The sequence below is a fragment of the Mchenga conophoros genome, linkage group LG5 (assembly GCF_057382185.1).
Source record: "Mchenga conophoros isolate Kocher_MC1m ecotype Shallow Benthic linkage group LG5, M_conophoros_male_GT1.1, whole genome shotgun sequence".
In the NCBI taxonomy this organism is placed as follows: Eukaryota; Metazoa; Chordata; class Actinopteri; order Cichliformes; family Cichlidae; genus Mchenga; species Mchenga conophoros.
Genome location: NC_140530.1, coordinates 34289573 through 34361661, shown reverse-complemented (window position 1 = coordinate 34361661; position 72089 = coordinate 34289573). Strand labels below are relative to the sequence as shown.

General features: G+C 38.4%; 3 protein-coding genes and 1 long non-coding RNA gene across 8 annotated transcripts; 1 reads left to right on the top strand and 3 right to left on the bottom strand.

The window, feature by feature from the left end:
* Positions 1-12634: 12634 nt before the first annotated feature.
* Positions 12635-17104, bottom strand: LOC146574972 (uncharacterized). Its single transcript, XR_014892584.1, has 3 exons — positions 17050-17104; positions 14538-14599; positions 12635-12964 (listed from the first exon to the last, which is right to left on the bottom strand). It is a non-coding gene; the product is annotated as an uncharacterized LOC146574972 (long non-coding RNA).
* A 9587-nt stretch (positions 17105-26691) lies between these two features.
* On the bottom strand, positions 26692-39964 carry tfap2c (transcription factor AP-2 gamma (activating enhancer binding protein 2 gamma)). Of its 4 annotated transcripts, none has more exons than XM_085275080.1 (8): positions 39589-39964; positions 34721-35182; positions 34232-34283; positions 33012-33083; positions 32204-32426; positions 30881-30999; positions 29408-29549; positions 26692-29190 (listed from the first exon to the last, which is right to left on the bottom strand). In XM_085275080.1, exons 1-8 carry the CDS (start codon positions 39616-39618, stop codon positions 28896-28898), a joined length of 1395 nt encoding a protein of 464 aa, XP_085131206.1. In that variant the 5' UTR covers positions 39619-39964; the 3' UTR covers positions 26692-28895. The 4 variants fall into 4 exon arrangements, with proteins under 4 accessions (XP_085131206.1, XP_085131205.1, XP_085131209.1 ...); XM_085275079.1 differs by lacking the exon at positions 39589-39964 and adding an exon at positions 35719-36873; XM_085275083.1 differs by lacking the exon at positions 33012-33083 and having other exon boundaries at positions 39589-39958.
* A 3231-nt stretch (positions 39965-43195) lies between these two features.
* Positions 43196-66305, bottom strand: rtf2 (replication termination factor 2). Its single transcript, XM_085275078.1, has 9 exons — positions 66125-66305; positions 65726-65820; positions 65431-65524; positions 65101-65240; positions 63616-63694; positions 52027-52137; positions 51896-51947; positions 48613-48687; positions 43196-45241 (listed from the first exon to the last, which is right to left on the bottom strand). Exons 1-9 carry the CDS (start codon positions 66191-66193, stop codon positions 45045-45047), a joined length of 912 nt encoding a protein of 303 aa, XP_085131204.1. The 5' UTR covers positions 66194-66305; the 3' UTR covers positions 43196-45044.
* Positions 54709-63622, top strand: gcnt7 (glucosaminyl (N-acetyl) transferase family member 7). Of its 2 annotated transcripts, none has more exons than XM_085275077.1 (5): positions 54709-54989; positions 57854-58157; positions 58338-59079; positions 59664-59756; positions 60297-63622. In XM_085275077.1, exons 2-5 carry the CDS (start codon positions 57951-57953, stop codon positions 60542-60544), a joined length of 1290 nt encoding a protein of 429 aa, XP_085131203.1. In that variant the 5' UTR covers positions 54709-54989; positions 57854-57950; the 3' UTR covers positions 60545-63622. The 2 variants fall into 2 exon arrangements, with proteins under 2 accessions (XP_085131203.1, XP_085131202.1); XM_085275076.1 differs by having other exon boundaries at positions 54711-54989; positions 59661-59756.
* Positions 66306-72089: the final 5784 nt, after the last annotated feature.

Genomic DNA, 72089 nt, shown 5'->3' with positions numbered 1-72089 from the left:
TCTTAACTTCTTTAAATGTATTATGATTTGAGAATATACCATTACTTTTTTTTGGTACCGACTTACCCAATCAATTATAAATACAGTAAATGTTATTTTAAAAAAAGCGTTCTCTATGTTGTGCATTTATCACATAACTGTCCTTTTTCCAAGAATAGAAGATCTGAATATGAGTTAATAAAGCCAGTGACATTTTCACCATTCACTGAATACATTTCACGTGTGTCTAAAATGCCAAGCAAGTATTTATCACTGCCTTTTACATAATATTCAGTTGTAATTTAATTATATAATTTCTAATTTAATAAAAGTGCTTTAATTTTTTATTTTATTTTATTTTTAATTTTTGCATCTAAGTTCTTTATCATATTTGGACTTTGTAAATGTAACTCAGTTTGACAGATTCACCGAAGAGATTCATTCTGATTACACTTTCTTTCACTAAAAATCCTCGCCTTATTGATTCAGTCTATGAGAGTAAACATGTGTTTAGTTATTTTTCCATGGCTAATAGCAGGAGGTTTTCACGGTTGACATTGTGCAGAACTGCAGGAAGATGCAACCCTGTCCGTTTGTCATGCCTGGAGTTCATCACAGACTTGTCATTGCTTTGATCTTCGACTGCTAAAGCGCCTCATAAGAGCCTCCCAAACTGGGTTAATTTGTGCTAATAACGAGACTGTTAATGAAGACCTCCACTGGTCATTGGCTTAAACTAATTAATCACTGACCTAGCTTAAACGAGGGGGGGTAATTGAATAACTAAACTATGGACAATGATTTCCCTGCAAATTTACCAGGGTTGACTTTGTTTGTGATGCAAACATGTTTTTGTTTGTTTTTATTATTGAATTTTATCACTATAAAAATGTATTCATAATGTTTTTTAAGGAGTTTTATTAGGTAATAAATAGATTTAATATCATTAGCATTAACCTGTGGTGTGTCCATGCATCATTTTGTGGGGACACTGTAATTTGCTCTAACAACTCCCTGCAAGCCCATCAGGCTCAAGGAGGACATTTGCATTTATGCAGATTAAATTAATCTGTTGATCTCCATGTCTGACTAATGAAGAAGACGTCATGTGTGGATGGTGAGTGGATATGGATGTCTGTGCGCGGACGGGTTAATTAGGGAAACTGCGCTGGGCTTCCCAAAAAGGTCACACATTGCCATAGGCTTGAATACATTCTCTTCTCTTGACATGCCACAAAGTGACAAGTGCAATGACAGTTTTACTATTTTTTTATCATATATATATATATATATATATATATATATATATATATATACATACATACGTATATGTTTAATAAGTCATCTTAATTATTTACTTTAATTCATTCAGTTCACGTAATTTGCATTAACAAATACCTTACTCTTGTACTCATATATATTTGATGTATTTGATCTGCCTTACAGTTCAAGGACTGTATGTCTTGTATAATGTGAATTTAACACTTAAAAGTTTTAAAAGTCTTGATTAGTGTAAAAAAAAAACGAGACTTTAAAAAAAATTAAATCAAACTGCAGTTATCCCATTTTAAAATGTGGGTGTGAAAACATTTTCCCTGCTTCATGTTTTCTTTAGCTGTCTCTTCTCACTTCCCCTGATCTGTCTGATGGTCATTGCTTCCTTGTCTCATCAAATTATTCAAATACAGCCTACCTGACAAGGCTCAGTCACTGGCTGCTATTCACACATGGACAACAGATTTTGTTGGTTTTCAGACAGAAAACAGTAGAAAAGATATTGACGCACACATTGACACAACAGAGTAAGATAAGAAAATATGATGTGAACTTATTTTGCTTTAACAATCTCTTGATTATTTAGAAAACGGAGGCAATAACTTTCTGGAAGAAAAAAAGACATTTTAGCTCGATCTCTTGGCCAGGATCACGTTACTTTGTTCACAAATGATTTTACTCATGAGGTGATTCTTATTCTCCTGCAGGACCTTTGGGGTGCTCTCCTTATTGGTTTGGGGGAAACACACAGGCAAAGACAACACACCACAATGTAACATTTTTTAAGCATGTGAAAGAATTTCATAAACATTTTCAGATGGTATCATATTTATTAATTAGTGTTTCTTGTTGAATATTTATTTTTATGGGGTTGTTATGCTTTTAATGGACAGGAATAATTCTAAGAAAACAGGAAACATGGGAGAAAGAGGCAGGGAGGGATGATATGCAGTCTAATTAATTAAAGAATACATAAATTATATTATTTATCTCACCATTTAAAACTTTTAGCATTGTATTTTTTTATTTTTTTATTTTTTTTAAATATAGTCATTTATATCTTAATAAATGCCCTTGTATCTGCATAAAGTAACACAAACAGGTGGCAATAATGGATAGTGGAACCTAAAGTCTAAACTATTGGTACACTACATGTTCAGAGTACCTCAAGTGTTTGTAGGATTAAGCCACAAGATGAAGATGATCCCTCAGAACAGCTCTGTATTTATTTGAAGTGACCCATGTGAAGAAGTGGATGTTTACCAGCAAAATGCCTCCCAAAAAAAGCATTTGTTGATAGACACACTAGCAGTTAAATTAAAAAAATCATTTAATAAATGAGTTAACCTCAGCTTCCTTATTAAAAAGTATTATTTGTGTTTTACCAGTGAACACTTACATCCACATTTCTGTACAAGTTTGTCATTGCAGGAGTACTACTCTACTATTATGAGGCTTATTTAAACTGGTAAATTGTAAGCAGTCCAAATTACAGGTGTGCATCATTGATCCCAACCAAACCATACAAATATCTCACTGTTTCTTTCTTTCTTTTTGTCTTTTAACCATTTTTTTTCTTGTAACTGGCTTAAATTGCACAAAGTTCACCAAACAAATACAGGCCAGAGCACTCACAGAGTTTGCATCCTGCTCGAATCCTGCTCATATGCTACATTCTCATTTCCTCTGCATCTAGGTGTTGCATTTTCAGGAATGCAGATATCAGACAGTCAATCACATGGCAGCTCAGTGCATTTACGCATGAAAGCACAGTAAAAGAACAAACAAAAAACAAAAAACAAACATCTACAAGCAGAAGGTTTCTAGGTGAAAATGCTTTGTTATTGCTAGAAAACAGTGCAGACTGCTAGACTGCTTCAAGCTGAGCAGAAGGGAACAGTAACTCAACCACTCACTGCAACCAAGATGTGAAGAAGAGCATTTGTGAAAGCACATCACACCGACAGACTCAGTCTGACAAAGCACCATTGAAATAAAGTGGAACAGTTGATTTACATTATGAATATGCATATGCAGCCATCAGAGTGTTGCTCTGATGCCAATATGGACAAAAATCTCACAGGAATGTTTGCAGCACCTTCACACAGAATTAAGAGAGGGACTCTAATGCAGGCAAAAGGAGGCCCAGCCCTGTGCTAGAAAACATATCTGGTGGGCATATAAAAAGTTGGATTTGGTCTCAAAATTTTGTCATACCTTTAAGGTGAGGTAATGATAAAAACTTCATAAAACTTCATCTTGAGTGTGCGAATGTAATTCTAATATTCTAGTATTCAAGCAGTCATGTAAATGAAAGATTGCAACAGTGTATGAAATTCCCCTTTGACAGTGAGTTAGGAGTTAGATGCATTTGAGATGTGAGATCCTGTTGATTTGCGCATACAGCTGTTCCCATTAGGTCCTGTAAAAATAAGTCAGCTTATTTATACAGAAGCTTTCTAAAAAAACAAACTTCTAGCTTCTTTTAAGAGTTGTTTTGGCAAGGTATCTACTCGCACCAGCCTTGAAAAACACCTGAGGGTTCAGGTAGTAGTGAGTGGGCCGGTATTAACAGATTTCATACCAGCCATTGTGGTGCACCATGGCTTGGAATGAGCCAAATCCCTCTTTGGGTCTGCCTAACCAAACCACAGCATCTCACTTTGTTTGAATAATATAAAAAGAGAACTTTGTGCTGACACTGAAAATGAAACAAAGTAAACAAGCACAGTTTAAGTGACACAGCGGATTCAAAAGATAAACATGTATGACTGAATAAATGGATTACATGTTCCCCTTGACAAAATAGCTTTCTGCACCTCTGGGATTTTTGAGTTTGCCAAGTGTTGACTGCCACACCCTACCAAGTGAATAGATCTGGAGTACAGGGGGTGTGCTAACTGATCCTTGGAGTTTTTGAGCAGTGTCAGTAATATTTTCCTACTGACGATCACCAGATTCATTATGTAAACACTATGAGGATATAAATCCCTCATGATAAACCCCCAATAACAGTCAGTATATAGTTTGAAGATATTCAACATTCACCTTCAGTGGAAGAAAATGAAACTTTTCTGCTGGATAAACCAAGAGCAAAACTATTATTATATTGTATTATAGCATTTCAAGCTCCTTAATGGTTGGTTGATCATAATGTAAATGTTGGATTGGAGAAAAAGAGATTTAAGATGCAGCTTTAAGATGTGCATGTTATCTTTCTCTGTTTTTTCTTAACCTTTTGAAGTAGAACAAATAAATAAGGAACAAGGAACAAAATAGTTCCTTGATCTCAGCTGTTGCAGAATATGCAAAGAGGATTGGCCCCGCAGATGCGGTGAAGTGGCGATATTAGTTTCATGGGCGTCAGTGCTGGCAGCTCCACTAGAGATGGGGAGAGCAGGGCGCGCTGCAGCATGTCTCTGTTACACATGCATTATTTAAAGAACTGTGGGAATTTGACACAGGATCCAGGCTACTGCAGTGCACACTTTGTAGGTGGATAGAGGAAAACTTTAACTTTGAGTATCAGGTTTTTGAAAAAATAAAATCTGAAGCTGAAATTTGTTGTATTTGCTGAGTTTGTTTCTTTGTGACACTGGTGAAGCTTCTTCTGCATAGTGTAAGGCGAGAAGCAAATTGTCTTAAGCAGTAGGTCTACTAGTAATAAACTGATCAGCATAAATCAGCATTCTTCTGCATGTACACATACACCTTTACACACTCACAGTCTCCTAGATGATACCCCCTCCCTGCTGTCCCCTTTGATGTGTGGACTTGGCAGTAAATTCTTGGGCTCTTTTATGCTCATTCCTATTTCGATTAGTGAGGTTAACAAGCTGCTGCAGCTCAGGCTAATGAGACTGTACCACGAAGAGGGGTCATCAGAGGTGGGGTGGTGGTGGTGGTGGTGGGGGGGGGGGGGGGGGGGGGGTAAGAATGGATGACTCAGTCCCCTTCCTTCTTTGTTAAATGAGATGGAGGGGGAATCCTAAACATGTGCTTTTCACTCATGTGTCATAGAACAGACAAGAGTATGCGATTAAAAAGAAACAAGACAATGAATTGTAAAAACAGTGGACACTTAACCTCTCTCTGTCATATCAAGCACATTAGCTTTCAAAGTAAGAACAAGGCTGTTCTTACTTTGACTGAGGTTGTTACTTGTTAGATGCATGCACACGCAAGCGTACGGCTTACTAACATGGGGCCTTATGCACCCAATCCCGCTGGGGACAGATGGGCAGACAGAGAGGGGGGCCTCATTAAGGCAGGATGTACCAGGATGCAGTAAAACCTCTACTTTCCTTTCCTGTCTTTCTCCTGTGCTTATTCACAGCACACAGTGCTTTCTGGATATCACAAACACATGGTAGGGGAAGAGACACGGGATCACTTGGTCACACAAACAAAGCCATCACACATTATTCTATTGTGTCAAGAATATTCTAGTTTAGCTACCTGTTTCTTAACGGTGGAATTGTTCTAAATGTAGTTTTCCAAAATATAGTGTCCCTGTAAATTATGGTTCCTATAAAACCCTTGTATCATTTTACTCCCAGGATGCATAGCATGTAAAACAAGTATTCTCTTGTTGTGTCCTGTGTGTGTGTGGATATTTCACAAATTCCCTTTCACCAACAACAGGTGTGCCTACTGCTGTATAGCTTACTGCTGTATAACAACACATAGCTTAAATTATTTGCATCTGTTTTTAATATTCTAGCATATTAATATTCTAGTGAAATAGTGTCTCAATAAAAGTTCAAAAATGTCTTCTTTTTTGTAGGCAGCCTTTAAAACACTATGGCAGCCCTGCTTAATGGGGTCTGCGGAGCAATGGGAATGACAACTCTGGCTGTATGGGTGTCTCCAAACCACTCATGGCAAAGTTCAGCTGGGGTAAACAGCTGATCTGGCACACCTGCTCTGGGAACCAGGATAAAAGGTGATAGCACACTCTTTGTCGGTTCTGATTTTCTTTTAGTTTAGGTTCTCAACACCTGGCAGTCTCCCCATTGTCTCTCTCTCACACACACCAACACCACTGATGAACAGACATTTTTCAGTTTGCTTTTTTGTTTATTTTGTAATATCTCAGTTTAATCTTTCACTGTCATGTCCTTTCATTTTTTTGTTGTGGCATGGGGGCTGGGCCATAGCAACATGCAAAGTGAAGACAGGCTTTCAACTTTGAGAAGATTAGCTTATTATGACTCATTTTTGTAGGCCTCAACATTATGTATGAAAACATTAACCAGCCCACTGGAGCCTCATTACAACATACTAAACATTTTGTGGGGCTCAGTATGCTAGCAAAACAAACTGAGAGTCTTGCATTAGTGTCCCCTGGTGACCAAAAGGTTAGGCTGTCATTTAGCCGTTATGGTTACATACTGTAGAGATCAGCTGTGATTGCTGGCCAAGTGAAAAGACAAATGAGTAAATGATGAGAAGTGGTGAACTTGTCTTGTCTTGTCTCTAGCAGCATCAACACTCCCCTGCCTTGTCCGTGGCCGTCTGCGGTGTTGTCCTAATAAGGCCAATCAGTGCTGACACACAGCATACTGTAGTGTACACTCAGTCCTCAAGTATCCAGCCCCTGTCAGTCAAGTTAAGAAGGTGGGAAAGAACCTTACAAACATATGAACATGGTAGGATATAGATTCTTCCTTTTATCCTTTCATTTAGTCATTATTCTCCCTCTGTGTTCCTGACCAATAACAATGCATGGGCTCAGTGTGAGACAGACTTTCTGTAAATTTACAGACACAAAGTTGACATGCCTGTTGCTTAGAGCTACGGAGAGGACATTGATCTCTGCAGAAAGAAAGACAACGTAGAAGAGAAAAGACAGTGATGCTCAAAATCTTCAATATGGGGATTCCGATATAATTGAATCGAGCTGCACCTCGGGGGAAATGAGTAGGGCAAGAGGAGGGGTTAGCGGAGGCAGAAACAGTGGACATCAGGATAATAATGATAATTAAATTAAAAGGTTACTCACCTACTCAGTCACTCAAGGGGGGAGACAAACACTGCTCCTGGAGATGCATCTTCCAGTCAATGAGACCTATCACAGCACTGCCTAATTGAGGCCATGTATGTGTGTCTAATGACAACAAGGGGATTGGACCCTCAAACGCCTCCCAGGGGCTCCACTTCTAATTGGTTAATTAATCCAGAGCTCGTCTGTAAAGCCAGGGGCACAGAGTAGAAGAGGAGGGAGAGAGGTAAGAACAGAAGGCTGGAGGGATGTGTGTGTGTGTGTGTGTGTGTGTGTGTGTGTGTGTGTGTGTGTGTGCGTGTGTGTGTGTGGTGGGTATATGTTTGTGTGAGTTGGAGGAGCAGAGGCAGGCAAGTTTGACAATGACATCAGCAGTGTCAGAGTGGATATTATCCCTTAAAGCTCCACATATCTCTCACTAAGTCTGGGGGAATAAAAGCTGCCTCTTTTATGAGATCCTCCTTTCATTCTATAATTTCACAGCATAGATGATCATTGTTTATTTATTTATGTTATGTTTATATTTATGTTTTTATTGATTGTTGTTCTTAAACTCTTCAATGTTCCTTCCCTGTTCGGTAGAGATGGGTTACAGTAGGCTGCAGGGAAGGGCAGCCATGTAGAGTCCTCGTCTGGGTGATAGTCACTGAAAGAGACAAGTTTGTAATTTGCCCTTAGACGTAACACATCACATATTGGATTCTTGCATAATATCCTGGTTAGATGAGGTAAAATAAGAACTGGCAATCATGATCGAACTAAAATCAAGCAGAAATGATCTAAATTGGTTAGTGTGTTTTGCTTTATTCAGGACCAAACATTTATTTCTGAGATGAGGCAGCTTCTTTGTAACAGTGAGGACATTGTTTCCAGCTCAGTGGTGTGTTTTTGCTAATTTGTTTATCATGACTGCTGTTTGTGACTATTGATGATCTTTTTTTTTCATTCTTGGCTCCCAATTATTGAGAATTGAGACCATTTTTCAGAACTAGGAGACCTTTGTATATAGCGAAACATTAACTTTTGAGTATTGACCACAGTTCTGCTCTCCTAGTGGCCATTTTTTACAAAGATTGCAGGATTTTTTCCTTTGTGTGATTACTGCTGTTGTGTGAGTAACTGTGCTGTACTGGTGTCAGTTCCTCTAAAACCACATCAAGCTGGTATTTGTGTTTATTGCTCAAACTGTATAAATTACTTCATATTCACAGACATAATGGAGTCAAACCACAAAATTGTACACATACTCAGGCACCCATATATATACAGTGAATGAAAAATAGAGCAGACATACCAGGAAAATGCAGTCCAATCACAATGTGTCTTTAATACCGAAACATGCACACACACATGCATAAATACTCTGTATGAACACTACATTCTGAAGTGTATGGAGTCTTGTGTGTGTGTGAGCAGGGTCAGTGAATACAGTTAAAGGATTTTGATGACTGAGAGATTCTGTACACACACTTCTAATCCCGTTCATACTGCTGGTAAAACAAACACAAAATGAGGCAGCTGCAGCACAGAGAGCACTGAAGATACAATCCAAAACTGAGCACTGTTTTGGAGAACTACAATGTCCCAAAATGCTAAAGACGCAGTCGATTTCCGTAATTATTTAATTAGAATAATAAAAAATAAGCTCTGAATATGTTAGACAGTTGAACACTTTTTCACCAAATAAATAATTAGGGGTTTATGTGTGCCTTAAGAATTATTTGCATATGATCTGGAAATGTACATTTAGGCTTTTTCTCACATGTATTAGTATATTGTATGAAATCACTTTTCACATAGCTCTCTTTAAATTGAGAAGGAGCAAGAACTGCATTTAAAACTGCATTTAAGGCATGTAGCCACAAGATTATTATTGCTCATATTACCTGCTTACCAAAATGTTGGTATAATACAGGGTGTATCAAAAATAATCTGCCAATTTCAGACGTCTTTGATTCCACAGCCGTTTATGATCAAAACATGTACTGTGAGAAAGTGGGGATTCGTGAGTTTGACCTGGTTGTCAGTAGGTAGCATAACAACTGCAGTGGCTGCAGTGACTCCAGACATGCTTGAAAATTATGGAATGAGCTTAATTATTGCAGAGACTTACACCAGGCATCTGGAGACACCTTGAACACTTGTGAACAGATTTGCATGTAAAACTTTATAATTAGTCATGTGTGAAGTGTTTATGTCCATTACTTTAAAAAATGTAGCCTTTGATTTGTTTTTGATCCTTTTTGATATACCATACATTGTTTTAAATTGATTCAACATAATAACTGTATTCCCAGTGTCAGTTTCTGTTTACGCCTCCCTATTATCGGGCCACATTCGATCCACGAGTTACATTCATAGAGAATGGAGCTACATTGTCCAAGCAAGGACACTTTTAGGATATTTCTACTATTTCTCCCTTCATTATTATGACAGTTATCTTGACAGCACAGCTGTCATTACGATTACTGCCTTTGAGTCTTACTAATGGTTGTGCAACATTTTTCCAGCTGATAGGCCTTCAAACACAGTCTGTTACTCCAACTCGACTTTCTGGATCACGTCTCACTACTACCTTAAGCAATAAGCCCCATCAAAATAGTCCCTTCTACTATTTTAATCCATGGTTGTTTTTATTTTGAATCACAACTTCCTTGTACTTCAGAGTTACTTAACTGTAGATACACTGTCCTGACCTGTTTTTGTCTTATTTAAGCACATTTTGAGCATATGTTGCTTTGCAGTATAGCTGTTTACTTTTCTTCACTTGTTTGACACATGGCTAACATATTGTTATGCTTTATGTTTCATATGTCATGCTTTTCTTTTTCTCGTTTTTTTAACACACATCGTGGTGTTTTTCTGTTGCTTTTATTAATATTTATTTTCCCAGACACACGAGTCATTTTTAGGCAAAAGAAGACCAACATTCACCAATCCCTGGAATACTCAAAGTCAACAAAAACAAATGATTTCTGTAGTAGTTGAGCTCTAAAGATGAGCCGTGGTGGTCTACGAGAAAAACATGGCCCCGGTCAAATCAAGTGTTTGTCTTGGACACTTCGGCCCTGAGGCAAAGACAAGTGCAGCACCAAGCAGACTGTATGTGACATGACAGAGCTCCAAATAAAACCAAATGGACACACACACACACACACACACACACACACACACACACACACACACTGCCTGGAAAAATAGTGTGCATGTGGTCAGAGTGTCAGTCATCAAGGTGTAAACGATGCCCACATGCTCATACATGCACACTATGTTCTATGTAGACATGTAAAGCATACAGGAAGTCGTGTTCCTCTTGCGTGCATTCTATCCCCTTAGCATCTTTCTCCCTCAAGCCCTTCAGGTCAGGGATGTTAAAGTAAAACACATGTACAGTAAATAGACACAAGCAAATCAGGGCAAACAGAATAATGGCTCTACATTTGTAGTCTCTGTAGCATCAAATTTTCCACTGAATTTTCCATTAGAAGCAACTGGAGCCAAAATGACATTGTTTCAAATTGTCCAATGTTTGTTAGTATTTATCTGTCAGTGTCTGCATGTCTGAGATTGTGTTTAGAAGTTTAATGTTGGTCTTTCACTTATTGCAGTGTGTGTGTGTGTGTGTGTGTGTGTGTGTGTGTGTGTGTGTGTGTGTGTGTGTGTGTGTGTGTGTGTGTGTGCGTGTGTCGCCTTGTTTCCTCATACATCAAAGAACAAGGCGAGGAGTGTCAGAAGTCATTTGGCCACGATGGAGCCACACGGCACGCTGCCATTCACTTCGAATCAGCCACACACTGAGAGATCCAGCTCAGCCTGTAGGGGATGGCCATTGCTATACACACACCCACACACACACACACACACACTATCTATCTATCTATCTATCTATCTATCTATCTATCTATCTATCTCTCTCTCTATCTCTCTCTCTCTCTCTCTCTCTCAATATATGTACACATATATATCAAGAGACAGAGAGCGATTCATTACTCCATCTCATTGTGGCTCACAGACACACAAAACACAAGGGCTCCAGTGCGTCTCATCACCCAGCCTCTGGTCACTCCTCTTAACCGGACGGAACACACATGCCTAAAAGAAATGCAAAGACACCTACAATCCACATAGACTCATACTGACACAAAGATGTCAACTAAAACACACATTTAATACACATGCACATGCACCAGACAAGTGCTGTCTCTCCAGTTTATTGTCTTTCCATCCTACACCATATCAGAGATTTCTTTACTTCCCCACTGACTTTGCTGTCTCCCTCCTTCCTCTCTAACCCCCCCTCTCCCTTTCAGAGATTTCAGAGAAAATAGCTAAGGGCCAGATTAGAGGTTGGCTGCCTCTTTGCATTACCAGCAAAGATAAATATTCCCAGGATGACTCCCATTGCCTGGAGGATGTTTATATGTGTACATGCTGCTCTACATCCCAAGACACACACACACATTTGTGGACACTGACACATGTACGTATGTGAGCACATGTGCAATTCTAAACACATGCACTCTGTTGTTATTCACTTTTGCTCAGTGCGACAGGGTAGATCAAGCATTTGTCTGCCTTTTACAGGCTTTACAACACTGTTACCTGTAGATGTGTTTGTGTGTGTGTGTGTGTGTGTGCATAGTGGCCAGGTGATGAATGCCAACAGCTGGTCTGTGATGTCACTGTCACAAGCTTAAGGAAGAACGTGGAGATGACACTGTGGGCGACTGCCATTCCAGGAATGTTTTTTTTTATATGATCCAGTTGGTTATTTAATTACAGTTTGGCAACACTCAGTTGGAATGATGATTACCATTGAATATCTTACTAATTTTTATTATAGTACAACATAGCATATTTATCTACTTTCTGCCCTTAGACAATTTTTATTTTTATATCAGCATTTTTAAATTTGTACGCAAGTTTTAATAGACAACAACATAATATGTGGGCCTGTAGCCACAAATATCACTTGCAAGATGCTATTATACTGCCTTCCTCGTGATTTACCGGCTCTCCACTAAACAAATTTACAAGTAAACATCATCAAAGGGTTTATTTGGAATCACCTTCAACATCACTCTGGGTTCTTGGCTAGCTTTGTGTTAGCATGGTGTCTGTGCAGATGCTTGCATAAGTTTTGTTAGCAGTATAATGTGGTTGTTTTTGTCCTGATGCAGTTTGCCCTTTACCTTCATGCTCTTGTCCTTTTGTGCTTAAAAATAAATTTTTAAAAAGTACTTTCCATATCTATGCTCCTCAAAAGCTGTAGACCACACCACAGTTTTCTTCCTCTGACACATGAGCTGAAAGTGAATTTTCTTCTTGAAATGTGCAGGAAGAAAATGTTTGTTTGTTTTTTTTCTACCTGTCATTTTCCTGTTCACATGCAGCACGGTGGCACGGTGGTTAGCACTGTTGCCGCACAGCAAGAAGGTCCTGAGTTCAATTCCACCATCAGGCTGGGGTCTTTCTGTGTGGAGTTTGCATGTTCTCCCCGTGTTTGCGTGGGTTCACTCCGGGTACTCCGGCTTCCTCCCACCGTCCAAAGACATGCAGCTTGTGGGGATAGGTTAATTGGATAATCCAAATTGCCACTAGGTGCGAATGGTTGTCTGGCCCTGTGACAGACTGGCGACCTGTCCAGGGTGTACCCTGCCTCTCGCCCTATGACAGCTGGGATAGGCTCCAGCGCCCCCCGCGACCCTGAAAAGGATAAGCGGAAGCGAATGGATGGGATGGATGGATGGACATGCATAAACATGGTCCATAATTACTGACAAAAGAAGATGAGCACAATTGCTGTTTGTAAGTAGGTGCTTTACACGTGCTTTCATGGTCATGTGAACTGGATATTTTGTTTGGTTTTAAATTTTACTTTTGGTTTTGTGTTTTTTTTTTTCAATTAATACCTTTTTCACTCCAATATCCTGTTTAGGTTTTTGGTAAAAATGTGTATATTATACAAATATATACAACCACAGGCATTTCCTACTTGATTTTCCTCTTTCTGTCAAGATGAAAACTGGAAAGACTAATATCACTTTCCTTATTTCCTCCCATCTGGCAATTACAACCAAAAACTGCAAAGTGTGGCATTGCTTTATGCGCGGTAAACTACAGGAGATTAGAAATAATAACTTTGTAATGATCGGTCTAGATTGCAACCAGTTTACATGATTGAGAAATCATCATGTGTTGAACACTTAGGATTTCAAAAACAATATGGAGACAGTAATTTATGTGTTTTTAACCGTATCCTTTTAGAAGGAAATGGCATGTTTGCAGCCTGGAATAAAGAATGGTTTTGGTTGCTGTTAATGTGCAGTAGTTTAGTTTAGTTTAGTTTAGTAAGGCTTAATATTAGTTTTGACTGACAGATGAATGCTAACAATACAGACAACTGGACCTTTCAAACTAGTTTGAGGCCTTGGTGTCTTTTAAACAATTTAAGTGCAATAATCGGCCAAATACTTCACTAGGAAGTCTTTTCCTTGGTCTTTCTTGGTGATGGTGTAAGCACCCTTTGCTACACTATGACATCTGAAAAACAAGTATAGAGAAAAACATCTTATTTAAGAGCAGTTTCAACAACACTATTATGATAAGTGAACCATAAGTTGTGGAGTATTCAGTTTTCCAGAAATCTAATTAATCAATGGCAATAACCATAATAATGTGGCTGAGCAAAAATAACCAACAATATTTTTCTGTTCTCTGTTTCTCTGATGAAACAAATGAACAAACAAGGCAGATAAAAATGTCTGTCAAATAAGATAGCCAATGGCATGCAGTGGTTAGTTAATGTGTTTCCTGTAAATCACTGTGTTATAATGTAAAATAAGTTAGTTTTGAGATGCAGTTAAGTTCAGGGGACATTTTACTTTCATTTCCACCACAGTGGCACCATTAATGGACTGTACAACGAGCAGGTGTGACCGCTTCCTTAGTATTGCCAGTTTTAAAGTCTGAAGTATTTAGCTGTGCGTTAGTGCAACTACCAAGGTGTAACGAAATCCACAATGATCTTAGAGAAGCAATTAATGCTGCACAATTTGGGAAGGGTTATAAGACCATTTCCAGACAATCAAAACTCAATCATTCTACAGTAAGAAAGATAATTTGCAAGTGGAATACATTTAAGACAGTTGTCAATGTTTCCAGGGGAAATTTGTCCCAGCAAATTCACCCCAGTTCTCAAAGAAAATGAAACAAACAAAACAAACAAACAAACAAACAAACAAACAAACAAACAAACAAAAAACCTTTCAGTTCTTACTTCTGGTTAAGCTCTTTATGTTTTAAGGTAAAGTCCCTGCAGCAATCTTCTGGAACAATCTCCTTTTGGACAGAAGAGAAGTGGAAATGTTTGGCCATAATACAGAGAACCACAGTTGGAGAAAAGCAAACACAGCATATCATGACAAACACCTCAAACCAACTGTCAAGCACAGTGGTGGAAGGGTGATGTTTGGGGCTTGTTTTTCGCAACCACAGGACCTGGGCCCCTTGCAGTCATTGAGTCAATCAGGAACTCCTTTGTATACCAAAGTATTCTTGTTTGAAATGTAACCTGTTCGACAGTAAAACTGAGCTATGCAATGTTATCTCAAGCACAGTAACAACTACAACAGAAGGGCTGAAAAGGAAAAGGAACAAGATGTTGCAATGGCCCAAAGTCCAGACCTCCACCTGACTGAAATGCTGTGGCAGGAGTTTAAGAGAACTATGCATAAACAGATGCCCACAATGAACCAATGAAACATTGTGAAGAAGAGCAGGCAAAGATTCACCCACAACAATGTGAGAGACTGATTTAATTCTAACGAAATTATTATTTCAAGTTATTCAAGTTATTGCTTCTAATTGTAAAGTTGGTTCTACGAGTTACTCAGTTGGTATACTTAGTCTTTCACATATCGTTTCTGCATTTGGTTTAGTTTTTGATAAATAAATAATTAGATGGTGTAATATTACATGTTTTTTTTTGTTGTTGTTGTTCATCTGAGGCAATATTTAAGTCATTTTTGGATCTGGTGAGGACTAAATGATGTTTTTAATGACCTGATATGTAAAACCTTGGAAAACATCATAATGTAAAAGTATAATTCATCCCTTTTATGTCTGCAGAGAATCACCCATAAGCAATTTTAACCTCAGACTGCATGCTTTCTCAAGTCTTGGCCAGAGTGAAACACCTTTATCATGGCATCTTCCCAGAACACTAATTACATAGAAGAGTTGTTGAAGTCATTCCTGAGCAAACACGAGAAAGCAGGAACCACATTTTGACATATAAAAGCACCAGTGAGATTTGATTACAAGTCAGCAAGGACATGTGGCTCCACAGGAGTAGACTATGCTCCAGTGTCTTTTTAGTGAGAAAAGACTGTCAAGCAGAGGTAGACTTAGACCTCCTGAAATTCAGCTTTGTAGATTCATAATTTGTTTACTCATGAAGTTCTGTGACACTGCCTGTAAAAATTTGACTCTTAACTGATTCAAATATCATAGATCTCTCATTCAAGGCTGTCTCCTTGTGTCCTTGAATCCAGTATTTGGCAACTTTCAGCATTATTACTATTCTTAGTTTACTATCTGGAAGACATATTCTTATCACGAGCAATCTTTTTGGCACAGTGCACAGAAAGTAAGTCTACTTTTTTTGCTTGTTTGTTTTTTGTTTTTGTTAAACCGGCAACTAGACTGAATCTTTTCTAGTCACTTTTTACTTTTATCTCTCAAAGCTCCTTAGCTTGGCCTAACTACTCATCTGAGTATGAAAAACAAGGAAAAATCATTTCAAGTAGCTCACTATGGTGATATCACTGAAATGACACCTCAGATTTAAACATTTGAAACATGAGAATAAGGAGATAAAGCGCATGGGCATAACTTGCTTTCAAGAGAACACTTCGGCGAAACTGGTATCAGATGTAGATAAGACAGTAAGGAAGATGCCCCCCTCGGAGGTTAAGTAAGGAGACAGTGGTACTGATTAACTGTGTTGTTTTTAACAGCAACAATGAAAAAATTTGAATTTTTGAAGAGCTAGTTAACCAATTTATATCTGAGCATTTACTCTTACGTGAAAAAATCTATACATGCTAATTATTTTATTCATTAGATGTTTGGTGGGTCATCTTGGTACTTGTCAAGTAAAAGAACCCTTTTGCTCACAAATGAGTTATTCACCATATTTTTGCTGACTTTTTAAAAATCCTTTTTTGATGTATCTGTTAAAGTGCTCTTACACTTAGGTAAAGCTTTTGTCATTAGAGATAACTACTAGGAGGTTAAATGATATGATATTTCAAGCATTTTGGATTCTTCAAGTTGTCTTATTTAATCATTTAGGAGCATGCACGTTGCTGCTGTCAGGCTTTTTGGTAGATGAGTGAGCTGGAGTGAGGCAGTTTGCGCAGAGCAGAAAATGATGAGACATGTCAGAACAAGACAGATATTTTCAAGCTGCACATTTTTCTCCTTGCTGGAGACTTCTGCCTGTCTGTTTCGACAAAGAACTAAACCCACACACAAACACATACATGTACACCCCCACATGAACATGTTCAGGATTGCGCTTACACACACTTGTGTAATCATGCATTCATGCTCGTACGTTTGTCCACTCGTGTATCTAGAGATGGAGGGAAAACACATACAAACAACAAAGTTCACCAGTGTGGCCTAGTTTTATAATAGAGAACATTTACATTCATATCTGTATTAAATTACACCTGCTTTTAGTGTGAATATAATTTAAGGCAGGCAACCTAAAATGTACATACCCTGTCAAAGTATATTCCCTTAGAAAAATGATATAGTAATCCATCCAGTGTGGTTGATTTGTCTTTGTGGTATAATACAGTGTATTCTGGTAAACTTGTATTGCTAGATATTTAGTGACTCATACTGCACTCATCCATAAACGCAGGTGCACTCATACATCCTGCAGTGTGATATCTCAAAATCAATTTCCCAACAGTCTGATAAGCACTTGTTTAAGTTGTGAAATTTATCACGCCTGCTTTCTTCAAGTATCTTGTTAATGCAACTGTGGATATGAAGGTTGCTTAAAACGCACAGCTTAATACCAGAAAGCAAAGTACGGTGCAGTGCGATGCCTGTGGTAAGTATATACTGCTTTCAGCAATTGCTTTTTAAGTAATAACAAAGACTACATTCGTTTTAAAGGTATAAAATGACTCTCTTGATAAGAGCCACCTCTGTTTCTCACCCAACAATCAGATAGTATACCGCAGCAGTTCTCTGAGTATAAACATGCTGAGATATGAGCTTTATCGCCCTCATATCACTGGCATCTGGGACCTCTCCATGCTCTCTCTCTCTCCCTTGTGCTCTTCATGCTCTCGTTTTGCTCCTTTGCCCGTTTATCCAGCAGTGTTTGCATCAGCAGAACCGTTGTAAGTGGCAGTCACGCTAATTTATTTATTTTTTCTTGTTATATATTCTGAATAGACAGGTGCATGTGAGTCTACACACAAACACACACTTTATAATGCTTGTTTACTTTATATTTGTTTCATACACAAGCAGCTGCATATAAACACAGAAATGCAAAACATTTAAGTAAGCAGAACAGATCATGGTTTTTCTTTTTTAATAAATCAATTTGGTGCGAAGGCATTTGTCCACTTTATGCTGTTCAAACATTTAAAACAAGCAAATGTGTTTGCCCAGTTTAGCACACAAGCCCTAATCCACACTATGACAGATATGATTTCCACATTTGGAGTAATATTCAAATACAACATTTAGTTTACGACATTTAGGTTTCAGTAAAACCACAGCAGAAAATAGCTTTGTTGTTTCTCTTTCTTCCTCTTCCTGTTTCTCTCTTTCTGTTGTTTAAAGAGGAGCTCTACCAATCTGCCAATGGACACTGACACCTTTCATCACCACCTTCCCTCTTTAAGCAATAACAGCGTAGTGGCCGGATGCCACGGGTAGGTACTGTAAACATTCACTCCCTTTCGCTCCCTCCCTTCAACACAATGGCGTCCAACATCACAGAGGCATGCAAGTTTGTGGCTGCCATATGCCAAACAAGGGCTGAATAAATTGCTGGAAAGGAAGGAATGAGCAAAGAGGATAAAAAAGAAAAGAGCTGCTTTTTGATTAATTAATGATTAAAGTAGGACAATGAAGGTTGAAGTAAAACTTTGTCTGTTTTTTTTTTTTTCATCTTTATAATGAATAAATTTGTTTAAACTTTAAAAAATGCAGCTTGCTAGTGTTTCTATTTGTTTTTTTGTTTTGTTTTTTGTTCGGTAGCATGAGACTGTCAAACTGCTATTCATGCAAGTGTTACAAGTTGCTTAAGTATGGCCTTTCCCTGTCAGAGATGAGCACATCTCCCTCTCTGTACACTATCCTGCACGTTGCAAACAAGTCTGGACAGCTTTGTATCTCATCCCTCTGTGGATAAACACAGGCAGGAAATGAATGTGGTTTTACAATGATTCACTCCATACTGGAAGCATTTGTTGTCAAAGAAATCCATTCAAAGCAGCTTTGGCTTCACATGTTTACTATTTTCTCTTGCTTTGGAAGATACGCATCTTTTCATTTAGCTGATTCTTACCTCAAAAAGCACCTTACAAGAGATCCTTTTGATTTTTGTAATATGGGGAGTTGTGTCTAACTCTTTTTTTTTTGTTAAACAAAGGCCCTATTTTCAATTGGGTTTTTTTAGCCAAAACTCAAGTGTCCAGTTATGTTTAGATATTTTATTTTATCTTTTGCGTACCCCTTGCTTACCGCTTCACGTTCTCGTATTTATTCTCTATCCCATATTTTTCTCTTCTGCTCTGCTATCTTTATTAGTGGAAAGTCAAAGTGCCCGAGGACAGAATTTAAACTGTGCAGTACAGCTGGTTAGAGACTGTCGGCCAGAGTAATGAGCTTTACCTTTAGCTGAACCATAAAGGCTAGTTCCTGCTTATGGGCATTCCTGCTCTGAAGTGAGGACAACACACAAACACATGTGCATGTATGCTTAATATCCTATGTCCTGGTTGTAGCAGCTATCACTTTCAGGCTTTTAAATGTTTCCCCTCATCATGTGCAACTTAACAACCTGAATTGTTATTCTCATGTCGAGCAAGTTCATCAGTTACCGAACTTGTTCCGGATTACATCATTAGCATCTTCATACCTCATGACCTTAACAGGCGGCCGCTTTCATCTGACGATCTAGTATAAATTTCAAAACCTTACAATGAAACTAATGTGGAACTGTCTCTCTCTAAATTTGAGGTGATTTACTTCTGTAGCTTCCAAAATGAAATGTGTGACTTGTCAGTGCTTTATTGTGTCTTTTTTTCCCTCTACTATTAATATTTAGTTGGGGGATTTAATTTTCTTAATTCAGATTTGTGGTTTTCCTTTATTTGTTATGTTTATCTTTTTTTTCTTATACAGTACAAATATTAGTATTATTAGGTTTATAGATATTAAAGATATTATGTTTAAATATTTTGTATTTATATTTTTAAATATTTTGGTGGATGGATGGATGCATATTACTTGTGTTTCAGTCTCTTTCAGATCACAGTTTTAGTTTTACAGCTTGGACTTTCACTTTTTTCATTGACTTCGTTTCTTTCTTTCTTTTTTTTTTTACTGAAAAGCACCCTAGAAATAGTTAGCACTAGATAGTGAATTGCTAGTGAATAGCAAAATATAGTATTAATGGTATTAATTTTAACGCATTAAAAAAAAAAAAAAAACAGCTTCAGGAAGTAAAGACAAGCAGTTATTATTACACACGGCAAACACCAGGTACTGGATCTTTCTACTGAATTGTTCAAGTAACCAGAATCTAGATGGTTTATTGTGTCTGCAAGCAAACTCCTGAATGAACTAGCTACTTTTATAAAGTCTCCCTTTGTGACTGAAAGCATGTGCATGTTTTCACTACATTAGCTAAATAAGGTGTAGTAGTGCAGTATACCGGATACTCTGTTAGTTTAACTTGACACACACAGACATAGAGTGGACAAAAAGCTAACATGTGCAGCAAATTAATATGTTCGCAAAGGTATATTATACTAAAATGATAACAATAGACTCAAACTTGTCAATCTTTAAATGTTTTTAAAAAATAAAACGATAACAAACAAAAACTGTATCAACTGATTAGCCATGATCATCCCCAACTGACTGAAGAATTATAATGTGAATGGGCCTAAATTCAGTTTTGATGACAGAAGAGTTTGTCATTACTAGCATGACAGATGCCAGAGCCTGTGAAGTATTACAAAATATAGAAATAAATACATTAATACACATAAAATATGCTCATTTACGCTCAAAGTGTTAGTTATTATTATAAATAAATTTAACTGCAACCTGCAAGCATCTGCAAAGTTTACCCTTTACTTTTTACAAAATGCAGCCCCACAAACAATTTTTTAAACCAATCAAACCTGGAAGACTGTTGGAGCTCCCAATGAAAATATCACTGAACATTGTAAACCAGTAAAATTTCTCAGACAAGAATAGGGCCAGTCAACTCTAAGAGTACAGCACTTTTAAACTCCATTGTCTTTTGGCATTTTCTTTGTATAATTCATCAGCTACTAACAAAAATAAACAAACAAAACTATTGTCTGTTGTTTAATGTAAGATAAATACATTATTTTCTTCACATTTGGAAGTATATTTGGGAGTGGAAGGTAGTGACGGGAAAACCTGAAGTCTAGATAGCAGTGGTGGTAGAGCAGAGAGAGCAGATGGCTGAATGACACTTTGGGTGACGCACCGTGAGAGCGCTGTAGATGCCCTAAAACCCACAGTGAAAGATTACAAAGAATTAAAAAAAAAATGGAGACTAGTGACTGATAGTGAACGCTGGCAAAAGGATCATTAGACAAGAGTTGTAACATTGAGAGCATGAAAAAACATGACCAAAGAAATAGGTCAGCAAGAATAGGATTTAAGACTAAAATAGAGAAAGTAGAAAATTGCTTAGTGAACTCACACGTAGACGTCATGAACAGTGAAGAGAACATGACCATTACTGCGGCCTTATCCTTTATTTCAGCCATGCGTTCTCAGACTTCATTCTGGGCTCGGGAATCAGCCATGTGCATGTCAGTGACAATGAAGAACTGAGCAGCGAGACGGAGACAAATCAATAATCCCTGCTAAGCCATAATCCCATTAATGGTAACAACAATAAGCAGCAAATGTTGCTTCATGGGATTTTTTTCTGTTTTCTATTGATTCACAGTAGACTTAATGGACTGCACAAAAATGTTTGAGAAAGAAGCATCTGAGCAACTAATGAGACTACTTATCTCCTGTTGCGATACCCCCTGTGGTCATGAATTTTGATTCTGGTAAACTGGTAAACAGTACTATGCATAAACTTTGGTACGTTTTGTGTTTACAGGTTTGTTTGTTGACCAAACAGCTTGTTCTGATTACTGCACTCAGACCTAGGTGAACAAGATTTGCCTGTATGTTGGTTAGCAAGGGGAGACGGCAGATGCTTTTCATTAAATAGATGAGTGGCGGCAACCATCCTGTGTTAATTTATCTGTTTTTGTGTGCGAGTAAATGAGGAAGAAGTAAGGGCTTTTTACTGGTGGTGGACTCTTTGTACGAATTAGCTTATATAAAATTGTGGGAGACCATCAAGGTCTCTTCTACAGCTAATTCTTCTCCACTCTCTGAGAGTACTGAGATGTGGCAGGTTGAAAAGAATTGCAAAGTATCTTCATTTTGCTGTTGACACTAGGAGAAGCCAGCAAAGAATCACGTATTCCCCGAGAAACCAAAACATCTGTTGTCTGTGAGAAGAGAGCACCAGGATGAGAACAGGGACTGAGGGGTCTCTACAATCTTGTCCACACTGGCAGTGGCTACAATGCTAACTAATTGGAAAGAGGCCCATTCATGAGCAAGCGGAGGAGGGGCATCTGCGTGGCAAGCCAAAGAGGAAGGAAGACAGACCACCTCATTCCCACAGGATGAGGGGGAAAAAAGGAAAAAAAAAATAACAAGAAAACATCAACCAAAAAAACAAAAAAGAAAGAGTTGGTCCCCCTCTTCCCTCCCTCTCACCCGCCTTTCCTCTGTAGCTCTTCCAGTCCCAGACTCCAGACTAGCTTCATCCTTGTAATTTAGATTAATTTCTTCCACATTTTCCTCAGGGATTAGGCAGCAACCCCCCAAACCCCAGCACTCCTACCCCCAGCATACACACAGCATGCATGCACGCACACCCAGCTCACCCCCTACCATAGTTGCTTAATGCTCTCATTATTGAACTTCTTTCCACCAAATATAACTTCACCCTACCCCCAACCTTCGCACAAAAACAATCACTCACAAATGTAAAACCTCTCAACTGAGATCAGTGTGGATAGCTTGATATATGATTCTACTTATTATATAAAGAAACCATTATGTCTCATTTTCAGCTTTATTTGGTTCAATACTTAGAGTCAACTCAGAATTATTATTGCTGTTTTCAAATGCCGTCAACCACGCACTGCAATAAACATCCTTTGCAGCAATTACTAGCCAAAGTGGTTTGTCACGGAAAGATGAACCTCTTTGGCATCTTTAAAAAGGTTTCTCATAAATAAAAGGTAGAGGTTGCCTTGGGAATAATTATGGAATTAGGGATAACAAAACAGCTGCTATAATAACAGATACACAGTGAACATATAAAAGGCAGTGACTATTGTCAATACACAAATTAGCCATGGTCTTTGACAACTGTTCACTGCGTCGCAGCAGCCAAATACTGACAGACTTACTGTAACTCAGGTGTTCTTTAATGCCAGTGAGTCACTCTGGGAGTAGACACAAACATTCCTCAGCCATACCGGGAAAGTAAAGCAAAGACACATTTGCTTTACGACTATTACGTTTTAAATATATTTACATTGACCAACAGTTAATTACACTTTCCTCTTCAATTTAAAACGGCCAGTCCATCGCATCATGTACAGTAAATACTAACTGCTGGCCTAGATGACTTTAAGAGGCCACATTTGCCTCTGTTTTTCTTTGGTCTTTTCTTGATTTTCTGCATTTTTCTAACACACATATATTATCCATTATATGCCCCATCCCCGCCCCCACCCCATCTGTTTTCTTTCTTCCCAAAATATATTTTTTCAGTTGTTTTCATTTACAAGTAAAATTGCAGGAGTGAGAACATTATCAGACTGGAAACAAAGAACTGCCTTCTGCCTGTGTGTTGTAGGGGAATTCTACTGAGCCCTGCAGTAACTAAAACTACATGCATATACACACATTATTCCACATCTTTGCAAAACATTTTAAATTGAAAAAAAGCTGAATTTTGTTTGGGTAAGTTGCCACATGTGTCATAATGAATAATACAGTAACAAAATAGAATTCATCTTCAGTCTGGACTAAACATAAGAAGCCTTTTTCTTTCTAGAGAAACTGATATGTAAGGTCAGTTTCTATTAGTCATATTAATATGGGTATTTCTGGGATTTTTTTTCTATAACCAGTATATAAAAAAATAGTTTGACTCCAACACAAAATAACTTACTCCCCACCCCCTACTCCAACGAGGAGTCGACAGTGAACGGAACAATGTCACAGAACTTGAGGCTAGCCTTAAAGTACAACATCAACTCATTAAAGGTGTAATTCCTCTGCTGTTAAGATCAGATTCAGTACACTTACTTCAGTATGATTTATATTTTATCCTGGTATGTTCTTGTGCTTTTCCCAGCACTGATGCAGACCATGTTGCATCAACTTTTATCAGAATGCATCATCTCTAATACTTTTAGTCAACTCGCTCTCCATATAGCTCCTCATTCCTTACTCTTATTCCTCAGTGGCACCAAAATGGCACTATTAATCATGTAAAGACTGGATTGTTCCTATTTTTGTCCAAATGAGAGACACTTTTTTTATATTAAAATGATCATCTGGGTTGTGTGTTTACAGGGCCAGGCGTGTTTTAATTCAGATTTCTGATTTACACTACTACTCTCATCTGTGTGACTTGTCACTTATGACATGGAACGTTAAGGCTATGTTTTAACTCATAAAGTGGTTTCAGTGGTTGGGAGCTGCAAGCAAGCGATTAGTCTGACTGCAAATGAGCCTTAATGTACAACAGATTTCAAAGACAGGGAAGGGAAGCGGTTAACTAAAAGGGTAATTGTAAAGTTCTAAGTGTCCTCGAAACAAGTTGGGCAGAAATCTATAAAAAATTGTAACAGTAAGAGCATACAGTCAACTTGTTAGGCTAATAAGTAATAAAAACCAACAAAAAGATTGTCAAACAAGGTTTAAAAAAAAAAAAAAAAAAAGGGAAATATCACATCAAGTTGTCTCCTTTTTGGCCTTTTTTCCGCTCTTACAGTTTCATCCTGTGACTTGGTTTGACCTACATGGAAAGGTCATTCAGTCAGAGCTGGAATAGAATACAGCTACAGTTCAGTGAATCTGGAGTTGACAAGTAGCCTCGGGCATCCTAATGAGGTCTGAAGATTATATTAACATGTCAGATATAATCTCTAATATCTATTTTTTGAAAGAAAAAAAGTACATGAGTTCCTCTTCTTTCATAAGAGAAAAAGAAGTGAAGGTAACAGGTAAGTGCAACAAGTCTATGCTCGCCTCCTTTTCCCAGCTACATTAGGCGTGTCGTAAGAGAATTACTCACACGGTCTCACAGTTGAGAAGAAAACGTTTGACCAGTTGCGATGTTGCCTGTGTTTTGGAAAAACACGTACAAGGAATTAAACAAAGCCGTTCACCTGATGTCAAACGGAAAATATGATCATTGTATATGTAAAATCAGGTCAGTTTAACAACTCTGCTGATCATTTGACCAGCTCCAACTTTGTGAATGTGCTCAGTTCGAATTGATTCTACTGACAATAAAAGATTTGGGGGGGGGGGGGAAACCCCCCCAAAAAAAACAAACAAAACAAATGGGACGTGTGTACTTAACAGCTGACATCTGCCAAAACAAACTTTGTGATGTGACAAAGAGACGGCATAAAGAAACAAGGTCAACCTCCAATCAAATCCTCAGTGCTTCCTCAACCATTTTCAGCCTGTCATCAAAGGCACAAGAAGAAGAAAAAAAAAAGTCTTCCTCTTTCTCTCTGCTAAATTTCACCCATACCTCCTCCACCTATTATCTACCCTTTCAGGGCCAAGCACACAAGCTAACACGAGTAACTGAAGGCAGTTAAAGTCAACCGCTGTGGGGGCAGCGAGCCACTGCGTTGACAGGTCTGGTTAAACAGGTTCTGAGGGGAAAGGCTGATACTTGTTTAACTGCAAGGTAGTTGCTGCTGCTGCTGCTGCTTCCTTTATAACCTGTGGCTTGGTTTTTGGGAAATGTTCGTTTCACCCACTGACCCCAAAAGCTAATATAAAACAAAGAGAAACACTGATGTCATATATGTTTGTGCATTTCAGTGCCGTTGTTATACCTTTCAATTCAGCTATATGTTCGATGTTGATTCATATAAGTGTTACTCCTACGTATGAGGGGCCGTACAAGCCAAAATTCATTCTTTCAAGCTGCAACACTTGCACCTGCAAACTTCTTTTTACGTGCACTCAAAATAGTGGCACAAAAATAACGCCATAGATAGCTTGCTGAAGAACTTATAAGAGCACAATATTGCAATGTGTGTTTTAAATATGTGTAAACATGAGAATAAAAATATCCAAATATAAAAATTAAAATAAAACTATGTGAGAGTGAAAGTATATGTATGTGAAAGAAGAATATATGTATGTGAGAGTGAAAGAATGAATTTGTTTGTACGGCCCCTCATACCTACGTGAAACACAAACAGATGAACCTCTGAAAAGCAAGGCCTGAACAGACAAGTGATGATGAAACAAGTAGACAGTTCTGCCTAACTTCCTTTTCTCTTAACTAAATTCTTTGCTGCAGCCACAAATTTGCATCTCATTATTCCCCAAGAAACTTGCAAGTAGGCTTAATGGCACACCTGCTCCAAACATATGTAAAGGAAATATTGGCAAGCTGCAGAGGATAGACGTTGAATGCTGAACGGTTAGTACAGTCGATTCAATAGTTGTCCAAGTTTAACATAAACAACCCATTTGTCCTCTCTAAGCTGCACTTCTTTGTTCATCACATGATGTACTTTTGAGGTCTGTGCTTTTACTGAGCAACACAGCTTATTTGTGAAGCTAAGTGAGAGCACATAATGATGGCTACTGTTCTCATTAGTTTAGTAGGGGATTTTCTTTGCCGTTTATTAATAGGAAAGTTTTTCAACACATGACTTAACCATCATCTGTGTGATATTGCTGAAAAAGAGGCTACAGAACAAAAGTGCTATCCATTAAGAAAAAAAAAAAAAAAAAAAGTAAGTGTGTGGCCTAGGCAACATTACTGACTCACTAAATCAGGCTTGAGGCTGTCATTTATTTTTTTCCTGAAACTTTAAAACAGCATTTTTTTTTTTTTAAACATTTTCAAAAATGTATATCATCCCCACTTTCTAAAGTCTAGTTTATAAAAAAACAAAAAAAAAAAAACAAAAAAAAAAACCTAACTGATTTACAAAAGTTTAACACATCGTCATAAAAAGTTAAGCTATGCACCAAACTGATACCATTATTTACACAAGCCCATTAAATTACAACATAAATTAGAAAATATTTACATCCAGGACAAGACACTGGATAAAATTCTATGCTTGGAATTTAATTTCTAAAAACATTTTTTAAAAGAAATATTTACATTTACGCACGCATTCTCACAACCAACACACAACCTGGCAGAAGTGGGCTTGTTGGTAGGTTAGTGTCAATTTGGATGTTGTTTTAATAACTTGTTCACAAAAAATTAATAAGTAAAAGCAAACAAACAAAAATTCTCACGACTATGTACTGTATGTGTTGTAAGACTGAGTAACAATGGATCCATGGCAACGCCTGTAATCCACAAACACTGAGGAGGCTTCTGTCATAGCAAATTCAAAGTGCCCCTGCTATGCATTCTGGGATTTTATCTATCATGTAGTCTGTTAAATCATTTTTGCACATGAGAAAAAGGGTTTGCAAAGTCCACATCAAAGTGAGTTATTCTCTCCTGCAAAAACCAGTGCTGCTAAACTGCTTGAAATGCATAATTTGAAGTCCAGACTTTTCTTTTTGTCATTTACATCACTATGTAACATGGTGCCATAATGCACACCTAGCAGCTAGTTTGGCATGCCCTCAAAAAAAAAAAAAAAAAAAGCAGTCAACTAAAACCTAATGCAGCCACTAATACTGAGTGTTTCAGAGGGTGAAGAGATGTGCTGTAGCAGTATACAACCACAAAAATAAAATAATGAGCCTCTAAATTGGCATAATGGGGGCACTTTAAAGTTTTTGGTTTCTGAAAGAGCACAGGCTGAGATGAGAAAACCAACTGTCTTTTCTCATCTAGCTTCAAATCAACTCCCATGAACAAAAACACAATAACACTGGATCCATTCTGAATTAATGGTACAACTAAAGCACAAAAATAAAGAAAACTAAGATTTTTCCATCACACATAACTGTCCTTTGCAAGTCAATTGAGACACAGGAAATAAGTGGATTTGCCCCCAGACTGAGCAGGAAGGAGAAAACTGAGAGGAATTCACAGCCACAGAAAGTCATCTTGAAATGATGTCCTCTAGGGAAGATGAGGGAGGAAAAAAAAAAAAAAAAAAAAAAAAAGAGAGAAAGACAAGGGAGGTGGAAAAAATAGTCGCAGAATGCATTTTGTTTCCCCCTCATCTTCTTCAACAAAATGCAGGCCCTGTGGTTATAGCAGTAGGCCACTAGCAACTGTATGTAACTGCATAGTGGCTAGCATGATGCGGCATGTATTAATCCCCTTTTTAGGCATGTACTCCTTGCTAGGAATTTAACAGTATTTTATCGCATTACTTTGGTGTATGAATGTACACCCTGGTAACCTCTCTGGAAAAGTCATGGCTGTAGTTTCACTAGCTTATGACAAATAGCAACTGTGCTAAACAGCAATATGAACATAAATGTATACTTTTTTCCTTTTCTCCCCGACTTGCATGCATCACACAGACCCTGCTGTCCGTGGCAAATTTAGAGAGAACTGAATGCACAAACCTTACCAGTTCATAATGGCAGGACTTGTTGCCAAAAACAAATCTTTTGCACGTGTGAAAAATAACATATGCCATGCTGCTCTCCTCTTACTGGTTTGTGTGAATGAAGGCAAGACAAACATTAATATAGAAGTGAACTATCACTAAATGACAATCCTGTTGCTTTAGCAGACAGAAGAAGCCACACATGCCATGTCTGAAAAGGGCTTTACTCTTTCACAGAGCGGGCTCCCATTAGGACAAATCCAGAGCATTCAACACGCATGCCAACAGTAACTGATTTGTAGCCTGCTGTGACAGGCTGTTAAAAATCCCCAACCTGTCAAACTATAAATTTACAGTGTGAGCACACACATTCACACACAAATGCAGCTCTCAAAAAGACAATACCAAATATTGATTTTTAAAAAGGTCCAAAAGGGAAGTCGGGGCAGCAAGATTAAGTGACTCTGGGAATCTCAGGTTCATAGGGATTCTCCTTTAAGCTCTCATTTCCTGTGCTTGTCCATTTTGTCAGTAGATTTACTTCCACTGTCTGAGGATCCCTGGGTGTCGCTACCAGAGCTCAGGTACATCTTGTCCACTTGTTTGAGCGCTTCATTCAGGTAGTTCTGAAGCGAGGTCATGGCAGCACAGATGGCTGGAGAGCCAAAGCCATGAGTGATGAGACTGAAGTGAGTCAGGCAGCCTTGGATTCCAGGTTCCAGAATGGGAGCAGGCCTAGCGTTGCCCAAAGGTGAGCGGTCCTGAGTGAGCAGATCAGTAAACTCTTTGCAGATTTGCCTGTAGGTAGAGAAGCAGAATAACTAAGGATGTGAAATATGTACAGATTTGTGACCTAATTGGAAAATGGATAATACTTCAGATAATTTCGAAAATACAGCTTTCTATTGATCAAATACTTTAAAACCAGCTTTTGAAAAAGGTTGTCTTGCTACATCCCACTTTGCTAGGTGTTTAAATGCATGTAAATTAAAACAATGATTGAAAATACACTTACTTGGCAGCAAGGAGCATGTTCTTGCGCGAGTTAGCCTCATTCCGCTCCACATGTGGCCTACCCAGGTATTCAGCAATTGCCTTTGCAGGGAATTCGGTCTCACACACATAACCAAAGTCTCTTGCTAAATGAACAGCTTCACCTAAGACAAAAAAGAAAAAGATAATATTACATATAAGAAAAAAAACAAAAACAGGTTTTCTGTAGATCCAAGAAAACACTCAAGTTGCAACTTTATTGCTAACCACAAATTAATACTTGTGAATAAATATATTACTAATACATATTCATATTAGTCTTTAGACAAATATTATAACAACATATCCTTTGACATACTAGATTGTTAAGCTGTCCAGGAGCAGAACAATTTACTAGTTTAAGAGCATTACATGAATAGTCCCATTTTCAAACAGATATACACAAGCATGAAGGCATAAGAAGTGAAGCAGCTGAACTGCAGAATAATCATCTGCAGTCATTCTTCTAACTCTAGGTAAGAAGAGCTATGCAGATTGATACATTTTTGTCTTCAGGGTGGCTCGACTTGCATGTTCATAAAGGGATTATGTGAATAAATGCTACCAAAACGGGCCCCGAGATGCCAACAACACCGCTTATTGATAGACATGTACAAGTCTTCAAATGCTGGCAGCTATTCAGAAGCACAAGCTTTAAGGTCAGCTGGCCCTCCTGGCAAGCCGAACACAAGATAACAAGGCTTAATTCAGCTTTGAAGGTCTCTAAATAACACAGGCCTCCAGTCATCTTCCTGCACAGAATCATCACCCCATTTATAAAAATTCGGCATGTGGGGAGTGAGAGAGGGAAAAAAATAAAATAATATCTTTCTATAGCCAGCGGCAGGTAAATGTGATTAAAGTGATACTGGGATGATAGAATCAAATGTCACTGACTGAGGTATGACTGCAGTTGTCATTCAAACTATACAGCAACAGAAAACAGTCAATAAAAATCAGGGCTGTATGACCTGGTAGTATTCTTTCCATCAACAGGAACAATTAATTTTCCCTAACACAACTGAGTTTCAGAGGTGACTTTGCACACTAGGTAATACAAGACAACATGCTCAATGGAGTAACAGAATTAGTGCTGAGGTTTGTTGTTTCTTTTGAGTATTTCAGATGGAAAATGGTCATCTCAGTCTTTTATACACTATACGAGTTCAGTCAACCTAATTTTGGCTAAATTTTCCAAACCACTATGACTCACCAAATAATGTGTAGCTGACAGTCTGGCACATTAAACACAGGGGGAAAAAAAAAAAAAAAAAAAAAAAAGGTTGCAGTTACATTGCCTTTAGTTACCCTTTCCACAAGAAGTGAAACACACACATACCAATGCCAATACACTAACGTTCCCACATTCTCATACTACTAACACGACATTCCAGCCACTGCAAACCGTAATTATAGTGCGAGAATTTACTGTGGGCAAATGACTAATGTGTCATACCTTCTACTAGCGAGGTAAGTAGAGTGACATTAGCTGCCTTCCTTCTTCCTGCAGGCAGGTTAAGCCCAATTTTGTCCAGCTTTTCTCTCAGAGAACGGCCTCCATTTTTTGACTTGGCTCTGTATAAAGAGAAAAAGAAATTGAGGTCATTCACATATTGTCTTGACATTTTCATCAAATTATCAGTGGAGTTTTAAAAGGTTATTGTGTCATTTATGACTATTTATTTGATCCCCCTTGAGACCATAAATTAAAAGAAATACCAAGAGTTACAAGATATGTACTGTACACCTGTGTAATACACATTCATGTGTATAGTCTCAAACACTTCTGAAAATAAATTACAAGAAGATTCTCTTGACCTAAAATAAAATATTGAAACAATTCATGTTCCACTCAAAAGCACAGCAGAGAGGTATAACTCATAAATGCATTTTCAGAAGCTCTTGAACTCTCCACTTGCCATAGCCAATTCAGTTTTCTGCATGACTGGCAGACAAGCTCTCCCCCTCAGTGGTCGGTGAGAAGGGGCGCATCTTTGGAGAGACATGTGTGTTTGAGTGCCCCCACCCCTTCTCCCTCTTGTCCCACTACTAACGATAGTCCTATTGCTGTGTGACCTACTTTTAAGAAAGAAGAAGAAAAAAAAAAAAAAAAAAAAAAAAAAGAGAGATTGTATATGTGGGTCTGTGGGTGCATGTCAGCATTAATACAGGCACATGGGAAGTGGTAAACATGCACTCCAAGTACAAAATGCTCCAGTCAGGAGTGTTAACCATGTACTGTAACCTCGAAGTCCCTCAACAGACTGCTGCACTACCATGTGTGCCATAAGGTCAACTGCTCTGGCACAGTTTAACATTTGCAATCACGTACACAGGCACACAAACACAATAGGTAGGTACTAACAATGTTGACGCAACCTATCCCCAATGGAAGCACTGAACCCAAAATTGCACACAACACAAAGAATGTCACAAACCTTGCAAAAAATAAAGAAAAGAGGAAAAATGATGAGCCGGAGCAACAGAGTCAAGCTGTGCTTTTAAAAAGAGCCTTTCCCATGGGCTACTAAGCTTTAGCCTACAGATCACTTGCTCCACGCCTTCCACAGCTTAATGATGGTTTATTTTTGAGATAATAAAAGTCTTAACAGTTTGCAGAAACCAGAAATTTTGAACAACTGAAATCATTTTGGATTAGTTAATCCTATTTTTTGTGAATCAATAGAAATGTATTCACATGTCATGTTAAAGATTTTTACGAACCACAAGGAAAAAGAATACTGTCTAGCTGTGACGTGGAATGAGACCGAGCCCTGACCTGCGTAGAACGCCTCCCAGGAGCGATGCGTTGAGGCATTCTGGGGGTGACAAACGTCTCTGGACTTCAGCCACAGTAACCTTGTACTTGGATGTAGAGCTCAGCAAGGAAAGACGGCCTGGTACGGAGCAAAACACCTCTGTGGGATTTGACACCATGCCCAGCAGGGACTCTTTCTGGAAGGGAAGACCCAGTGCGTTTCCTTTAGGCAGAGTGACAGGCCCTGGAGAGTGAGGAAAATAATGTTTGTAAGCTAAATACTAAAGTAGTGCAAAAGAACATAAAAACAGATTGTGGTTGGGCAGTCAGATTTGTTAATTACTGTCAATCTTTATTCCAGACTTACGATCCATAAAAAATAAAAATAAATCAGACAAACCAATCTGTACGTTTCCTGTTTATGTGCATAAGCTCTGATCTTTCTGTGTCTTGTGCGGAAAAGCGAGCAGAAGTATGCGTATGCTGCTCTCCTCCAATGAGGAAAGCCAGTCTCTGCTGTGCCAAAATATACAAGAAAAAAAAAAACATCTAAAGCCTTTTGAAATGTGTGGTTTTGGAAAGATCGGATGCCTGATGGTTAAACAGCTATGATGCCCTCACGTCAAACACTATCCACAAACAGGTACGCACATACAGACCGTCACTCATCTAAGCCACAACCTCGGAACCGTGAATTGATTGGTCTCACAGTCTTTGATCGAGCTAGACATTGTGATTTTTTTTAAATGTCATCCCACAACAAAAGCACTGACAGACAAACAAAACAGTACAGCACACTACGAAACAAAACAGCTATCTTCATCCTCACCCGCGAAAATTCCCCCCTGATAATAAGTCCTCTGTAAGCGATCAAGGTTCCTGCCACCTCGAAGTCCTAATACTGAGACAGAAATGACAGAGTCACATCAGTGCTTTAAATCTCCTCTCCGGCAAATCACTGGGAATGACATGCCATTGTTTACAAGTGGAAACCCTAGATTGCCCATAGCGTGCCCTTGAGCCTGGGAACAGTATAATAAGCAATCACTGATTTACGTAACAAATGCAGACTGTTTGGTTTATTGCACTCTGCAAATGTCGTGCTGCTTGTTATGTACTGTAATATTGCAATATTACAAAGCAACCCTATAATTACTAGCATGCTTTCAAAGAATAAAACTTTGGGACTGTACTGCAAAATATGACATTGTCAGCAAATCAAAAACATCAATTTTACTTTGATGTTTAACATACATATGAACAAGAAACTAAGGCGTGACGTTTACATTTTAAAATGAAACTTAACTCTACTTACGCAAATTATATTTTCTACTTGTCCACTGTCCACATACTGTTCATAATAACATGATGTTCCTTGGGTTCATCTTTCACTTTAAGTCTGTTTAATAGAGCCCTGATGACAAAACAGCAGGAATAAGTTTCTCCCTCAAAACAGTTCAAGTCTCAACAAATTACTAAACTGTCCTTCACATGCAAGCCTAATGCCACACCCACCCAAAAGCTGGTTCTGCAGAGCCAAACACAGCTTCAAGACCAACTCATAATTTCCTGCTAACATGAACTGAAAAGAGCTGCAATTGCGAGCTTAACACGCCTAAAGATGATCCAAAGCTTTGGAACTCATAGTCAACACAGTTTGTGAGATTGCTCAATTTCCATGTCATGTCAGCTGTAGCCTGATGAATATGAAAGGGATCAGTTCTTTCCCACTGGGCATCCATTCAAGCACCTTCAACAGAATAGGCTAAGGATCACATCGGGCTTAAATAAGTGCATCGCATGGATTATCATTGTATGCAGTGTAAGTACAAACAGAAGACGCCTCCTTTCCTTACTCTCTCACTGAGTGCCCTGACATGCCACTATAGAAGTATGTCATTTCCAAGTATACAGAGTTCAACAAATGAAGGTCCAGCATTTTTTAGTAATTACCACATATTTTGCTGTACAAAAGCATTCCTCTTCAGTTTTCTTTTTTAATTGCTCTAACAGTTAAAAAGTCAAAATAAATAAAATGTCACAACTCACCTTTTTTGATGACCGTCTGATCTGCCATAATTATACTGTGGTCGTCTACTTGCTGATAACAAAGAAAAGAAGCAGCAGTAAGTAAACACATGCATTGCTCTGTTTTGATAAGATGCTTGAGCTAGACTATTTTTTCCTAAGGTGGGTATTTTCTTGATATTAGTAATCATAATCTGTCTCTTTCATGCAAAGCATATAATGTAATATGTTCCATTTTATAATAGAAATATTTTCTACTACCGCACCTTTAACTTGGAAGCATTTTGAATATATGTGACCTTTGGTTATATTAACATTTAGGAGATTTTAAATCTCCATATGGCAGGCGAGTGCAATAAAACACACTATAATGCATCCATTTACGACTTTTCAGTATATTCACTACTTCGACTGCATTCACACAACCATTTAAGCACAAAGCCTCAGTCTTTGCGCGCCTCTGCCTCAAAAGTATAATGTCAAGTGATTATATAAATCTAATCCACTTACTTGAACATCATCCAGCCCGTGTCCCATGTCATGCATCCCCATATTATCGCCAATAACCGACGACTCTAGACTGTGAGCGTGTGGAGACAGCAGCTCCGGTCGGCGGAACCCTTCCCTCCTAACCCCTGACGAGCCTCCCTCCAAGCCTAGGATCTGACTCGCGAGTCCGCTCCTCCCGTGTGCGCCGAGCCCCTCCTGGCCTTGCCGCCCAGGCCACGGCTGCTGTTGGTTCGACGATGGCGACTGGTGTATGGAGTTGATGTTGAAAGGGTCCCCGAGGTGAGAGTAGGGGTCACTAGACTGCGGGTACGAGATAGGCTGGTAGGGAGGAGGAAAGTAAGGGGGCTGGAAGTCTGAACTGGCCGAGTGTGAGAGGGAAGTAGACGGGCTGTAGAGGTGTTGACTGACCGCCGGCAGGTGAGGCAGCCGTGGGTTCCCATTGCTGTTACTATCGTGCCTTTCCTAAGGAATGGAGGAGACAAAGCGGCTGAGAAAGATGCCAACAACATGGCAGGTTGTCACCCAAGGAGATAAAATGTCAGATTATTCGCTGGCACGATGTCTACTGAAAAATGGGATTTAGACGGGATAAAACAATAACGGAGACCGTTAATTTGGAATTTTTCTTAGTACTTAGTGGCTATTGCAAGAATATGCAAATATTCTCAGCAGCAATCAGCGTCTCAGATTATTATTATTATCATATTTTATTTTGTATATAGAGTAACAATAATAAGAACACGACCCCACTTTAATTTTATAAGGAATCATAGCCGGCTTTAACTCTGACAACGACATCCTGTTTTCACTGTTTCGCCAAACTTTACTCTAACTTTTCTCCCTTGGTGCAGCACATCATGCTGCTTCTAATGAGTCACCTTCCGAAATTTTACCGTGATTATTTCAACCCAAAGGATTAAAAGTCAGCACCCACTTCTTGCCGTTAAATTCGGTGCCACTGATCTCACTTAGTGGAGGCCATCTCTTACGAAACTCACCTCACAGTCATCCTCGTATTTTACGTTGTCGGCTAATTTCCACAACATTTTGGCTGAGGAAAAAGTCTCTTTCTTGCAAATTTAAAAAAAAAAAAGTGTAAAAGAAAAAAAAATGGGGGAGGGGGGAAAGAAGCCCGCGAGTTAATCCAGGTATGAAGAAATTAACAGCTTCCTGGTGGTCATGAACCCGCTTATTCTTCAGCTGCAGCAGGAGGCAAAGTTGTAGGCGAAGGCTGAAGGGCGAACTGACCTACCGACTGAGTATCCAACTACAGATATGAGTTTCCACAGCCACTATGAGAGAAAAATAATCGTTGTCAGGCAATATTCCCCCCTTTCCTGCCAAGGCGCTCAGTACTTCTGTTGTGAAAGTGGGCGAAACCGGTTCATAAGAAACTTGACTCCCTCTTATGGACAAAACAGTGCTGTTCAGTGCAAACATGAGCATTTCACTATATCTGCACAGCTACTTACAGTGGGCGTCACCCTGTCCGATGATGTCAGTGAATTGGAAAAAAAAATAATAAAAATAAAAAATCCTGATTGGCGGGGTGATTGTCCAATCAAAATTCGGTCCGTCTGTAGCGCGTCTTTGCACGGCGTCAAATATTAAAAGGATTAAACATCCCCAGTGTAGTCTATATCCATTTTCCTCTCTCTCTCTCTTTTTTTTTTTTTTACCTATTCCTCGTGTCTTGCAGCAAATGCTGCTTCTCATTAACATTTTTACTTCTTTTATCTCCTCGGGCCCATGGGTAGTTGAACCTTTAATTTTACAGGGCACTGTGTTCTGTTTAATGATTATATTCTTGGGCTTTAAAGCGATTCATTGGGCAGAGATCTGTTAGCCAGTCATCAAAGAAATGATTTCTTGAGTTTTATATATTTACAAAATTGCACTTTACTGAACTGCAGGACAATGTGCTCATGTAAAATATTACGACTACGAGACAGAACCTGTGAAAACGTTGCAGTTACTGCTGTACGTTAATGAGAGCTTCTTGACGAGACCTTGTACTGTAGTATACGCAGGCTTTACACAGTGTATTGCCTCTAGAGACCAATCACTTTGCTCGGTTTGAGCTGCTAATTTTAATAGCCTTCAGGAGAACGTCTTAATTTGAGGTAAAAACAAAAAAACAAAAGTTAACATTCGTGTTCTTAAAACCACCACCACTAAAAGTAAAACCCTATTATTATTATTATTATTATTATTATTAGTAGTAGTAGTAGTAGCAGTAGTATGTAGGTCAATTATTATTGGCCTGCATACATACTACGCATAAATGCAGTGATAGGAAACTGAGCCAAGCTACTGTGTGTTTCCCTTTTATTCCTAAAACCTTGTGGTTATGCTTTGACCGACTGGATAATTTTATAATCTTAAAGATCACCTTTTTCCCACGACAAGGCGTACTTACAGTTTGTATGCTTAATTCAGTAACAGGTATTCCAACAGGCCCGTGACATTTTGATGTTTCACATCAGTGGTACGTTTCAAACCGCAATAAGCCCGAGGGCTTAACCGCATTATTCTCTCAAAAAGCTCTAAAGCTCAAAGGATTTCGGCAAGCAGCCCTTTCTTAACTTCATTTAAATTTTTGTTGAGCTTTATAGTATCTCGGAAGGAGGGCTCTTTGAACTCTGGTTTTAATCAAAAGACAAGTAGAACAGACTTTGAGGGGGGAAATACATGATATAAAAATAACACCTGTTATCAGTTCTTCAAATCGTATTATGCCACCCCGAGGCTGCTCTAGTATTTTATCACTTTGTTTTGCATTATCAATTGATACGTAAACCAGTACGTGTCAGATTTTAATTTGTGAACTTAACGTGCGGAAATCCCGTGGCTTCTCTCCGCCCAGCTGTGATAGTCCGCCCCTTTTTGTCCTCTTTGCCTTGTTGTCATGCCAAGCACTATTTATTTATTTATTTTTTTAAATGCCCTATTTAAAATGTTGTTCTGTGTTGAAACAGGCACAGGACGGACCTAAGAAAGTTAGTCACGCTTGGCCGACCGGTAAGGTTTTGAAAAATCCTGATGCTCAGCCTGTCATTTTAATGACAGCCGACTCAGCTGATGTCAGGTGTGAAGACAAAATGGATCCGTGCCCGGACACATTCAAAGTGTCACAGAAGCCAATGACTGAGCTCTGCCTAGTGATCTGCCTGTTTGCTTTGATCCCAGACTTAAGAAATATAGTTCAAAGCTGGTTTATGAACTGATTTTAACACCCAAAATTTGCATTGTATTGATAGGTCTACTAACTAAGTGAGTAAACTACTAAGTGAACAACCCTAATGGAGATCACAGTAATATTGAAGTTGCTCCAATATGTGTTCGTAACTGAAGAAATTATTTATTTTTATATATATATATATATATATATATATATATATACACACACACATATATACATACATATATATATACACACACACATACTTTACTGGGCGGAAAATCTACTCTTGTAATCCCCCGCCCAAAAAAATTTCAATTTAAAATTTATAACTTAAACTGTTTGCAGAAACTATTGAAGAGGTGGAAAAAGTACCCTATCAGCAATTTTACTGAAAAATCATTTCATCCTTTATTTCAGTTTTAACCATCAGCAGCTCCACTGGTTTGTGATCCAGTAGCCTCAAGCGAAAATACTCAAAGTTTCTGATGAGTTAAACCTTGTTATTATTGGCATTAATCACAGGTTAGTCAAAAAGCGCATATAGCGCCGTGCGACTTTAAGCTGGGGATAAAAACGAATTTGTAACTGCCCTTTTCCGCAGCAACCATTTTGACGTGAAGCAGTGTACAGCCACAGCCGCTACTAATGACATTAATGAAGATTTTGTAATTAGTAACACCTGTAGTTACTTACCACGTCGTGTCCAAATGGCTGCTGTAAAGGTTTAGGCTATATAAGGAGGGACTCAGTCTTAAGGTTAACGAGAGCGCACGTTTGCACAATGCAAACGTATTAAATTAGACAATATATTTATGAGTAGATCTATGATTGCTATAATTTGACTTAATATAGCCTAAACTAGGGTTACGTTTTTATTCTACTCTGAACAAGACTGTTTTTAAAGTGATCAGTGTAAGAAAGACTCTCCGTAAGTTTACTTTTCTGTTAGTCTTCCACTGATGTAGATATTAAACGAATAAGTTTAGTCTTTTAATAAGTGCATTAGAATTATAAGTTTACATTAGCCTTTTCATATGCTTGGATATTATTGATGCCGTAGTTCACTCAAACATGGTGCAATTTAAATTCCTTCTATATTCAGGTTATTTTAACTGGAAGCTACTAGTTAAATCAGCGAAGGTTAAAAGACAATCCACAGGCCTCCGTCCTGTTCAAGCAGGATGTCAACCAATTTGCATTAGTTTTTCACCCTTATTGCTCACTCCGTGGCCTCTCGCACGCAACAATCTCCCAATGCCTGCGCCTTCTGACAGGGACCTGATCTTCAAGGTGGTTTTTGACAAAACAGGGAGCTGATCTGCAAGGTGACTTTTACGGGAAACCCTGTGAAGCTTGTGATATTTGAAAGTTGCCATTTTATACCCTACAGCTGTAATTAGTCAGGCTTGTTAAATTTAATGACAGAGGTGGAAGTGCATGAATTCATTGTTCAAATTTTTAAGAGTGTGGCTGTAAAAACGGACTCTAAGCTAACCTATATTAAGATGAAGTGAGGCTGATCGTCTACCGAGCTCTGTGAGGAGTGTGTCGGGCCCGAACAGCACCAGCCCAATTTAACTCCTTGTTATGGTGGGAAGTAATAAAACAAAAGCGATAAACACGATACAGGCTTGGTCAAATTAGATCATCTGTAAGAGGAAAATACAGGAGGCAGCCAACTCACCCTCCAGTCTATCCTCTCCAGTACAGACATCTGCAAGGCTCCAGTCGCAGTAATCCCGCTGAGCTGCAGCGAATGAGTGAAACCATGAGTTTTACATTGCCGACTTCACCTGACTGCAACGCAGGACGCATGCGCACTCTAATGAACTGCACCTGAGTGGACAAATCAAAATTTATTGCCAAACCGTTTATGGAAATTTGCATATACGGTTTGTGTAAAACAACGTGTACATTAATTTATTAATATGAGGAAAGCTGGTACGAAAGACTAAAAAAAAAAAAAAAAAACACTGAGGAAAACAAACATGATGCACAGAATTAGACTTATAACCGAGACAGTACTACAGTTAAACTTATCATTGTATTCTAGTTTTGAGTGTAAAAAAAATAAATAAAAATAAAGTTACGGAGGATAAAATTAATGAATACGTGGAAAAAAAGAAGTATGGAAAATTCAAGATAAGGCAATTCCAGCCCAGCCCTAAAGCCACAGCGCCTCGGGGTGACCACAAGAATCTGCTTTCAAAAGCCACTGAAGCTTTTTAAGGTGTATAGTCCCTGTTATCTGATCTCCAGAAGATTTCAGCTTAAACTATTGAACAGATCAAAGTGTCTTTGCTGTGTGGTTAAGAATGCAGCTGATATATCTTGATCTGGGGAGGGGGGGGAAGACGTCTACCTGTGGTCTGACACCTGTTTAATCGATTTTTAAAAAATGGTGGAATGACACATTTCCCCCCAGATTAATTTAATTCCAACAATAAGACCTTAATTTAAAACCGTGTGCTACTGTTAAAAAATAAAGATCTTCTAATATATAAATTTTGTTGTTACGTTCTTGAGTAAAACAAAAATTAAGGGTGGAGGGGGAAAAATCTACAATTTAGCAAATCTGATGTTATGTGTTGGTGAAATAATTCAAACCAATATAAGCAAACAATAAATTGTTCCGTGTAGTTGGTATTTATTATATCTTTCCAAAAAACCACAACAAAACACCAATTTCGTTTTATTATAGTCCCCCATGACCACTAAAGAGGCCTAAATAATAAATATATATTTTTTTTCATTCGCAAGTCTTTATTATAACTATCAACTAAATTAAAATGCTTGTTTCCTAATCAGTGTTGAATGCTTTGTTTGATAAAATGCCGCACTAAGTGATCCAAACGTGAAAGAAAGAAAACAGCAGACTACCAGGAAAATCTCTGGATGGAAACAGTTCTGTTATTCTAAAGTTTTAGCCACCATAATTTGATCATTTGTGGTGTAACGAGAAGCAGGCTTTGTACACCCTTTGTATGCTGTTTTCTTTACGCCGAGTATAAAATCTCAGCGCGGTACTTGCGCCTGTGCTGTCACCTAGGGGCCGCATCTTTTCATTACCACAGGACTGCAGTAGTAGCCTGTTTTGTAGTGGCTGTGGAGTAAGTAGCTACTCTGGGTGGACCTATTCAGAGATCAGCTCAACATATTACATCTACGGTACTTAATTTTCAGTTATTTAAGTTATTTAGGTATTTACATTACATGCCATGATTACTTCAGCAGTGAGAAAAATAGCTTATTGGCATGGCATATTACTTTTTATTGCCATTTTCACATATGTGTGTGTGTAAGAATGATTGTTGCAGAGGTAGTACTGTATAGCAGATGGCACTAAAAGCAACCAATAAAATGTTGAAGGTAAAAATTTTTTTACATTTTCTCAATCACACAAGTCAATCATCTAATTGCAACCCAATCATGCGTTTCCCTATATGGAAAATTAGAAAGGAAAAACCCGGCAAACATTAACTCAGGATGCAGTAAAAGTCTGACAGAGTATCACAAAGCAAGAAAGACCATATTTAACATTCACAGGTTCTGGATATCAGCTGTTGAAACCAGAGGTTTCTCAGAGTATTTTATTACCATCAATTTGTCCAGTTTTTATAAACCTTAACTTTGTAGTCAGGGACAAAAATATTTGAACCCCTGCTAATTTTATGAGTTTGCCAAATAACAAAGAAATGATCAGTCTATAATTTCAATGGTAGGTTTATTTGAACAGTGAGAGACAGAACATTAACAAAAAAAAAACCCCACATTTCAGTAAAGGTATAAATTCCTTCGCATATTCATGAAGGAAACAAGTATCAGCAAGATTTCTTAATACAGGTAATGAGTTGACATTAGGAGCCTTCTCAACTCGTTACCTGTATAAAAGATAGATGTCCATAGCAGCAATCAATCTATCCAGATTCCAAACTCTGCACCATGAAGACCAAAGAGCTTTCCAAGGATGTCAGTGGTCCAAGGATGTGTCGACAGCACTCTGGGCGCCCTTTCCTCATATTGTAAAACACATGTAAAAAACCTCGGCGTCTACATTGATGGTTCTTTTAAATTGAATAAGCAGGTGAATGCAGTAGTTCAGTCCTGTTTTTTTCAGTTAAGACAGCTAGCCAAGGTAAAGCCATACCTTCCGGCTAACGTCTTTGAGCGTGTTATTCACCCTTTTCTTACTTGCAGATTAGACTACTGCAATTCATTGTATTATGGTCTAGATCAGGCCACCATCCATCGTCTTCAGATGGTTCAAAATGCAGCTGCTCGCCTGCTAACTGGTGCCAAACGAAGAGAGCATATAACCCCAGTTTTAGCTTCTTTACACTGGCTTCCTGTCTCCTACAGGATCCAATTTAAACTTCTACTTTTTGTTTTTAAGTCACTTAATGCTCGGGCCCCTCCTTACCTGTCTGAGCTCCTCTCTGCCTATGCTCCAGGAAAAACCACGAGGTCTAGCTCAAAACTAATGCTGTCCATCCCACGGACTAACCTCAAATCCCGTGGTGATAGATCCTTCTCTGTGGCAGGTCCCAGACTTTGGAATAGTCTCCCCTTAAATATTAGATCTGCACAAACACTTGAGCAATTTAAATCATCACTAAAGACACATTTCTATGCCCTGGCTTTTAACACACTATGACCCAAGCATTTTGGTCTTATTTGAATTAGTTTAGTTATTGTTTTAATTCTTTTACTGTCCTATTATTGTTTTTTACTGTTATTATTGTATTACATTGTTGCTTTTTAATACCATTTTTATATTGTTAAGCACTTTGTGCAGCATCGGCTGTTTGAAATGTGCTATATAAATAAATTTGACCTTGACCTACACAAGGCTGGAATGGGCTACAAGACCATCGCCAAGCAGCAAGGTGAGAAGGTGGCAAATGGAAGAACCATAAAATAACTGCCAGTCTCCATTGTTCTGGAGCTCCACACAAGATCTCACCTCGTGGAGTTTCAGTGATAATGAGAATGTTGAGGAACCAGCCCAGAAATACTCAGAAGGAACTTGTCAATGATTTCAAGGTAGGTGGGACGATAGTCACCAAGAAAACAGTTGGTAAAACACTAAGAAGTGAAGGACTGAAATCCTGCAGTGCCTGCAACGTCCCCGTGCTGAAGAAAGCACATATGCAGGCCCGTTTAAAGTTTGCCACTGAACATCTCAATGATTCAGATGAGGACTGGGAGGAAAGTATTGTGGTCAGACGAGATCAAAGTTCAGTTATTTGGCATGAACTCAACTCGCCATGTTGGGAGGAGGAGAAATTCAATTTAATTTTTTCAATTCAATTTTATTTATATAGCGCCAAATCACAACAACAGTCGCCTCAAGGCGCTTTATATTGTACAGTAGATCGCACAATAACAGATACAGAGAAAAACCCAACAATCATATGACCTCCTATGAGCAAGCAACAGTGGGAAGGAAAAACTCCCTTTTAACAGGATTGGTTGGGGTGAGAGAAGGAAAACTGGATAAAGACATGCTGTGGAAGAGAGACAGAGATTAATAACAGATGTAATTCAATGCAGAGGTGTCTCTTAACACATAGTGAGTGAGAAAGGTGACTGGAAAGGAAAAAACTCAATGCATCATGGGAATCCCCGGCAGCCTACGTCTATTGAAACATAACTAAGGGAGGATTCAGGGTCACCTGGTCCAGCCCTAACTATATGCTTTAGCAAAAAGGAAAATTTTAAGCCTAATCTTAAAAGTAGAGATAGTGTCTGTCTCCCGAATCCAAACTGGAAGCTGGTTCCACAGAAGAGGGGCCTGAAAACTGAAGGCTCTGCCTCCCATTCTACTTCTAAATACTCTAGGAACAACAAGTAGGCCTGCAGTGCGAGAGCGAAGTGGATTTATGCTGAGTCAGTTTTTTCAGTTGCTTCCTGGTTGTCTCATTACTGTGAGATACAAGCCCTAATTACAAAAATGTGACACTGTCCACATTATCACTGCAGGGAGACTTGTTGTTGCGTAAGAGTTTTTTATAGCTTGTGTTAGGTGTGATGTTTCCCTTCAAGTGCACAACAGGGATTTGGTTTTGCTTTTGTGATCTTGGATAATTAATGCTCTGTTATGCACTTAGTAACATGTTACAGAAGAGAGAACACAAAGATGTAATATAATCTGCACCATAAAAACAACACTAAAATACTGTGAACAGAAATTTATTGTGGTATTGCTTGATACAAAAAAAAAGCAAAAAGTAAGAACAAAGCCTTTTTTTAGTTCTTTGTAAATGTTGTAAATGTACTGACTGTCTATACAAGCACATTTAACCTCAATATGAATTCATTTGGAGACAATAATACAATGTAACTTTGTATTTTAAAGGTCTTCCATTAAAGTCCAGACAAAAATGCACAAAAACAAAAAAAGCATTAGTTATAGAGTATATTTCCCCAATCGCATTAAAGCTGTTGGTCTCTGGCTGTGGTGGTTATTTTGCAAATCAGAGGAGTCAAATACACCAAATGCTTTAGTTTTTCCCCCGTTTCAAAGAACAATTGAGAAATAACTAATTAAAAGAACAAAAGTGAGTGAAAGTCACCTGCTACACCTGTTAAAAAAAAAAAAAGCCAAAATAAATAGCTACCAGGCACATACAACTAGATTTTGTGAGGAAGGAAAATCTGGAGATACTAATTACTGAGGATCTGCCTTTTCAAATGCAGGGCAGTTTGTCTTTTTTCATTTTTCTTATCATAACTAAGGACTAAAATAAATGCAGCAATCCTGTGAGCACATTAAAATGCGATTTTCTGCCCATTAGGGGGAAGCAGAGTGCCACTGATAATACAGTCATCCTAATATTAATTCCTCAACCACCTGTGACTGACAACAAAGAGGTTGTGAGGGAATCCATGGGGAGGAATTAAGTTACAAAGTACACACTCAGAACCACTTAGGGAGCCGCAACTAAATGTTCCCAACATGTAAACACTGAGCTACTGGGAACTGGAGAGAGAAATTGGGAATTAGCCTGCATATCGCTGTCAATATCTGAGGTCATGTAGGGTTGGTGTGTGTGCTTGGTATGCACAGCAAGATTTATTTTAATATGTTAATATTTCTGGGAAGATCTAGAAACTGTGATCTATGCCCTTTAGTAGTTATTAGAAGTGATAAGGGGTGTGGGTGACCCAGTTGGATGTCTGATCTTTAGTGCGCTTGGCAGAACTGTGGGTTGTGAACAAAGACTTAAAAGCCTCTGACTTTTCGTTCATATCCTGGATGGACCTCTTTGTAGCAGAGGCTGATGAAGACTTGGTCGCTTTAGACGAGCTGGAAGATCCAGAGGGTCCAGCCACAGCTGAGTAGTAGGATGAAAGAGACAAAAAAAAAAAGGCATCTTTAAAAATAAGGACTTGTTCCTCCCACAGGTTGATCATACCCATTGGATGTTAATTTAACTACAATAGTCTAAGGAGCTTGGAAAGAGTCTGGACTTCTTTAGGTTTAGTCGAAGATGTTTCACCTCTCATCCAAAAAGCTTCTTCAGTTCTAAGGGCAATTGGTGGAGAGTCCCAGATTTTAAGACATGTGGAGAGTCCCCAAGAGGGTCACGGACCCCCTATTGATCCTCTACCTAATCACACAAGCCAAGGTGTGAAAAAACAAATGCAACAATACTGTCATCCCTTATGTAGCAGGTTTATCAGAGCAACTCAGGAGAGTTTTCTCAAAGCACAACATCCCAGTGTACTTCAGACCCAGCCACACACTCAGACAAAAACTGGTTCATCCCAAAGACAAAACTCCTACACACAAACTTAACAACGTAGTGTATGCTGTACAGGGAACCGGGAATGCTCAGACCTCTACACTGGAGAAACCAAACAGCCAGTTCATAAACGCATGGCACAACATAGAAGAGCCACCTCCATGGGACAAGACTCGGCTGTCCACCTGCATCTAAAGGACAAAGGTCACTCTTTCGAGGATGCCAATGTTCACAGAGAAGACAGATGGTTTGAAAGAGGTGTGAAAGAAGCCATTTATGTCCACTGTGAGTGACCATCCTTGAACAGAAGCGGTGGCTTACGACACCAGCTGTCTGCCATCTATAATCCAGTTTTGAGATCCCTTCCTAGACGCCTTAACGCCCACTCACATCCTGGGAGATTTGACCTCAGTAAATCACATGACAGGGTGGGGCTAGGCTTCACAATAGGTTCATCCAAAACCTTGGCTGATTGGGACCCACACCCGTTTCCACACCTTGGCTCGTGTGATTAGGTAGAGGATCAATAGGGTTTAAAATCTGGGACTCTCCACTAATTGCTCTTAGAACTGAAGAAGCTTCTCGGATGAGAGGTGAAATGTCTTCAAGGAAACTTAAAGAAGTCCAGTCGCTTTTCTTTCCAAGCCCCTTAAACTACGATGACCTGGATGACTGAGAACAATTCATAGACATTTTAACTACAGTAGAATTTTACTTTAATTGGACATCAGTGGTAAAACACTGAACATTAGACTGAACATGGATCATTAACCTCCTGAGCCCTAGAAGAAAAAATGTGTGATAGATCCGTTTAGATAATTTAAGTATTGTTTCAAAGAAAAAATAACTGTGGAAGTGGAGTCAAATTTAGAGCAGTCAAGAAATGCGGTGGACAAGAGCCAGACATTAGAGCACGAAGGTGAAATTTCAGACAGAGTGAAAAGTTCATACCAGCTTTTGAGGAGCCTGGCAAAATGATAACATCCATCGCCCATTATGGACAAAAAGAATTGTGTATGCTAAGGCTCTGAAGTTGTAGGTAGTTACTGGTTTCTCAACTGTTATGCAGGACATCGAACTGTGAAGGTAATCACACTTCATGGCAGCCTTATTGCATTCTGTATTCACTTTCCAGAGTGCTTTATTCTGCTCCCACTTAGCTGTGACGTTAAGATCATTATTACTTAGACTGCCCAATGTTGATGAAGCTCTCTCAACTTAATGAATTGGCTTTAATTAGGAACCAGTAAATTCAGATTTTAAGCTATCTTTACAAGCGGTGACAACAGATAAACTGAACAATGTTTCAGTTCCAATGCCACCTTCAGAAATGACCATTTCCCTCTTGTTTGTGTGGTGATTTTTTCTGTTACACACAACCACCAGACAATGGTTTCCTGTTTTCATGTTACCTGTTAGGTTTTGTATTGTTGATTGTCATTTATGCTTAGAAATATTTAACCATATATGCTTAGAGGTGTATAATCAATTGTGTAGTGATAGGATGTGTGATCTTTAGCAGGCTGCAAAGGCTTGGTGTGCATTAATGCACACCTACATCCTGGGAGCATGGGAAGAGGTCGTACCTTGTTTTATTGTCTTATGGTAGGATAAACGTGGCTATATCTGTTTTAGGCTAAGTGCCTTTTGTTTAGATGAACTGTTGGACTTCCAGACCAGCAGGTTTAGGGAAGTCATTTATGGGGTCACACTCTGACCCCCCCCCCACACACACACACACACACAGACACAGGCAAGGTACTTTTTGTTTGTATGTAGACGTCATATGTTAATGAACCTATGCATATTCATGTAACCTCAATAAAAGAGCAGTGTTACGGGGGAGCGGACGAGAGCAACTGGGGTCAAGCGAAGGAACGGCGTTTGTCCGGTTCTCTCCCGTGCACGAGAAACATGAAGAACTTTGCCTACTTCGTGTCTTGCTTGCTGTGTAATTATATTGTCTTCAACGTTCCAGCGAATAGGTTCAAGCTACAAACCTATCATTACCTATAGAATTTTCAACCCAATTTCAGTATGTAACCCAAATTGAAATGATAAAGATAGCAGATGTAGAGTTTAATAATATATATGCTGAAAGTGCATTAATTACATGACTTGACAAAATAAGAGAAGAAATCAAAATCTTAGCTGGTGGAAGTGTGATTGTGTGAATTCAACTGAATAGGTTTTTATTTCCCCTTCTAGATATTAAAATGCCTAAAAAATTGAGAGCCCTACATTAAACAGCTCCTATTATGGATGGTAGGTACAGTCACACCACCCCTTCATAAGCTCCTTTAAAGATGATGATCCTCTGAGCTTCCACCTTCCTACTCTGATGTCTGGCCTTTGTCCACCTCATCCCCTGACAGCAGTAACACTGACTCCTCTTCCATAGTTCTGAGTAAATTATCTTTCTGCTTCATCCTGCCTTCTGCTACCAGAAGTATGGACTGGTTGAAAATGTAAGTAGTAAGTCCTGCTGTTCAATACAAAGGACAGTGAATACAATTTTTGTTTTGGAAGGGATAAACTTATTGTACATTTCTGAAATCAAAGTCAAAGTTAAGACTCTCAAATTGAAGAAACAATCTGAGTGTAAGCAATAGAATCATAATGTATGCCAATCTGTGGAAGCGGCAATTTCCATCATTTTGAAAAGAAAGTGCTCTGCAACCTCCACAAATGTGGCATTAATAAAAAGCCCATCATGTCCCCTTGACAGTATAGTAGGAGTCGTATAGATAGCATAAATGGTGCTTAATGTAGCAGTCTCAGTCAGAGGACAAAAATTCATTGCTGGGTCTTAGAAGGTTAATAAAAAGAGGCTGAATGAATTACATACAGAAAACCACATTCATGTTTTTAAAACAGTTGGCTTCAAGAGATTTGTGAATACAATGCAATGTCAATAGACTATTTGTCTGTACGTAAATGATCCAAGTATTGTTATTTACCTGACTGGCTGCTGTCACCACCATTTTGTTGCAAGCTTGTTCCTGCTATATCATTGGGAGGAGACACTGTGCCGTCTGTGTGGAAAGCAATCAGGCAAGACAGAGGATAAATGGTTAAAAGCACTAATACTTATGTAGCACTTTTTAACTGAGCACTAAATGTGCTTTCTTCCTACAACCCTCATTCACCCAATCACACACACATTCATAACAAGCACTTTTTTCTATACCTTGTCAAACATTCATCCACAAAAACATTCCAATGTATGCTTTAAGACATGCACTGACTGGAGTGCCCGGCAAATTGATCCACAGACCAAGTAAACGACTGTTCTACCCCCTGGGCCATGTTTTCCCGAGACTGTGTAAGTTGAGTGGACTTATACTGTTCAGTGAATAAATAATAAATGACAGATTTAGTGGTATTTTCATAAACTATTTATTTACCACATCAATGGCAGGGCAAATATTTTTCCTAACATGGCAACCTTTAAAAAGTGAAAGGAGACAGAAAGACAGGTGAGAAAGAATAAAACTTAATTGACTTTTTGATGGCATTTTACACACAGTACTGGTACAGTATCTAGAAAGTGTGGGAAAATACTGGCATCATATACAGTACTTTCCTCTGAAGAAATTATGATGGGACCCAGAAAAAAAAACATTCCTATGTACAATAATGGATTTCTATACAGTTTACATCAAATGAAAACTTTGGTTGTAAGATTCAGATTATTTTTTCAAATTATTTAATAAAAGCTAGACATTTTAAATGAGAATAAGAAAGAAACGTATTTCTTTGTGCCCCCTTTCCCTGTTAATGCCCTACCTGGCCCCCTGGCAAGACTTTGCTAGACCCGCCCCTGCACAGTTACCAGCTGTCAGCAACGTAGAAAAGGATCCTGGTGTTAGTTGTCTCTCAGAAACAGTTCATAACTTCCTCTCAACTCATTCATGTCACCTAAAAGGTAAACCTGCTTCTCCATCAGCTGTTCAGCTCTGATGATTCAGTAAGGACATCTCCTGGTTTCATCTTCATGTTTCCCTCTCACCACATATCCAAACCGATATCATGACCAACAGCTTTTACAGCTGTGGCTCCAGCAAACATCAGCTGATACTAGAAAGTAGGGCTGGGCGATATATCGAGTTTTTTAAAAATATCGATATATTTTCATACGAGATATAAGATGTGACAATATCGTTTATATCGATATAGTCTATGTTACGTTATAATTATACTTGTGGAGCCGCAGGTTTGCCTCTCTTTCGTCCACTTTTGTCTCTACGCTGCGTTACTCGGCCTCGCCTCTCCTTCACTGAACACAACTCCCCCTCCCCCATAGCTTCACCTGCAGGCAATGACAAGATGAAAGCGGAAAATCTCCGTTAGCGAGTTACCGTGCGTGGGGCTGGACGGCGTCAACGTGTTAGCGAGCTAACCGCGCTAACGAGCTAACCGCGCTAACGGCCTAAAATCCTTTCATTTTCTCAAAAATCGACAGTGCACCTTATGTATGAATTCTGGTTGTGCTTACTGACCGCGAACCGATTTTATGTGGTACACAGCGCTCATCAATCTGTCAAAAAATGTTTTAATATGACTTTGCTAAGCTACGGAGCTGCACCGCTTGATGGATTGCCGGAGGACTACGGCTACCGAGGAGGAGCCTCGCGGAGTGATACGTACTGTGTGTGTATAAGGACCACAAATGGCACCTGTTCAGAGACGTGGTGCAGCTGTGAAATCTGTCTCTTTGTTATTACGCTCAGCGTCTATTAGTTTACATTTTGACTGCACAATTGTGAGCTTTTTGTTATGCACAAAAACAACATTGTTTTCTTTTATTTATGGACCATGATTATTTAATAAATGCTGATAATTTATTTTTGAGTAATTTCTTCATGTACATCTACGCTGTATGTAAATAAAAGTGCCCGTGTGACATCTGGGACACAGTGTGACTAAGAACTCTCTTTGTTCTTAACTTATGGCTTTAAAAAAAAAAAATCGAGATATATATCTTATATCGCCATCCAGGTAAAAAATATCGAGATATGAATTTTGGGTCATATCGCCCAGCCCTACTAGAAAGTAATATTAAGTAAATTCTAACAACAACTTATCAACCTTAAGTGCTGCTGCTGTTGTTTAGCAGCCTCCTCCTGCCTCACCTTTCCAAGTGGTGGAGACCAGCCACTTGCTAATGTTACTGAATCTGTGGAAGCTCCGCCATAGCCACCACCAAACAGTTGAGTTATTTTTACACATCTGCCAGCATCTGGCCAATCCACCACCTTTCATTGTTGATACCGTTACGTAAAGAAAAAAACCTCCAAAAAAACCAAAACATCTGCCCATAAAAACAAAAAATCCCCCCCCACCGGGCAAATGCCCGGTACGCCCGATGGCCAGTCCAGCTATGCATTGGAGTGTTAATCTGAGTAAAAACAAATCGAATTCTGGGGTTTCTCAGTTAGTCTTGTTTGTGAGTTGAGAGCGTTGTGCTATTATTGAAAACAGGAAACCACAGCAATGTTCTCTGTTGGCACACAACACTGACACCTTCAATTTAGACTAATTAACATCAGGTTAGACTGCAGATCTACAGAATCTGGTTCAGTGTGACTATTTTTGCATTTCTTGGCTCATTTATGAGAGTAAGAAAAACAACTGGAAATAGTAAGACACATTCACAATTATAGGAAATGTATAATATAGGAAAGTTTTTACATTTTGATTTACAATTGTAAAACTGTGGGAATATTCCCCCCCCCCCCCCCCCCCTTTTTTTTTTTTTCTTTTCTTTCCTTGCAAAAAGGTGAAAGACAGTCAACAAGGCTGATATTGGCCAATATTACTTATTTCTATGACTAATCTTTTACAGTTACACTTAATCCTGTGTTATTGGAAATGTGTCAGGATCTAAGTTTGCACAGGAATTATGAAAAACACTGTATGTCAGTAAAATATGACAAAACCAGCCTGATTACATTACCGCAAAACCAGAATAAGATAAAGTAATAATGTCCATCATTGATGTACAAAGTATTAGCAGCATTAGCTTGGCCACACACTATATATTACATTTATATGTATCTTAACTTCTCAGTATTTTCAGTGTGAGTTAAAAGTTTGAATAACCCAGCTAGTACACTACAGCACATTCAAAATATTATCCAAATGAAGAAGAAAATTTTCTGGCCTTTTGCTAGTTCGTTGGCCTTGTTCATGCAAATGCTGAACACATATGATGACTTACTTACTAGGCTTCACACAAACCTTTTGATTCTGATGTTGACACCGTTTCAGTTGCTTTACTCTTCTTTGATTTCTGAAAATCAAAGAATATTTGTTTCAGGGTTTTGTAGTTGTGAAGACAGATTCTATCAAAAAGCAGAGAAGTCACACACCTTAGTTTTAGCTTTGGCCCGCTTCTCTTCCATCTTCTCCCTCAGCTTGTCCACCTCCTCCTTGTTGCCATTGAGCACAACAATATCTTCATCTTTAAATGGATCTCCACACTATAACACAAACATTATATTCCAGATAAGGGACTCTTAAAGGGATTTAGAAAAGGCAAACATGTTTTGCAACAAGTGTAAAGGCAGAAGACATTCACCATATAGCGTTATTTCTGCTAATGCACTGTTATCCAGCACAACTGTTTTAAAATTAAATATGAGGTAGGACTTTCACATATATCATCTGAAATCATGAAGCAATGAGCAAGTTCTGTGTCAACCTCTGTTTACCATTTAGTACCTAAAAAGGGAACTACTTCAACAACCCCCAACAAAGCAAGATGTTTTGCAGAATCTGCACATAAACCTCCTCTCTTTCTCAAGGTGGAAACAACAGACCTGTTTTACTATTTGAGGAAACAACACACCCTTCAGCAGAGCAAGCTATGAAGGATGGTGCTGTGTAATCCTAAAGTAAAGTAAACACTCAACCAAGCATCACTAGCTGCACTCTATATAGAGCAAGTCTTGGATGGAAAATACTGGTGTGGAAAAGCAGGACTTTAAGTGGTTGGTTAAAAAACGTGACCCAAGATACAACATCCAATGTAGAAAATATTTTTTTCATTTTTATTGAAAAAGGAATAAAAGTTTTTAACTAAAATACTATGCAGGCTCCGAACGAGTAAAAAAGTGACTTTTTTTAGTTATAGGTAAACTAAAGTGCTAAGGAGTTACGTTAAACCTTTACTTGAAATTTCCAGGGAAACACGACTAGCTTATTTTACTGTTAATTGTGTTATTATTGTGTATAATTCTCTATTACTAGTATTGTGTATAATGCTGTTGCTAGCGCCTCCTTTCAATAGATTCACACTTTGAATGAGGTAAACTGTTATCAGTGACAGTAGCTTCTTGGCCAAGGAGGATTAAAAAAGTGCCCTTCAATTACTTACACTTTTAAAAGCTGCCGCCTGCTAGCATTGATAAAACATTGTCTGGTTGTATATGCATTATAAATTTTGTGGCAAAACAGGAAGTAACAAAACTGAAAGTTGATTGTAATTAACATCATTTAAGGTATTTTGAAATATACATATTTGGCCGTCAGGCTAGTTTAAAATGATTTTCTCTGAAAAAGTGACTGCTTTCAGTTTCACTTCGTATAAGTACATGTAGTCCAATCCATCTTGCAAATCAGTTTTGTTTTGTTTTTTTAACTTTCTCAATGGACGTTCATAAAATGTTGCTCGTTTGCATCTTTTGCAGGAATTTGCAGTAAAACTTTTTTTTAATATGCCTTTTGCTTTTTCCATGAGCCATTAATATCCAAACATACCTAGAACTCAACACTAACTAACAAAACTATTAGATCAACCCACAGATAATTTCTTTGTCGGGACATGTCCCTTTTCCATTTTATTTGCATGCTGCCTGCCTATGACTGGCTAAACTCTGTGAAGCATGAGAGGGGAAAAAAACAAAACAAAATGCCACGAACGTGTCAGTCAGACACGCACACATCGATGAAATGACTAAGACAAAGAAATGTTATTGTTATTCTATGTTATTATTTCAACAGTTTGACACTTGAAATTTTCACAACACAATAAACCATTCTGTCACACCAAATCAAAAGTTTAATATTTGCTCCAGATCCAAATTAAAATGTAATTTGTTTTATTGTTGCTGTTGTTTTCATCGTTCCTTTGGTTTCAGAAGTAGCACTTGAGTTATGATTTCATTTATCCACAACAGTTTGTAAGTTTGCTAATAGAAATACAGGATAATACTGGTTAACGATAACCCTGTATGAAACAAACTGGCTTACATATTTGTGAAAGTCTTGCGATTAAAAAGAAAAAGAAAAAGGCTTAGGTTTTTGTGTCTCTAAACATATAAACGGGATGAATGCTTTTAATAGGAAAACACACACCGATATTCAAAAACAAATATTAAACCCCTGAGTAACAAGTAGGGGATCCATTGTGTGGTTGTAATGCAGGCTCACTGGGTGTGAACCGTGGCCATGTGCTCTGTTCAACACAACAGAGATAATCTCGGGAGCTGACCAAGCAGCAAATAAACTCTGTGGACCGCTATGAAGTCTGTCACTCTGCTGTTACCATCACCAAAAATGACACAACCTAGCATGAAGTCAGTTAGTAAACAAGTCAACCAAAATCTTTTTTTTTTTTTGTAACTGCAAGAGGCAACAAGATTGTGAACAAGAGACGAGTCACACTGCACAGTGTGCATAAACATGCACACCATTAACAGGGCAGATAAACTGGAACTGATCTTATCTGAGAGGAAAAAAGAAAGAAGAAACTTGAGGTAATGAGATTCGAAGACGAGCAAAAAACAAGAATACTGATGCAATACACAAGTGAGCAGGAGAGAGAGAGAGAGAGAGAGATAGCAAGAAAGAGTGTGTGTGTGTGTGTGTGTGTGTGTGTGTGTGTGTGTGTGTGTGTGTGTGTGTGTGTGTATAATGTGTGAATATGACTCCTTATGTCAGGTGTGTGATTGGGTGTTCATGCTAGTAACCAGGGAGGGCCGGACTTGTCTCATGGGGCTGTGGGAGGAGAGACATAATCAGCTGCAAACACAACAAGAGAATACTCCACACAATTACAAACCACTGTGGCTCACTCACAACGCAACATCAAGCTCTGAGAAAGCAACCTCCTGACGAGAACACAAGAAAGCAATTCAATTTAGCTTGACACTACCGCTACTGCTGCTGCTGCTGATGGCACCAAAGGAACGGACTCTTCACTGCAGGACTTCAAATGAATTATAGCAACATAACTCGCAGGAGCAATTTAGGTCATTAAGACCCAAACAGGTGCTGATGTACAAAAGTTGACCTCTTCACTATAAGGAGTATAGATTGACCTGCATCAAAGGTAGGTCACTAAGCTTGTCATTTCTTTGTCTTTCTTTCTTTACATATTCTGCTGTTTATTTCTGTTGCCTCTGACCAAAGCAGCAATGTGATAAATGATTGCACGAAAACAAAATATAGTCGAACATGCTGATCTAAATATGATCTCAAATTTTCATTGCAAGGAATGTATAAACAAATATTTTAAGAAACCAAAGGGTTTTTTTTTAATCTACCCAAACTCATAACCAACAACCAGCAAGCTATTCCTTGTTTCTACATATGAACTGTTCTTTCTATTAGTTGCAATATGAGAAGGATAGGAATCTCAGCAGATCAGAAACATACACATTTCCATGGCAGCCTCCCTGCTGATATCTTTATCTTCAGTGATATTCTCAGGAACAGGCTTGAGTGAGGATGTTTACTGTGAAAGAGAACAGTGTTCAGACATGTCTAAAGCTTCTCTGCCCTCCAAAGGATACTTGGGTATAATTTTTTTTTTTTTTAATAAACAAAATAAAAAATAAAAGTTGTACTTTTTTCCAATTAAACTCAGGTTTACTTACATAGGACCTAACAGTATTTGGGAGAAAACACCAAAATTTAAAAAATTCCCTGTAAGCAAGCAGTTTGTGGGGAGTGTAGAACTCTCTTTTAACAGAAAGAAACAGCTAGCAAAAACTGGCTCCGGGGGGCAGTAATCTGCCATATCCAGTTGGGGGTGTCGGGATATGCTCGGTGCATCACAGCACACCGATTTAGTCCCTAAAAAGGAGCTACTTCAAACCTCCTCCAAAAAAGCGTTTTCGGAGACGTCTGTTACCCAACAGCTCGGTTCAAGGCTCATTAGAGCCGGTGAGAACACCGGACTCCCGGCAAATTGTTTTCAAACCCACCGCCGTCTTTCGCTACTCAGGTTAAACATGGTATATAAGTCACTTAGATAACTTAAAAATGTTATTGTTTGGCTTTTTTCAGTATTTTATTTGTTCCCAAGTAAATTGGTTTGGCTGAGATTAAAATTATAGTTTTACACAGATGAATAAACATCAAGCAGACAACTGATTATCAGAAGTGCGAGATGCTCGAGAATATACTCCTGTTATATTTTAGATAGCAAGGAGCAGACGGCCGAGTTTATTCAACTTTACCGAGACAATCTGCAAATTTCATTAAAAGTTTAATAAACTATCATCTTGTCTTTATTTTTAGTTAGCACATACCTTAAACACTTAAAGCTGTAAGCTGGTGCAATAAGCTGTAAGTTTTACGTCCAATGGACGCACAATCTGATTAGTTGACTAATCGCAAAAATAATCGTTGACCAGTCGACTATCAAAATAATCGTTTGTGGCAGCCCTAGTGCTGTGAAGGAAAGAGTGCTGTCAAGGATGACACCAAGACTCTTGACCTGAGAGTCCATTGATAACTCTGTTGTCAGAGTTATCAATGGATAATGAAAGACTTCTGGTTGGAACTTTAGTCAGTTTTGATTTGGTGCCTATTAGAATAAATTCTGTTTGATTGCCATTAAGTTTAAAAAAGTTGTGAGTAAACCAAACCTTGATGTCACTTAAACAATCAGAAATAGTTGTGGGTAGGAGAGTACCTGTGGGTTTGGAAGATAAGTAGAGCTGGGTGTCATCTGCATAGCAGTGAAATTGCATGTTATACTTCTTCAAAATATCATCAAGAGTTTGCGTTCTGGTTAGACATCATGTTTCAGAGATTAGGGACAAATATAATAACTTTAGTGTTGTGTCTAAAACATGCCTGTCCTTTAACTCAGCGGTCCCCAACCCCCGGGCCTCGGACCGGTATCGGTCCGTGAGTCGTTTGGTACCGGGCCGCGAGAGTTGAGGACCGTTTTCAGGGTTTTTATCAGTTTTCAGCGTTATTTTGTTATCATTTTTATCGTTAACTCTGTTGTCCCGGGTCTTTTCACGTGCGTTATGAATAAATCTTTTTTTTTTTTTTTCGGTACCGGTACTAGTTTTATTTTGTTGTATTTATCCGCGACACCTTAAAGGCCGGTCTGTGAAAATATTGTCGGGCATAAACCTGTCCGTGGCGTAAAAAAGGTTGGGGACCGCTGCTTTAACTAATTAATTTGTGTAATCCAGCTTCAGAGGTTACTATAGCTTGGTATCATCTGTGTTGTAATGAAAATGTATGCAAAATTGTCTAATAACAAGGGAAGGGAAGCATCTATAATGTAAACAGAATTGGTCCCAGCACAGAACCCTCTGTAACTCAATAACAAACTTGTCCCTATTTGCATGCACACATTGGAATCCATCAAATGAGTCATGATTAAAATCAATGCAAACCATTTCCTTTAACACAAAAGCATATATGAGTCTCTGTAGCAAAATACTGTGGCCAATGAATGTGACACTGAGATTTAATAGGATAGCCTGTTGTTCAAGTAAAGTAATTGTTCACTACAGAGGTTTCAGTACTATGATGAATTCTGAAACTATACTCAACGTCCCGCAAATAAACCGCTCCTCTGCAAGTGATCAGTTAAACGTTTTACAAGTACTCTTTCAAGAACTAAATCATCTTCTTCCCTTTGCCGCGTTGAAAATATACAACAAGATGAAAACAAGTTATCCGCAATTGAACTGCTTTGCATTATCATAAAAAATACATCTAACATAGTGATCGATATCAATTACCTTTGCCATGCTTTTGTAATATTATCATATACAGAACAGCAAGTAATTCACTTCCTGTGTTGCAAGCTGTGGTTCTAGAAAACACATCCCATAGACATTGCAGAAGCACTAAAGCAGCAGCGGTTAATGTGCCAAATATTACAAGCTAGCTTCATCAATTAGGTCCAACCTAAATACTTAACCCTATTTTATATTCCTCAAGGATCCAGGATCCTTCTGCAAATAATCCAACTGGATGTCTCCACTGCAGAAGCTTTAACTGTGGTGGTACTGGCAGACTACAGAGAAACAGGGCTATTATGCGCCAGCTTGAAGGGACAAAATGCAGCTTCCTCGTGTGCCTCGGGATAAGTATTATTATCTTTTCCTTCATTTATTTGAGGACTAGGACGCCACCTGAGTTAAAGCCTCCCCCATCTTCAAGTTGCAAACCTTTCTCAACTGTGTGTAAAACTTTTTTGCCAGGCATGAAGAAAGGAGTAAATTGGTACAGCTGTGACTGCCAGGTATGTATTTTCCCCCCACCCTTTCTTTACTTCTGAGAAATAAAAAGCACAAATATTCTAGATGAAATTTTCATTTGATCTAACAACCAGTTAGGAGCATTAGCACAGTCACATTGACATTCCTATTTAAAAATGAGTTTCAACAGTAACAGTCGCAATATATGCTTTTTTGGTCTACAGGTGGAAAGCTACATTCTAAACAGCCACCTGCCGTGCTCAAACTTGAAAAGAGATTTACACTTTATAACAAAACCTCTAAGTCGTGCAGAGGAGGCTTACCCTTTAGCTTTCATTGTGACTATTCATAAAGAGCTGGAGCTTTTTGTCCGCCTCTTGAGGGCAATTTACATGCCACAAAATGTGTACTGCATTCACGTGGATGCTAAGGCTCCACGGGAGTATCGGGAGGCTGTACAGAAGCTAGTCAGCTGCTTTCCAAATACATTCCTCTCCAGTCACAGTGAAACTGTGACCTATGCTGGTTTTTCTCGTTTGCAAGCAGATCTGAATTGCATGAAGGATCTAGCGAAATCCAAGACAGACTGGAAGAAGGTGGTGAATCTGTGTGGACAAGACTTCCCTGTTAAGAGTAACCTGGAACTGGTACAGTACATGCAGAGCCAACAATGGAGGGATAAAAACATGACACCTGGGGTCAAACAGCCGATGTCTATGATGTACAGAACGCAACGCCAGTACAAGGAGATTGTGGGGTCACATGTAGCTCCGAAAGGGCTAGGCCTGAGGAAAAGGCCTCCTCCACACAATCTGCAATTATATTTTGGAACAGCCTACTATGTTCTTACAAGACCTTTCGTGGACTTTGTTCTGAAAAGCCCAATAGCGCATGACTTCTTGGATTGGTCCAGGGACACATTCAGTCCAGATGAACACTACTGGGTGACGCTCAACCATATCAAAGGTAAAATGGCGGTTTTAAACAGGTGCACAGACACAAAACTCCACGCTTGTTTAACAGCTAGCACAAAACTATTAAACATGTACTAATGTGAGTATGATGTGATATAAACAAAAGATGATATGAAACAAGGTTCTAGGTTCAAATTTCCTTATTAACTGGAGCCTTCTGTGTCTGTATGTATGTGGGCTTTAAATACTTCAGTTCCTTCTCATAGTTCAGGAGACTGAATGGGTTTCTGTCTATGTAGGTTATACTTTTCTTTTTCATTTTTGTCAGCTAGAATAGACTCCAGCCTGCCTGTGACCATTTGTTATCCTTATACATTTTATTTCATTACCCCCTGGTAAAATGAAAACTTATCAGGAATTATAACAAGTTTAACTTTTGCAACTTTGATCAATGTCTCTACTTTTAATTGCTTACAGACTGCAAATGCTACCTCTTCCTTTAGCTTTTCTTTGAGATGTATCGAGAACTGACTCTCAAACAGCAGATGAAGGAGGCCTGAGCAGGGCTAGTTAAACCTTGACAATTCAATTAGGTCATATAATTACCAATTTTGTCTGATTACATGTTTTAAGAAGCTCCAGGCAGTCGCATTGATGGAGGCTGGGAAGGAGCTATCCGGGCAATCAAATGGCGGGATCAAGAAGGAAGTGCACACAGTGGTTGCAAAGGTATAGTCATATATGTCAATAAAGACCGGATTAGTTACTCACCCAGAGATTAAATTCTACCAATATTTCCTAATTATTTAAATTATAAAAATGTGGTAAAAATGAGGTATTTAGTTTTGTAATCCAACAATAAATTATTAATCCCACATAAATCCTTGTGAGCAAGTCACATGTACATCCATAAATAGACACACACAGATATATATATATATATATATATATATATATATATATATATACATACACACACGTGTATATACGTGTGTATGTGTGTGTGTGTATATATATGTGTGTGTGTACATATGTGTGTGTACATGTGTGTGTACATATGTGCATATATATATGCGTGTACGTACATATGTACGTACGTACATACATACATACATATATATATATATGGCATACTCTCCACTAGCTTTACGTCAAAGGTTATATAAGCTTGCGTACATATATTTATTTATATAATGGAAACTCGTAATACAAGGAACGAATTTTGGCATAATGCTAAAAAAAAATCATGTCCAAGCTGCTGTTTTCCAGGGCATTACATACGAGACATCTGTATCTACGGAGTGGAAGACCTACCATGGATCATCAGCATGGACAGCATGTTTGCCAATAAGTTTGAGAGTAATACCTTTCCTGAGGCACTAGACTGTTTGGAGCAGTGGCACAGAAACAAGGTTATCAACCAGGCTACTGTTCCCATAGAACCGTCATGGCTACTGGCCATACACAGCAACTACAGCAACAGCAGCAGCTACTTTAACAGCAGTACTGGAGAATGAAATCACTACAAACATGCAGTCTATATCTAGTTGAGCTTATTTGCACTTGTCTTGTGTTGTTATGTCATAATGTGAGCATAGGAAAGCAAAACCAAGGAAGACAAAATGCATTCAATATGCATTTCAAGACCATGTGTGTATACTAATATATTTATCTATGAAACTTTATCAGTGCTGTCCTTTTTTCTAAATACAGAAATAAAATATGAAATAAATTCTGTCCATAAAGCAAAAATAATGACTAAAGCTTGGATGAAACGACACCACCAAAGAAATGTTATTCAGTATGACATTCAGTTTGAAAAACACAACTGCTGATAAAGGTGTTGACCTTTTCTCCTATTTAAGAAGTAACAGGTGTAAACAAATAAAAGCAATTGTGATAACGAGTCCTAACTTTCACATGATCTTGCGCATGCTGTCAGTGTGTCTGAACAATACCCGAGTAAACAGTGTTTTGCCTTTTTAAAAAGAAGGTTTCTTTTATATAGGCTACAGAATTTTCTAGTAAGTCAAGCTGGACTAAAGACATTTGGTTATGTGAATGGCATTTTTACATTTTTACTGGCAGATCAACTTATGCAATGACTCCTTGCAAAAAAAAATTTTTTTTAAAAAAAACAACAAAATTTCTTAAAAAGGACAAAAAGTGTGTTCGGTAAACAGCAGCATGCAAGTAGAGTTCAAATATGAACCCACAAAAGAAAAAGAAAAAAGAGAGATAAATGCTGGCTTAGATAAAGATTCAGTCTTTATCCAATGACACACACTCTGAACTTGATTCTGACAGTTCAGCCTTAGATAACAATTTTATGATGGGTACTGGATGCAAAGGGGGAAAAAAAGCCAAAATGGCTATCACTTTTTATAGAACCTGTCCAAAACTCAGCACAAACTGCTTATTGTCTTACATGGATATAACAAAGGGTGATGTTGCATTATCAGTTATTTTGTATGTTTTACTTTGACATTTAAGGTTAAGTGAACTGTACTTTACATTTCCTAAACTTAGCAGCAACTGAATAAAGAGTGGGTAAAGTCAGGCTAATCGTATTGGCTCCAGAAACTGTGCTGCCTTATAAGCCTATCTTATCAAAAATCACAGTATTCTAAGTCAGCTTCCCACAAGAAGCGCTGTAGCTTTTCTTATACTTTTAGATATTTTTGACAAAGTCAAACAACTGATCTGTCACTGTTCCAAAATGCTTTTAATTAAACAGAAATAACAACACTGACCAGCTACCATCTGCTTTCTGTTACCTCAAAATAGCCTGTGCATGGGAAATTTCCACCATAGTTTTAATGCTCCTTACAACTACAAGGTCAGAACCCATAAAAGGCCTTAGGCCTACTTGATTCAAATTCCCGTGTGGCTTAAACTAGGGCAATCTCAGAAGCGACTTGAAGAAAGGAACAGTGCAGTTTAATCTGTCCAAAACACATCTACTCACATAAATGTTGTGATATGGCATGTTCTTTATGGTTTAGTATTATTTAAATTCAGAAAGAGGTCAGTAATATTGTAAACGCGCATTATATAAAGGCCATGTTCAACTAAAGTGATTAAACGTTAAACTTCCTCTGATCCTCAAATTAAAGTTCACATAGATTCTAGTGCAAATTGTGAATTCAGCAAAACAAAGGTCAAAACATGATGAAACCAAATTTCAAACATTTGCCTAATCACATATTCCTATAGAACAACAAAGTGGTTTGTAGTGGACTATAGGAGCACTTTAGTTACATTTACATTCTCTTCAGGCTTTATGTTCTTAACAATGCTGATATTGTGATAGTTTTTAAAAGTCAACATGCTATAATTTTTTTGTTTAAAAAAAGCAACCCAAAAACAATAAGTTATTTATCTGTGTGTATTCTACGAATGTAAAACATTGCCAGAGTTCACTTACATTTTTATTACTAGCCCTTAAATACCGAAAACAATGTGAACATGATGGTTTTTATTTCTATTTATGTCTTCTCATGGGAGCATTAAATCATTACACTTCAGTAATTTAACTTGCATTCTTATCTATCTGAGCAACCAGTTGTGCATCTGGAACAAAGCTAATACTAGAGGTGGGAATCACTATACATCCCACGATACGATATTATTGCAATTTTTTAAAATATTTTGCGATATTCAGATTCTGTACATAAAAGTAAACTTTATCAATATTCATTTTATCTAATATCAAAGTCTCACACTCAGTCTCTCTCTCATTTCAGTCAGTTGTATTGTTGACAAATTGAACGGTTTGTATTACAGTCTAGTCCAACTTAACTGAATGCAACCATCTGGTACAATTATAGCTATTCTGAACTATGCAATTTATGAAAACTATGCAGCCCCTTCAGCAACTGAAGAATTTGAAAGTAAATTAAAACAAAATATAATTTTACATTAAATAAAAAAGTTTTAAACTTAATTAAAATAAAACATGTCTTAAATTAAAATAAGTAAACTGTCATGTTTATTGCTGCCATAAAAAAAGTTAAACACATTTGGACAGTGAAGGAATGTCAGGATTCTTGCTCAGAAAAAGGATCAACATGCTCTGAAGTCAGAGCACAAAAACCTTTTTTGTAACAAAATATCGATTTCTGCTGTCCCTGTATCGATACATTATTAGCAAACAAAATATCACGATACTACACAGAATCGATTTTTCCCCCACCCCTAGCTAATACCAGACTGCTGCTATCTTATCTACATTTTTATCAAACCTGCCTATTTACAAATCATTAGCGTTGAAAATTTGCTGAGTGTGACTTAAACAAGGAGCATTAATGCCAAACACCCAAGGTCAATGATGGAGACTTTAGGTCCATCAAGTCTTTGAGTTCAACTATTGGTGGTTTTGTGTTTAAGGAGCATAAAAGCTACGTTATCATCTTGTTGCTGTTCAGCAGAAATGATGTCACAAATAGAGCTGGCTATGTTTGTTTTACATATTTTTAATGGCAGTAAAGATTAAAAGTGTCTTAAGAATTTTTTTAAAAAACTGTCAGAGTTGACAACCTACTGAGGCTAAATAACCTGGGAAAATAAATAAATGAATGTTGCCTACCTTGTGGCAGATTTCTGTCTTGACTTCCTTCAGGGCCCTGTCTGAAAAGACACAGCCACAAGTCTGGAGGTAACAGAACCTAAAAAACAGAGAAACACTTATATGAAATTGTTAAACAGTTTCCACCTGTATCGCTTTTAGGGCCATTCACCAAAAATAAATAAATAAATAAATAACAGATGCAGGGCTGGGAACTGTATTTCTTTCTAACTTTATGTGATCTAAAGTTAGGTCCATACGTTTTTGGGTTCTTGACACGTTGTAATTTTCCCTCTGTACACTACCGCCTTTCTTTTCCACAGCTGACAAGGTCCCACAACAGCATAACAGCAAAAGTAACCCACAGACGAGTTGTTTGTGACACTACCCCCTGGTGACAGGAAACAGCTACAACATGTAGACAAGTCTGTGCCATAGCATCTTGGAGCCCTTAGATTTTGTGAATGTTTTTGTTTCTTAACCATAAAGAATTTTGACCTTATTCACTTTAGTTTTCCTCTGTGGCCTTTCAGGCTTGATGGAGTTGCAGAGCAGACTAATGCTTTCTTCTTTTCAGTAATGTACCTGATTGAAGATTTGGCCACTCCCAAGGTTTTTGATTTCTCTCTGATAGGTTTGTTTTGTTTTGTTTTCTCAGCCAAATAACTGTTTTCTTCACTTGCATCAACATTTCTACCAAATGCATTTTGTTAAACTCCAGAATCAAAGATACAAATCTGTACTTCCATTACATTTTGATTATTTAACTTACGCTGTGTTCCAGACACCTCAGAAGTCAGAACTCAGGAGTGACATCACTCCTGAGTTGAGTATGATTCAGTCAGAGAAGACAGTAAAAACAGGATGTCTTATACCTTGCTTCTTAGTAAGATAGAACTATTCATCCATCATTAACAAAACAGAGCAATACTTGTTTTTCTTTGACTTAAAAACACTGCTGCAGCATGGTCATGGATCGAACCTTGTAAGTGCTGTGTGAATGGATTATTTAACAAATCACAAATACGAAACAATACCAGCACAGGTTAAAAGTTTTACACTTTTAATAACGTTTACGTTCAGTCCTGCCATCTTACAATTGTTAACTTGTGGTTGGCATGTCTACTTTGAATTTCTGAGTTGGAAATTTGAGTTGAGAGGGCGTTCCAGGTGAAAATTTCCACTGGGAACTTGAAAATTCTGATTTCCAACTTAATCGCAAATGCGGTATTAAAGTACGATGTGGTTATGTACAGAGGTAAAATAAAATAAAATAAAAAATAGAGAATTTTAAGAAATACAGAATTGTCCAGAAATTCACAAGTATATCAGAAGCAAGATAGACGAATGCCATCATATGTTTTGCAGTGAATTTCAAACATGTATTTAGTATATTAAAATTAACTTAGATACAGTGGCTTGCTCCTTAAAACAAAGAGAGAACATGAATCGTCAGTCTCATTTTTTCTTTCTTAGGTTTAGTACCTCTTCACTCAGGTTGCTTACCGGTGTTTGCCATTCATCTCCAACCCAACTACAGGGCAAATAAACATGCCACAATGAATGTCTTCATATCTGTCTCCCTTTGTATTTCTTCTTTCTCCTTCCCATTCAGGGTTATCAGTCAAGTTCAGCTCCTTTATATCCTTCAGAGAAAGCAAATAGATAGATTTCCTGTTTGAAACCACGAATAAACACACAATCATGTGTCCAGAAACACATGGGCTGAAGACCTCCAACTGTGTAAATGGATAATGTAGCTCTGTATTTTATTAATTACAAAAACAAACAAATAAAAAAAACAAGTTAGATGTTCACACTTCGGTGTTAATATACCTTGATCCCACGGATGTGTGCTACAGCCTCAGCATTAGGTCTCTCAGCCGACTTATCCAGGAGATACTCAATGATAGCATCTTTGTTGTACAGTCTGAAAAATAACATGTGCCAGACCACCAGAACATAATGTGGTGTAATGAAAAGATGAAAAACTGTACAGTCTTAATTCATGTCTGATTTTTGTTATTTGTGAAACGGTGTTTATATCTTCGCGCTGTCACATCATCGAGCGATACCGTGTCCAAACATCAAATAATGCCCGAGTACAAAACAAGACAAAAAAATAACTCACCTTCCCAGTTCACAGGAGACGATGGGTCGTCTAAGTTTCTCTTGACTCAATGCACAGTACTTCCATTTGGCAGCCAATTCAGCATTTTTATCAACCTGTTCATGTAAGAAGACCGTGAGGAAAGAATACGCCATGTAGCTTCGTCTATAACACATCAAGATAATGTTAACTAGCGTTAAATTCTGAAAACTCACAGCAACTACATAACGTACATTAGAAACCACATTTAAAATACCGTAATATGTCTTTTTTATTCTCATGATGAAACCCCGAAACTTAACAATACTTAGTTTAGCCCATTAGCATTAGCAACTTGTTAGCGTTCGAAAAATATCGCCAACAGGGATATTTTCTATTTAAAAACGGAAGGGAAACTGAAGCCAAATAAAGCTAACACACCTTCTCGATTTTCTTGGGCCCTTTCACCAACTCGTGTCTTTTGGGAATCGTGCCACCATCACAACCCATCTTGAAAGCTCACTTCTAACTAGTTAGCTCAAACAGTCACTGTCACACACAAAAAAACCAAAATGCTACTCTCATCAGACAGGAAGTTCTCGGGTTGTAAACAAACAACGAGATCTCACTAAAGCTCGCGGGATGTGCGATGAATTCAAAGTCGCCCTCTAGTGGCTGAATGACTAGAAGTTCAAACGCTGCATGTGTATCTAATAGCTTCGGCCATGGTGTGGCAGCATCGTTCTAAATGTGAGTATATTTATCTAACTTGAAGCTAGAGGAATAGAAAGAAACTACATATATATTTTTATATTGACTTTTTTTATATTTTGTTAAATGTTTTTGTTTATTTTTTTCACAGCTAGTTTATAATGACTTAATTTAGATCTAGCATCTAGCATGTAAATACAGAATAAGAAGGTGATATCAGAATAAGCAAATTGTCACAAAACATATACTATGCAAAAATGCACATAACAAAATAATCAAAAACAATCCAAATGTATTTAGCAGTAACATTGATTTAACAACAAAAAGGTTGTATGGTTCCATGGCTTTTGCTAAACTATAGCGCTTTATGACCCCACAGTCAAGCACACAAACATAAAACAACTTCACACAGATCCCTCCACTCTTTCATTGTCCATCCATCCATCCACATTTTCAGTCAGCCATTAAACCCAGAACTAGTAAGTGACATTAGTCTGGCTTTCAGGCCTCTTGTCAGAGTGGTCTAAAGATGAAAGTTTCCTTGGAAGATAGTTCAGTGAGTGCTAATGAGATCTGTTTCCTGTGCCTTGCAGGCTTCAGATTAGTTTACTATCGATAGTGCTGTCCAAGAGCGACCATTAGTTTGGGGAATACCTCAGTGGAGACATCTCTGGCGGCATGACTGATAATCGTTGTGGAAAAGAAGAAGGAATAAAAACCCAGCACTAGACTTCATTTTGGCCCAGAAAATAGATTTCAACCTCTTTATGCTCACCACACACTGGAAGCCACATACAAAATACAATACATTGCCCAAAATAAGCAAAATTAACAAATACAAACATAAAAACATTTTTCCATTTTCCCTGTTGGTTCGATTGGTTCTTCCTGTAATTTATAAATTGTGTTATGTGTCTTATTGAATTTCCTCCCTTTCTCACACAGAGCTAAATGTTTAGTATGGATTTTCATTAGAGGCAATGGAGTGAAAGCTCTGTTAGCAAACTATCTTTGAGAGAGTACAGTGCCCTGGGCTGAAGCAAATCAACACCTCAATGCACAATGGCCAAAGGACAAAAGGAACCCTGTGTGATCTTCTATCACTTCTATCACAAAAAAGAGGTTGTATGTGTGTGTGCGTGCACGTGTGTGTGTGTGTGTGTGTGTGTGTGTGTGTGTGTGTGTGTGTGTGCGTGTGTGTGTGTGTGTGATGTACGTAACTAACCCCACCTCATCAGTGGATACATTGTTGTATTTTGCACCTTTCATTTATATCTTTTTTTACCATATCTTTTATTTATTTCTTCATTTTTTTAAATTATTTTGCATGTTTTTTGCATGCTAACAGAAACTCAAAATACACACATGTAGGAGGATAAGTCACCAGACACTGTAGCTTTAATCTAATTAAAAAGAATGGGAAATTATCACGTATAAAAAGTAAGAATAGGGATAGTGCAAGTCTGAATGTCCATATGTTTTCTAAATCTTAAGAAGTGACTGGATATTGCAGGCGCAAGGTCTATTTTTAATTACTGATTGCTAACTGATAAAATAATGGCATTGCAGTGGCCTAATTGCAAAATAATCAGTCTTTTTACATCTGGTCTGAAAAAGTGCATACAGATCCTCACTGTAATAATCACAGCTTCTGTGCTTTCTAAGAGTTGAATCTGATTAGTTTCCACAGCTGAAATGCCGCTTCCTCTTTTACAAATATCTCCCTCTGATTGACCTCCCTCCCACGCATATCTTGGTGGTGCTACCCAGCACGGCTGACCCAAAGAAAACCCCAACCACTAAGCGCCCATCCAGCCTCATGTTTATACTTCCATGATGAGTCCAACCTGCATAATCAGACTTCCAGTGACTGGCCTTGAACTGAAACTGTATACATCTTAACCATCCCAGTCATCCAAAGCAGCCAGTGGAGACTAAGACTGCATTAATTGCATAGACCAGCCCTGGTATTGCACCGAGTCCAATGCATTTAGCGTTTCTAATTGGGGAGGAATTGCTGTGTTTACATTGGCGCTAGTTGATAGAGCTGGACCCTTAGCCCTGCAGCCAACCAAGCTAATGCTCTCTGAAGGAGAAAAACCAAACTGCCTAGTCCCTGAAATCTCTCTGGACAGAGCTGGAAGGAAATTATTTGGAACAGAGCAGAGGGCTATTTTCTCAGATTTATCATGGGGGATGGTGAGAAGGTAAATCTTTCTTTCTTTTTTTCCTCTGGCAGATTTCATCTTAAAAAAATGTGCAGAGGCAAGAATGTGATTATTTGTAGTAACTAACGAAATGCCATCCTGCAATGGGAATAGCTGCCACAGTTGATTAATATCTGTTTTATGCATTTATAAATAATGACATGACTATTTTCCAAAGCCCAACTCTTTGAAAAAAAGCATGCCAAAAATAAAAGATGTTAAAGTTATAGATTTATGAATGAAAGACAATCTTGTTGTATCTCAGAGACTGCTGGATAAGCAGGAGATTTGCCAGCATTATTCAGTTTTCAGTGAAATATTTATTGTTAATGATTAATTGTAATACATTTTACATTTCAAAACTAATCATGCCTTGACAGCACGCATCCTTTTAATTTCCTGAATCCCATCAATTTTTTTTATTTGTCTGCTGCCCATACAGGAATAATATAATTTAAAGGCTGTTTTGACATCATTTCACACTTTTCTGGAACGACTCCAGTGGACAGTGACGCCCCACCGTGTGCATGAACTTTCAGATTTCAACTGCAAATCTACCTTTACCATAAAATTCTCCCTCAATAAAAATCCTGGCAAATGAAAAAATATTTTGTGAGTTTAGGTTGAGTAGGGAATGCTGCTGTACTCAGTCAACTCTAACAGCACGTATCCAGCCATATACAAGTTCATGTACCTAACATATAATGAGAAATCCAAAACCCTGGAAAAAGAACACCACATCCAACATGAAGACTGAAACCAACGGGTTACCACACACCAGTCGACCACAATTATTTTCTCATTCCTTTTTCTGTTTATGTTGAAACTCACATAGCTAAAATTATGTCAGTTGGAAACACTGGCCATAACTAATTTTTCTATCCTCTTGGTCTGAGCCATGCTAGTGTTATTAACCCTATTGAGTTTTTGCCATATATTGATACAGACTCTTGATAGCTTGTACGGTAAATTATCTCATGTAATTTGGCATCAAGTCCTAACCACACAATTGTCATTGTTTAAATGATCAAAGATCAAATTAGGTTTTGCTTATATTGCTCAACTTTGTGCAGAAATGATAAAGAAAAACATGCCTAATGTTGTCGTAATTCCTCCTGCAGATGATTGCGGGACATTTTTCCCTGTCGCAGCAGCCAGCTGTGTGATAGTTTTGATCGACTGGCTGCACTGAAGTGTACAGCTCAACAATTTATTTACCACAAATTTCATGAAGAACTGGGACCTTTGTGAGCCCAGCCAAGCTGACACACAGAGCCATGCAGCAGCACACAAGCGCAGTCCACCTGGATGCATTTTTACCATCACCCAGCCAGTTTATGATTATCTTTTCCACTGTGGCAAACCAGACTGAACACCCACCAACAGATAAATGGATACATGCACGCCCACATGCAAGCACACACGCATTCGCAGTCTCTAAAAGCAGACGTGCTTATGATACAGACACACACACGTTCCAGGGTTCCTCCTTGATGGCTGTGACCTGGTAAGGAAAGTCTCCATACATCAATAGAAGGTATATGAATGGAACAACTCCTTGTGTGCTGGCAGCAAAGACTCAGTCACAACTCGTTAGCCTGACAGGCTAGCAGAAAGGTTCTGACAGCATCCTGGCTGTGATCGGTGTGGCCTGGGGTGATGGGGACATACCTGTGGCTGCTTTGTGTACTCTGTGGGCACGTGGTGAAGACTGAGCACACGTAGCAGCTGAAGCCTGGCAGCAACAGTAGCTAAGGGTCTAGGTGCCCACGCCAGCCGCCGCCTCACCATACACGTCTTCAGCAATAACAAAGTTCACTCTCACTTTTTTCAGTATTTTCTACACCCAATTTCACCTTCTCATGCCCTCTCTCACTTTCTCCTGCCTTCACACACTCACACAGACACACACAGATTATAGCCATAAGGGGAAACAGTGAATCTAAGCACTGCTGTGGTACAGTGAGCTCAGTGCTAAGTTTGGACACTGAGCAAAAATCCATTTGGAGAGCAGTTATTATTTCAGTTGATTAACCAGATTTTGTGGTTTTAAATATATAGATTTGTTGGTCTTTAAAGAAGTAGTTTGACAGTTTGGTTACTTTCTTTCAAAGAGTTAGATGGTAGGAATTGTAGACTAGTCCCCTGCAGTTAGTAGGCCAAATAAATATGGCTACACCTAGAAACCAGTTAGCTTAGATTATTAAGATGATGTAAAAGAAGCCGTTGGCCAGGAAACATACACATTTAATGCTTAAATATATGGATAATCGTCATGATAAAGCATATATTTTGTTAATTCATGCTTAAGAGGATCTTGCAAGTGTGTTTTGTTTCTTTGTAAAGAGCTCATTCCTCTGTTTGTCTTACACTTACTTTGAACTTTTGCATTTTTAAGGTACTTATTATTTATGTATTTTTTTTTTTTTAAATATTCATGAGTCTTATTTCAGACATTTCCTTCAACAATGTGCTGAAAACGAGATGAGCGAGCCCTCTGCAGAGATTTTATTCAGCCCCTTTCTAGATGTCTCTCTGAGGGGTCTTTGGAAGAACACGTGTTTTTAATAAGGGTCTTTGCGTCTGGCCTTGCATAAATGTTTTGCAGTGTTCCTTCTGTGAGCTGGGGCCTGTCTTTATAGTGGAGGCTAATCAGCTGTAAATTCTGTTTTAAAAAGGAAAAGAGGGGCACGGAAGGAGTTAATCTCCAAGGCCCATTCTGTCTCACCTAATTGTCTCTCTCGCTTTCCCTCTCTCTCTCTCATATGTAGACCTTTATAGGTGATACACACTCCTTAAAGAAAGAGTCAAGAGAAGATGATGACAAAAAAGAAATGTGTGTGGGAGGGGAGAGAAAGGTTCAAGGCTCTGACAAATGATCTAATAAACGAGTTGGAAGATTACAGGCTAGGTGCCCACAGGGAGAGGAAGTGGAGCAGTAAATATTTTTTAAAAGCTGTCAATAAATTTGCAGTGTTGAGTTGAGAGAAGTATCCACAGCGAGAGCCTAAGAGATGGGGCTCCTGTGCTGGGTAGGTGCTTCACTGTCAGGACCCTGGGTAAGGCTAAAAGTAATTTAAGTGCTGAAATGTTGTTTTAAAGGAGCGCTAATATAGAGATTTCTTACATTAGCACCAGAAAGAGCACCTTGTTTGATTAATATGCTACAACGAGCTGTCGAATTAAACTGTATTCTTTCACACTTTTTTAAAGGTTAATATGGATACAGCTGTATAATAGTAGTCAGTAAGCCTTTATAGCAGTACGTCGAGGATTTCTTTTACTCTGCACAAGACAAGGATCACAGTTTACTGATATTTTGTTTTGTGGTTCTTTTCATAAAGGCATAAACAGCTCATTCTGTCGGTGGTCTATAAAGTTCACAGGCACCAGCCTCACTTTCCCACACCTTTCAAACATGCATTTTACTTAGCAGCCTAATTAAAGTTGATTCAAGGGTTCACCTGCATGCCTATTGGCAAATGTTC

Coding starts and splice junctions, on each gene's coding strand:
- rtf2 (XM_085275078.1), bottom strand. CDS start 66,193: ATGGGTTGTGATGGTGGCACGATTCCCAAAAGACACGAGTTGGTGAAA. Junction 65,525..65,725: donor GTCTCCTGTGAACTGGGAAG/GTGAGTTATTTT, acceptor GTTATTTTTCAG/ACTGTACAACAAAGATGCTA. Junction 52,138..63,615: donor AGACAGAAATCTGCCACAAG/GTAGGCAACATT, acceptor TTTGTGTTATAG/TGTGGAGATCCATTTAAAGA.
- gcnt7 (XM_085275076.1), top strand. CDS start 57,951: ATGCGCCAGCTTGAAGGGACAAAATGCAGCTTCCTCGTGTGCCTCGGG. Junction 58,158..58,337: donor GGTACAGCTGTGACTGCCAG/GTATGTATTTTC, acceptor TTTGGTCTACAG/GTGGAAAGCTACATTCTAAA. Junction 59,080..59,660: donor GACGCTCAACCATATCAAAG/GTAAAATGGCGG, acceptor ACATGTTTTAAG/AAGCTCCAGGCAGTCGCATT.
- tfap2c (XM_085275079.1), bottom strand. CDS start 35,766: ATGTTGTGGAAATTAGCCGACAACGTAAAATACGAGGATGACTGTGAG. Junction 31,000..32,203: donor CTGGGAGGCGTTCTACGCAG/GTCAGGGCTCGG, acceptor CTCTTTATACAG/AGCCAAGTCAAAAAATGGAG. Junction 29,550..30,880: donor ACTTACCTCGCTAGTAGAAG/GTATGACACATT, acceptor TTTTTGTCTTAG/GTGAAGCTGTTCATTTAGCA.